The sequence below is a fragment of the Falco cherrug genome, chromosome 18, assembly GCF_023634085.1.
Source record: "Falco cherrug isolate bFalChe1 chromosome 18, bFalChe1.pri, whole genome shotgun sequence".
Lineage (NCBI taxonomy): Eukaryota > Metazoa > Chordata > Aves > Falconiformes > Falconidae > Falco > Falco cherrug.
The window spans coordinates 1,687,078-1,755,123 of record NC_073714.1 but is presented as its reverse complement, the minus strand read 5'-3'; the positions used below and the strand labels follow the sequence as shown (position 1 = coordinate 1,755,123).

General features: G+C 56.8%; 2 protein-coding genes and 1 long non-coding RNA gene across 8 annotated transcripts; all 3 read left to right on the top strand.

The window, feature by feature from the left end:
- Positions 1-5,753: 5,753 nt before the first annotated feature.
- LOC129734169 (uncharacterized) lies at positions 5,754-10,549 on the top strand. The gene is made up of 3 exons (XR_008729813.1): positions 5,754-5,956; positions 8,388-8,445; positions 8,960-10,549. It is a non-coding gene; the product is annotated as an uncharacterized LOC129734169 (long non-coding RNA).
- A 12,330-nt stretch (positions 10,550-22,879) lies between these two features.
- TACC1 (transforming acidic coiled-coil containing protein 1) lies at positions 22,880-61,548 on the top strand. 6 transcript variants are annotated; one of them, XM_055696082.1, is made up of 14 exons: positions 35,405-35,620; positions 36,279-36,394; positions 43,905-44,982; positions 46,575-46,610; positions 49,472-49,532; positions 50,091-50,289; positions 51,899-51,954; positions 54,187-54,321; positions 54,533-54,609; positions 55,023-55,066; positions 55,168-55,328; positions 55,887-55,993; positions 56,593-56,713; positions 57,332-61,548. In XM_055696082.1, the coding sequence occupies exons 1-14, from the start codon at positions 35,475-35,477 to the stop codon at positions 57,398-57,400; spliced, it is 2,406 nt and encodes an 801-aa protein (XP_055552057.1). In that variant the 5' UTR covers positions 35,405-35,474; the 3' UTR covers positions 57,401-61,548. The 6 variants fall into 6 exon arrangements, with proteins under 6 accessions (XP_055552059.1, XP_055552055.1, XP_055552056.1 ...); XM_055696080.1 differs by lacking the exons at positions 35,405-35,620; positions 36,279-36,394 and adding an exon at positions 25,631-26,021; XM_055696083.1 differs by lacking the exon at positions 46,575-46,610 and having other exon boundaries at positions 35,407-35,620.
- Positions 61,549-62,387: 839 nt separating this feature from the next.
- LOC114015565 (CD59 glycoprotein-like) lies at positions 62,388-65,444 on the top strand. Its single transcript, XM_027803807.2, has 3 exons — positions 62,388-62,519; positions 64,254-64,367; positions 65,085-65,444. Exons 1-3 carry the CDS (start codon positions 62,462-62,464, stop codon positions 65,285-65,287), a joined length of 375 nt encoding a protein of 124 aa, XP_027659608.1. The 5' UTR covers positions 62,388-62,461; the 3' UTR covers positions 65,288-65,444.
- Positions 65,445-68,046: the final 2,602 nt, after the last annotated feature.

The window sequence follows — 68,046 nt, the reverse complement described above, 5'->3', positions numbered from 1 at the left end:
GCGGATGCCCACCCCCTGCACCGGCTCCAACGCGCCACTCCGGAGCGAGGGCACGGGTGCCCTCACCTTACCGCAGAGCATGGGAATGAGGAGATGCAGCCAGGCCCTGAGCACGCTGATTTTTTCCCTTTCATGCCTGCTCCTGGATCACAGCCAGGGAGGCAGAGCTTCAGTGCTTCCCTTCATCTCCAAACATACTCCTGCCCCGGCAGGGTCGCAGCAGAAGGGTTTGGGTCTGTGCACCCCCAGCACCCATGCAAGCTTGTCTCCCCAGGGGGGAGTGAGGCAGCACCGGGGCTCTTGCAGGATGAGCACTTGTGCTGCTCCAGCATCTCCGGGTCAGCCCAGCCATGGAAAAGCTGAGCTGGAGGAGGGAGAGCGCTGCTGGGGTGCATTCCTGTCCAACTGCGAGTACTGAAATGAACACTTAGTAGAGAGCTAGGAAGGGCCAGCAGGGTCCTTCTCACCGGCCGTGGCACATTCAGTGCAGCATGGAAGCTTGGTGCCCAGCCTTGTGCCCCAGTGCAGCTCAGCCCCACTGTGCCGCTGCCATGAGCCAGTGCCAGGAACTTCGGGGAACACTTCCTAATGTGATCTGCCTCCTGTGAAAATGATTGCAGAGCATGGATGTCAGCTGCTTGCTTGAAAGCTGGGACCTATTTGGATTTTCATCCCGGCAGCTCTGTCCTCCCTTGCAATGCACAATGCTGCCCAGGCACAGGACGGGGCAAGGGAGGACCAGGAGCTCTGGACCACTGCTCTGGATCCTCCCAGAGAGCATCAGCTGCCAGGCGGGGGGCAGGGAGGAGAGGAGATTTGGTGTCTGGTCCTCTCTCTCACACAGGTCAAGCAGCCTCAGCTCTGTCCTTGACCTTGTGCTCAGAGCAGAGCTGTTGGGTGCTGCTGAGCACAGTCCTGCCCAGCACACCTGCACCTCCCCAGCACCTCACTCCTCTGCTGAGCCTGTGCCGCCGTTAGCGTCAATAATTAGATCCATTTCTGCTTCAACTGGAACTTTCTCATGCGCAGCCCACATAATCAAATCACCCTTGAGGTGCAGGAGACATCATGGCTGTTGCCATGGTCCCAGGCAGGGATGGAGGCTGGGAAGGAGAGGGGCAGGAAGGGAGACGGAGTGGGCAGGGTGCTGCATCCCGGCAATGCCAGCGATGGAGCTGTAACCACAGCGGAGATTTTAGTGATCCTGTGGGAACACGTGAGGCAGAGCACGTGGGAAAGAGAGAGAACAGGGGGATCCACTATATTTGCACCAAAAGCTTGTATTTTATAGGAGATTTTATTGGTTTTTAACATAATCATGCCAGAGATAAAGCCAGTGTCCTCACACTGTGTAATGCATCCACTGGTGTGGACCACATCTCCTCCTTGCAGGGCATCATGGGCTGCCTGTGGGACCAGAACCCATCTCCCTGGACAGCCCATCCTTAACCATCCAGCATCCCCTTCCCAACAGGATTCTCAAGGGGCTGCATGACGAACTGTGGAAAGTAGCTAGGGAGGAGCATCCCACTGCATGGTGTACACCGTGGCTAACGGGGATCAGGATGAATTATTATGGCAGATTATTCTGTAATTCCAGGATCACTTGACTTTTCCCCAAGGCATCTGGCCTGGTCGTAGGGGCAGGTGGGATGTGGGCTCAGATGAGCCCCATCTTGCTCCTTATGGCCACTCCAAGAGGCCATCACCAGCCTCAGTGCTGGGGGCTGCTGGTGGGGCGGCCCCGGGGGGTTTTGCACTGCTGGACATGGGGCAACCACCCCAGCTGGTCCCGCACATGACAGCAGCTCGGCCCTGGGGGCTCTGGGAGCACTGACCATCTACAGGAGAACCCCAAAGTTTTGTCAGGCTGTGAGGAGCAGCTGACAGCAAACGTACATGTCTGACAGCAAAAGCAAAGCTCAGCTGTGTTTCAATGTGCCATTAATAACGGGCTGCTGCAGAAAGCGCTTGGCAAGTGGCAGCCGTTCTGAATTACGATGAAAACTACTGATAATAACAACCACCTGACCACAATTGACTCCAGTCACTGGGCTTTCTTAGGGACCTCTGGCAAGCACGGGGGGGGTCATCTTGGTTTCAAGGCTGTGCTTGCATTGCTGGGGTGAGCGTGCTGCAGGGCTGTGCTTGCCTGCAGCAGGGCTCAGCCCTTCAGGCTTGGTTGTGTGTAGCTGGTTTGTCTCTGTGTGCTCTGGTTGTCACCGAGGTGGGACAGAGGACCCGCAGTCCCTGGCCACCAGCCCTCCCTGGCTTGTGTACACCAGTGCAAAGCCACCCTAGGGCAGGGCTGGGTTTACTCCCCTTGGCTGGCTCTGCCTGGCCACCTCCATCCCTGCTGGACTTGCTCTCTGCTCCTTCCCTGCCTGCTGTGGTGGGCTGTGAGGGGGAAAGTAGCAGCCTGTAGGTATTTGTGTCTCTTGCAGCTCTGAAACAGATTTATAGTTGAATGAAAGAATTTGGCAGTTGAGGGCTCTGTAACAAGGACTAAATGCTCTGCTGTTTCTTAACAAACTGAAAACAGTGTGGGCCTGGTGGGAGGAGGCTGCTTCCCCAGCCCTGGTGCCTGGCAGTGCTTGAGCACGGTGCACAGTGCAGGTGGGTGCTGTGTAGGGATTTGCACGCTGTTGCTGACTCTGAAGGGGTTTGGGGGTGGCAGTGAGTTGGGGCTGTGCATCCTTCTGCCCAGTTTTATTTTGGTATGGATACAGCCCCGCAGCAGGGTGGGTGAGTTCCCACTGGCCAGTCTTGCTGTGGGATGATCAGCTGTACCCCTGTGATGCCCTGTCTCCTCCCCTGTCCAGGGGAGCAGCCCCAGCCCAGCTCCTCTCGCCTTTGCTGCAGGTCCCCCAGTGAGGCAAAGCCATGCCGTGACCTGCTGTTCCTGCAGCAGCCTTGGATCAGTGGGGCAAGCCAGGAAAAGCTGTGCTGGGTCTGATCCCTGTGCTTCCCCCCTAGCAGGCTGCAAGTCTCTATTGATTTAATAAGATGCTTTGCTGTTTGCTTTGATTTCTCTGGGGAGCCCAAAACAAGTCACAGCAGTTCCCCTGGGGCCTGAAGCTCCCCTACAATGCAGGAGTTAAAAGGGATTGAGGCCGTAGCTGAATTTAGTGGCTCCATTTTCCCAGTGAAGCATTTAAAGTGGGAAGGGCTTACAGCGAAGCCAGGGGCTCCCATGCTAATGGGAAACATCAACTGAGTTCCCTCCCCGTGACATCGGTACTGTGAACAAGTTACATCAGAAGTGAAATTACTGACTTGCATCTGCCAGACTTTGCATTTAATGTAATAACTGTTTTCAGGCAGTTTGGGAAGTCTGTAAATATGCCCCTCGCTGTAATTCACGTGCATGACCTCCTCCGCATGGCAGAGCCCTCCGGCAGCGCAGGTGCCTGCGGCTGTTTGTTTTGCTCATGGACATTCAGAGGCGATGCAGCCCCCGGCTTCTCTGCAACCTGGGAGAGCCCCAGCAAGGGGCTGCAGGGTGTCCAGCAGACACAGGATCCAGCCCCACAGGGGAGGCGAGGACGGGGATCGGGGCAGTGCTGCCCAGGGGTCTGAGCCACTCCATTGCTGTCTCCTGGGCTTTGGCAGCACCGGGTTTCCTGTCCTGCGCAGTGTTTGCTGCTAGGTCCTTAGCTGACCTGTCTTGCGAGGGGTCTTTATTGCAAACTTGACAGGTTTTGAATGCTGTTTGGTGGGGAAGATTTATATCAGAAAGCCCCTGAGGCGAGACAGGTGTGATGAGTCCTGCGCTGCTCAAAGAGGCTTTTGGACAACAACCTCCTCCAAACCCTTTGGCAGGTGGGGACCAAAGGCTGCCGGGGGACACGCACAGGCAGGGATGCTCCTGGCACCGCTGCCTCCACACGAGGGATGTGAGGAGGGAGCACTGCAGCCAAGCCCCGATGATGAAGCCCCCTCCAGCACAGACCTGCCCCAGTACCGCCTGTGTGTGGCCTTTATGGCCCGTGACCAATGGCCCCTCTTAGCCTTTGCCGGCACTGGCAGCCACGGGCTTTCATCCCGGGCAGGAATGCCCATTAAACTTTGAATTTCTTGGTGTCGCTTACCCAAAAGCTCAACTCTAACCCTTTGCCTTTCGTATCGAAAACCGAGCCCTGCCATGCCTGTTAACATCTGCACAGATGTTTGGGGAGGGAGAGGAGAAGGGGGGATCCAGCCCTGAGGTGACCTTGCTGGTGCCACTCTGCCGCTCGCAGTCCCAGCAGTGTTGGCTTCGCCAAGGGCTGCGGGCCAGCACCGGCCCCACCGAGACCCAGGCAGGAGAGGTGCAGGTGTGCTGCTGGCCACATGCACTGTCCCATCAGCCCAGCACTTGGCTTACTATGATATGATATTAAACCATATTAAAGCAGAGCCCCCCCTCCCCCAGAAGCACTGCAGGCGCTTCTGGGCGAGGCGGCAGTTAGCAGGGTGCGTCGCCGGGTTTGAGGAGGGGTTTCCAGGGATGTCCATGTCCCTGTGGAGTTCAGGCTGTGCCTTCTACACCCTCTGGCTGACAGGTGCTGGGTGGCAGAGGGTCTGCTGTGGGCTTTCGTGGAATTCCTACATTCTTGTACCTCTTCTGCTTTTATCTCTTGAAATCTTAAAGAAGCAGATGTTCTGTGCAAGACCATAAGGCAGAAACTCTCTGGCTGGGTTTGCAGCCTGAGTTTAATTAGCCACCTGAGCCCCATTCTTCCTTTTGGCAGCAGGCTTGCAGTTTAATTAATCATCTCACTTTATTTACAGTGAGAACACGCACTCTGCCTTTGCCCTGCCTGCATCACAAGCCCCGTCTGCTTTTATGGCCAGTGCGATGTGAGTGCCCGGCACGGCTCCAGCTCCCGGTAGGAGGGGAGATGTGGGGCTGCCACGGCTTGGGGGGGGTGGGGTGGCTGGTGCTTCAGCTTGACCCAGGCGTTGCTGCAACCAGTTGCTCTCCTACCCAGTTTGTTGTATAGGGGCAGCAGCTTGGGGCTCCCCTTTCTTTCCATGAGTTCACTGCCCTGGGCAGCAAAAGGCTGGGTTGTCGTAGCTAGAGAAGCCACAGGCAGGATTAAAGGCTGCTGGTACATGGACTGCTCTCTTACCACCCTTTGCAAGGACAGATGTCTCCGTGACCCCTTCCTAGCTCACTTCCAAGCATTAGGCACTCTCTGAAGAAGGAAATATTTGCCCAGAGCCTAATAAAGTTTGCTTGCCCCTGCCCTTCTCATCTCCAGGATCAGCACGCTCCCTGGACCCCACTGATGCCTGCCTGGAGAGCCGTACATGCTGATGCAGCTCCCACCAGCCTGGGGTCCTGTGCATGTCCCTGCTGCTGCAGATATCAATGTGGTGTTGAGGGCAAGTACATGCTTGCTCTGCCTGGCAAAAAGTAGTGTAGCACTGAGCTGGACCCTCACAGGGAAGGAGGCAGAGGGCTGCATTTGCCAGCAAAACATCCTGAAGACACATCCAAAAAGGTCCAGGACCCACAGCTGGCTCTGTAGGTAGTTTCTCTGTAGAATAAAAAAATAGTAAAATCCTGTAGTAAGTTGTTCTTTCATCACAAATTTAATAGTGGGGCCATGAGTGGGTTCAGATGTTCAGATATCAGAGCAGAGATTGCATGGGAAAGGGTTTGTCTTCCCCCCCCCCCCTTTCTCCTTAGGAAAGAGGAACACAAGTCCAGCTGGCTGAGCCCAGAACCACTCCTCCTCGTTCACTGCTGTATTTGCGGCAGTCGAGTTGCAGCTCCCTGCAGCCATGCTGCCTATGCACGAGGTGCTAAGGGCGGCTCTCCCTGCCCAAGGAATCCCTGCGTAAGGAGGTGAAGAGCGAGCGTGGGAAGGGAAACAGTGATGCCCAGCACAAGTATAGCATGTCTGGGTTGATGGCAAGGAGCAGGAGGCTTTGGACATGTTCCAGGTCCCTGTCAGAAGACCTCAGGGTGAGTCCCTGTGCCAGGAGGCACAGCAGAGAGGAGGAGCGCCAGGAATTGGGGAGCTGTCTGTAGGAGAAGCAGGGCTGCTCCCACCCGCCTGCCCCTTCCTTCTGCTTCTGATTTCCTGCTGGAAATAGACTTTGTGGAAGCGATTTGCAGCAGTCAGCAAAAGAAAGGAGGGACCTTGCAAGAGGTGGAAGGATCTGATAGGGGCCTCTCCCCTAGAAAGGGATGGGGAAGAGCAGCATTTGAAAGGTTTTGCCCAAACTCCTGTAGACACAGGCTTGAAAGACCTTTGCAGGGGAGAGGGGAGGAATTATATGGAATGATATTGGGACTGAACAAAAAAAGACTGTATAAAGATGATTATAAAAACATAACCCGTTCCATATGTGACTGGCTGAAAACATGCACAGTGACTGGGGTAGGAGGTGGGTCTGGCACAGGCAGCCATGGTATTGCTAACTGCTAAGCAAAAGCAGGCAGCTGCCTGCAAGAGCAGGGCACGCTCTGCTCCCTGCCACACTGAGCTGCCAGCACCGCGGAACAAAGCGAACGTGGCACAAAGGGCCCATGCCAAGGGGACCCAGCTGCCCCTGTGCCTGGTCCCAGCCCTGGAGTCTTCCAGCTGCAGAACTTTCCATGACAAAGAAGAGGTTTCATGAGCAAAGCTGGGAGAAGAAGCAGGAGGAAGGCTGGTTGGTGCACAGGCAAGGGACTGGTGATCACGGGTCACCGGGTGCTTGTGCCATTGACTCCCGGTCACCCTCTCTCTGTGGCAGCAGGAATACTGGGAGGAGTGAACCAGCAGTAAGTGATGCCCAGCCTGAGGGGGGCTGTGCAACCTGCGGCATCACCTGCTGCCCCCTGCTAACAAGCCCTTGGCGTGCAAGTGGCAATTATTTCAGCCATAACAGTTTTAAATCAGTTCTTTTATTGACCTGGCCTGTAACTGGATGCAGCATGCAAATAGTGGAGGGTCTGTTCCTGCAGCCCTCATATCCCTCAAGGCTTTCCAAGCTGCCCCCACTCTCCCCAGGAGCCCCCTGGGGGGGGGCTTGCAGCAAGGAAGCCCCCATGGCTGCTGCCTGGGACAGGGGCAGTGCTGAGTGGTGTTTCCCAGCCCCGCCAAGCACCTTGCTTGCAGTGGGGCAGGGATCCCTCAATCCTTGGAGCAGAGCTGGCCGGGTCTAAGCACAGGGAAGAGCGGCACTGGCCAGGTTTACAGGTGGCTTTCTGGGTCAGATCCTGTGCCAGGCGTTCCTAAAATAAATCCTCTGTTCATTATTTCTTCATGGTTTCCACAAAGCACTTGTTATTTCTATGGTACCAGGTCCATTTATCTTCCCCTTCCAAACCCTCCCACTGCTGAACGAACAGCCCGCAGTGGCAGGAAGGTCTGATGCTGCTGCAAGAGCTCCTGAGGGCTGGGCTGGGACTACAGACTGGACCCACAGCAGCCCAGAGCCTGCCCATGCAGCATGGCTGGGTGCTCTTTAGAGGCTACTGTGCTGCATTTGGGGAGGCTCCTGCCTCCTTTTCCTCCTCCTACACAAGCAGCTGAGTCTGGAGCATCATCTGTAGGCTCCAGAGTGCACGTTCTCTTGGCTGAGCAGGGGGGTTGCAGCTCTCAGGTCAAAGTAATGGTGCAAGACAAATCATCTGGTGAAGAGCAGCTGACTCCTGGACAAACACAGCCTGATGTCAGGCCACCTTCCCCAAATACTGGTCCCCATCCCTTAAAGCAAAGGTGCGTGCAAGCACATGCATGTGCAGAGATGCACAAAGCCCCTCTGCCCTCAAGCACAAACTGGCACAGCCTGGGACCATGGTGGCTGGCTTGCCCTGCTGCTGAGACCACCTTGCCAGCTACCCAGCAATGGCAGTTTTTATTTCCGATCAGATCTGGTGGGGTTTTCTTCCCCATTTCAGTATTGTATTCCCCGCCCCCCCCCCCACCTCCCCCCCCCCCAATAACCTTTAATAGCTGAAAATGCTGGGCAGAGAACAAGCAGCTCTTGTCTCACCTTCTCTGCAGTCTCCAAGCTGGCTCAGGTGATAAGCCAGCCTCCCCCTGACCTGGGGCTGACCAGGGTGGTACCCAGAGATGCTTTGGGAGATGGATGAGGAGAAGGAGCTCGCTGCTGCCAAGAGCATGGGCTGGGATGCTTATCCCCTCCCGCAGAGGCACGTGGCTGCCCACTGATGGTGCCTGCTGATGCTGCCCGCTGCTCCGGAGGAGGCAGGAGCAGAGGTACCCACTAGTAATCCCCCTTCCCCCAGCACCCTGCTGCCAGCACGGGTTTACAGCTCTTCTCAAGATTTTATTAGTGCCTGGTACAGACCCAGGCCTGCTGCCTTTGCCAAATTGTCAGGTTGCTCATAAACCAGAATGATTTAGAAGTAACTAATGCTGAAACTATTCTGTATCGTATAGAAACAAGTGCTCCTTCCCTGCCAGAAACGCTCCATGGTGACTGTGCTCCCGAGACCTGGTGAGCTATAGAAAGCGTGGGACAGTTAATTAAATGGAAAGGAATCCCGTTCCCGGGCATTGGGGGGAATGGTGTAGACAAGCCTACCACAGCACAGCTCAGGGCTTTGCTGGGTTGCCAGAGTGTTTAAAAACAAACACCGTGAGGGTGTGTGGCTGTGCCGGGCTCCCGGAGGTGCCCAGCCACAGTGGGGAGAGGGCCAGGTCCCCGCAGGGCTGCCCCTTCCAGCATCCCTCCTGCTCAGGCACAGAGCCGGGGGTGCCTCTGGCCTGAGCTAACTCCCCACTGCAGGGCTCAGCCCCATCCCTCTTCCCGATGAGGTGCCGGCACTGCACGCTGCCCTTGCTGGGAAGGGCTCAGCACCTGGCAGGATCCGGCTCGCGGCGGGGGATGCTTGTGCTGCTCTCATCTGCTGGAGCTGGAGGGCGGGAGGAGGCTGCTGGGGCGAGGTATCGGGTTCTCCTCTCTGCGGTGCAGTATCTCCTTGAAGCGTGACAGCTGCAATTGCTTCCAGATGTGCGCCTCCTCGCCTCCAGCCGGCTGGGGGGGATGTGGTAAACCCTGCGATGGAAACCAAAACCCGGACCAGATGTACCGTGTCAGCCTCAGCAACGCACACATCTGGCCCCAACGCGCGGGCACCGCCGGAGCTAGCGGCTGGTATTCCTGCAGCACAGCACAGCCGGCATCGCGGCTCTTCCCGCGGGACCCTCCATCCCGTGGGTACCGGCAGGGCTGATGGGCAGCATTTCAGGGGGCTGTGCAGCCTGCGGGCCAGCACCCTGGCTCTGCTGACCACTCCTTAATGCCCTCCCAGCAGGACCTGGAGCTGCTTGGTGGGGCAGAGCATGGCTGGCCAGTACCGCCGTGTCCTCCCCTGCCCAGCCCCGCTGCCGCATCAGGGATGTGGGGAAGAACTCTTGACATCACCGCTGATGTCAGGAAGGACTGGGATTGCTGACATCATGGGATAAATCGGGAAGGAGGAGGGACTCTGCCTGCACACAAGGCTCTTGGCAGGCAGCAGCGGTTAGGGACGAGCAGCGGGGAGCCCGAGGACACGCTCAGCACTCGTCTGAGAGAAGATGCTCAGAGGTGGGGGGTGCCAGGCACCCCGGGGCTGCGGCTCTGCCCTGGCACCATACTGCCTGAGGAGCTGCAGGAGTATCCATCAGCGATGAACCCAGACGTGGTCCCAGGAATTCCCTTGCAGCTCCCTCGCCTTCCTGTGCCTGCAGCCCCCACAAGCCCACCCACTCCTGCCGGTGCTGTGACAGCTTGGGTCCCAGCTTTTACCTTGGACCCTAATGCTTACCTCGCACCCAGCACTAATAACAATTATCCCCATGTACCTCCTTCACAGAGGACTTGAGAGAAACAATTAATCTCAGTAACAGGCTTTGAAGAGAAGAAGTGCTGTCTAAGCACTGTGCTTTTATCCTTTTGATGGGGTTAGCTGTGTTGGAATACGAGCGAAGACATTTGGAGTAAATTAATAAAGAGTTTAATGACATCCAAAAGTTAGGGAGATGAAGTATTTGAAAGGAGTTTATAGCTTTATGGGGAGGGAATAGCAAAGCGAAGGGCATGTTTTCTTCATCAAGTCTGCTCTTCGGGCTCCAGCATGACTAAGTCTTTGTACCTTTTACCAGGGTGCATCCGTTCACCCCGGGTCAGCCCATGCTCCCCTGTCCTCCTCGGCAGGGGCCCAGTGACTGGTGCTGCTTGGGCAGGATGGAGCAGAAGTGCCTGGGCAGCAGGGAATTCACCCTCCGCACAACCCCGGGTGCTTTCTCAGTAATGATGGTCCCCAATTAAAAGACCTGCTGTCCCCAGGTGCTTGGGAAGCTCTGTGCAAACAACCCAGCCCACAGAAGGGGAAATACTTGGGGGACACGGCTGCCACATCCGACAGCTCCTGCCTGGGCAGCTGTGGCTGTGCCGGGGGAGGCAGTGTTTTCCTGAATGCAGGGATGCAGGACACCATGCAGAGCGAGGTACATGACCCCTTGCCACCCTGCTCATCTTCTGATGCTCCAAAACAGGAGGATTTGTGCAAACACACCAGGTGCGCCTGTATGGTGCTGGCACTGCTGATACCGGCTTTCCCAGAGCTGTGGTGGGAGGGTCAGGGTGGTTGCAGGGCAGTTATTTCAGTCTCAGTTCTGTGTAGGTGATGGAGAAAAATCATTAAAATGCAGCAGGTGTCTTGGACTGTTTTGCTCTGAAATCTAAATGGTCTTACAGCACTCCAGAGATAATGCATTTTCCTAGCAGTGTATTTATAAGAGAGTCAAGATACGAGCACTTGGCCCAGCTCCCAGACCAAGTGTCCGATGCTGCGCACCCCATAGATGGTGGTTTTCATGTTGTTTTTATATTTTCATCCTGATTAATACCCTTGTAGTGGCTGGAGCATGGAGACTGCTTTACGTTTTGCCAGCAGGCTCTAAAGCCGATGTAATTTACCCAGCGGCTGGCAGAGCGGGGATGCACCGACATGCAGCGAAGCATTTTGCACCCACTTCCTCAGCACCTTCCCCATGAGTTAGCCCTGCCTGTCGACTGGGATCAGCTGGCCAGGGCATTTTCTGGAACATGACACTATCCACGTACCAAATTCCATGGCACAGGTGATTTCACAGCCCTTCCAAGAAATGCCTTTTATTCATCATCCCCAAGATGCTCAAGTGCCTTTAGCAGGGTCTGAAGCTGAGTGGGCAGGTGGTCCTTCCCTGTGGATCTGCTGGAAGAAGTGATGGAGGGGGGAGCAGAGGTGGCAGGACAAGGGGCACCCAGGATGCCCTCCCTTCCCTCAGTACTACAGCTCTGCACAAGCACCCAGCAGAATTCTAACCCAGGTTTTGTGAGGCAAGATGGGGAGAAGAGTGCCCCGGACAAATGTCCTGGCTCTGGGTGGCTGGGGCTGCTCCAGAGGTGCTCCAGATGTCAGTCCAAGCACGCAAACATGGGCAGTTCTTCTCTAGACCTCAGCACAGGAAAAAAATCAACCTCACAGTTAGGAACACATGTTTAGGGAGTGACCAGATTACCTTTTGCAGTGGTGCTAATTACTCAGAGTTAACTAGCAATCAGTTACCTCTAGGCTATAAAAGCCCTCAGTGAACATAGAAACCCAGCTAGAAGGCTTTGAGAGTGGTGCTCTGTGCATTTTTTCTTTCTTCTTCTTCTCTGCTCAGTTGGGAAGTGGGAAGGTGTGGAGGGACTACAAGGACTTAATGTGATCCCAGCTGCAATCAGACAAGTGAGTGGCAGAGAGAAATGTTGCTATAGTGTATTTAGGGATGCTGGCTACAGGCAAGATAGAATATTGTTTCCTGGAGAGCACAGCCAGCTCCCAGTGGTGGAGTTAGAAGGAAGCAGCCCCAGGAGGAGAAACAGAGATATGAGTGATCTGTGATGGCTCTAGTAGCTGTGGAGGAAAGGTTGTCGGCTCCCAGCTCAGCCTTTCACGTAAGATGCTCAGGAGCAGAAGAAGCTGCATGTCCTGGAGTGAGATGTGACTGCAGTGAAATGGGGGAACTGGGGGGCTGTGAGTTAGTGCTGCTGGTGCTCTGAAATGCCTGCTTCTGAGGCACATGTGCCTGTGGAAGTGTGTTATGTATGGCCATTTCTTACATGCAAACCTGTGTGTATGCATGTGTACCTTCCCAGGTACTGACAGCAGCAGCACGTGGCTTTCTCTGTGTCTTGTGCCGGCAAAGGACAATCTGCAGGTTGTTTAAGATGATCTCCTAGTAAGCAGCAAAGAAAAGTGAATGTGCTCATGCTGTATGTGGTGCTGGATATCAGGAACCCCTGGGAACTGGGCTGACAGGGCAGGGCACTCCCCTTACAAGTTGGGGAGCTACAGCAAGATGTTGCCTTGGTTTTGTGTAATTGTTGGTGCCCTGATGTGGTGATTAACACTGCTGGACCACGACTGCTGGTGGCACGTATGCATGGAGAGCTCATCACTTTTTCCAGTGGCCTCTGCCTAAATACTTTCAGCCAAAGGAACTGGGATGCTTTCCAAAGCAGCCAAGCTTTCTGCAGGCGGAGCACCACACCATGCCCGGAGGCCCTGTGATGCCTGTTGCATGCTCTCCAGCCCTGCCCAGTTCCAGGGGAGTGCAGCAGGACCAGCCTGAGGATGTGGCTGGAGGAGACATGAATGAAATACCTCACAGCCCCAAATGTACCCCGAAAGGAGCAGCCCTGAGTATCCTACGTGCTGCCTCTGACGTTGGCTCTGCCCAGGTAAGAGGAGCAGACATGAGCTGTGGGGCATCTTGAGAGCACCAGTGAGCCCCTGTGGCTACCAGCAGTGTGGTCCAGCTGCTCTCTTTGGTATTGCCTTTGCTTTCCTTGCTGTGGTGTCTCTGGCCAGATGTGGGTGACAGAGGGAGCAAGTGGGAGTGGACAATGAGCCCAGAAAGAGCTGGGGGAGCTGGGGTGGAAAAGCCTTTCCCAGGGCAGGGCACCACTCCACACAGGCTGTGCTTTTGTCCCTGGAGTGGGCAGGTTCCTGGGAGTGGGGACTGCTGCAGGGTGACCCTCTGCTTGGGCATGCCCGGGCCCTGGCGGGGTGGTCAGGGGCCAGCCACCAGGTGAAGAGCAAGCCTGGGTTGCACAGTGCAACAGCAGGGAACATTGGCTTGGAAAGCCAAAAGGTGCCTGGCACCCCGGGTCTGGTGCTGCAGCTCTTCCCGAGCCGGCAGCTTCGGCGGAGGTGTTGCAGCCATGGCTGCCCACCGACAGGCAGCTGCCAGCACTGCTCTCTACGGAACCAGCGATGCAACACAGAAGGGGACGAGGCCACTTTCAGGGGAGACCTGGGCTACGTGGGGGAAAGATGCTTCTCCAAGACCTTGCAGGTTTTGACTAAAGCATGTTGGCATAGCAAAAACATGTTGGCTAGATCTTTAAAAAACAAGTAAGAATACATAAGATACATGTACATCTATATAAACATACAGATATGTGCTTGCATGTATATATATACGTATCTGTTACGGAGTCCTATCGTCGTTTTTGCAGCAAAGACATCTGTCTTTGCTTGTGCTGGATCACTACCATGTTCCACATTACTCCTGCTCTGATTTTTGCAGCACGTCCTCTCCCACCTCCCAGCCTGGCCCTGGCTCTCGTGCTGCTCTGAGCAGCTTCCTTGGGCTCTGTGAGCACTCGGACCTGGCAATCCACCTCTGCGCCCCGAGCATGGCTTCCAAGTGCCACGACGTGCTGGGGGCACGCTGCATCCCTGCCCAGGCAGCTCCTCCTCCATCTTCACATAGTGTCATGGGCCAAAACTTGGCTCCTAAATTCGTGGCTCCAGCGGCGAGCTTAATGGGGGCATCAGGGGTTCCTCCTCCTCCCCACTGTGTTGGCTGTGCCACCTTGGGTTGCAGGCGGCATCTCCTTGGTTCTGCCACATCAATGGCTGGGCCTGAGCTCTGGGCCCCTGTGCTGCCTACTTCCCAGTTTGCTGGGTTTTGTTGGCTTCATCTGAAGGGATATCTGCTGTGGGATGCAGGCAGGGCTGGGTCAGGGTCTGCTGGAACCTACCCTCAGGCTTCAGTGCACTTCAGGGCAGCGATTGGAGAGCAAAGACAAAACTGTGCAGCCAAAATGCAACGTCCTGCCCTTTCAGTGGGGCTGACGCATTGTGTTACAGATCTGCAGTTATTCCTTAATTCCAAGCTGTAACTATGCGATCAAACTCTCCAGTGCAATAATTCCAAAACCTTTCTTGATTCCTGTATTAAATAAAGTACATTTACAGGGTATATGAATTCCAGATTCAGCCTGGGACTCCAGGGACGCATATTCCTCTCCTGGAACTTGTATATCCGGCCTGAGGATGAAAACCCCCCGAAGCCCCGAGCATAACAAGCATTTCTTGTATTTTTTCTGTCTCCGTCACATCGGGCATGTAGTATGTGCTCAGGCTGATAAACAGCATCTGGTTAGAGTCAGGTAAGGACCTCTCCGGGGAGTAAGTTTGTGGTCAGCTGCCAACGTTTCTCTCCCTCCTTAATGTGCTTTTGCAGATGGATGAAAACTGCAGCCAGTCAAGGTTATGGTTTTGGATCGCGCCGGGGAAGCGGGGGGAGAAGGCCGGCCTCGGTCTCTGTCCTATGGGCACCACTCCGCTGCCGGGGCCGCTGCTTAACGCGAGGCACATGCACCACTGAGCCCTCCCGCCCCCTTGCAGGGGGGCTTAGGGGAGCTCCCCCGGCCACACAGCCCTGCGGAGCAGGGCCTGGCGGGGGTGAAGGCGTCCTGAAGTCAGCCTCCCCTTCTGCAGCTCGCAGCTCTGGTCCAGGAGGAAAGAGCCTGCGCATCCGCCCGGGATGCGGTACGGAAGGGCTGTTGCCGGCTTCCCTCACCAGTGCTTTCGAGGAACGGAGGTGCAGTGTGCCGGTCCACTCAACTTTTTTTTTAATTAATATTTTATTTTTTTGTCGGAAACCTGGAAGTCCCGCTGGCCTGTGCACGCCTCGTGGGATGCTTCGGAGTCTGCTGCCAGGTTCTGGAGAACTGTCCCAATTCGTATTTCTTAAAAGCCCTTTTTTCTGCAGGAGAAGGAGGAAATTCTTGTATAAAAATGGAAACGCGCCCCTTCTGCCAAGCTATTAATTCTGCTTCCTATGGAAATGAGAGGTCCCTGCCTTTACTCTGTCTTTCTGTACTGAACTTCCAAGTTTATTTTTATGCCCAGATTTGGCAAAGCATTTAAGCCTGAACATAGTGTTACACATGAGCTGAAGTCCATCCCGGTGCGATGGTGTATCTGAAACACCTTACAGCGCACACAGACACGTGCTTCAGCAGACACCCCTCACGCTGGGTTTGTTCCCTACTATGGAGACTTTCTTTTTTTGTCCTTGCCAAGTTATCATTTGCTCTAATTAATTTCGCACAGCGAGCCTGGGAGCTGGCTGGTGGTTTCAAGCCTCCAGAATAGCCAGGGTAACCAATTTAATTAGCTCAAGTGAGCCAAAGTTACTTAAGCGATTTGTAATAAGTTCCAGGCTCTCCCACACCAAAGAGGTTTCAGCCGAGGACAGAAACTTCCTGAGCCTGTTCTGCAGGGACAGGGCTCTTCATGCCGCATCCGATGAACACTTGAGTGCAGGGACGTGGAGCGGCCCTGCCTGGGGAACTCAGTGGCTGCTGTCGCGGGTTTTGCATCCCTGATGACAGGGCTGTGTTTCTGGGTGCAGCGGGTGTCGCTCCCCCTCTGTGGCCCACCAGAGTGCTGTGCAAACACAGCAGTTTCTCATTTGTGTGTGCATCGCTTTCCTCTGCCATCTGCCCTGCAGCGAGAGAGGGGCTGGGGAGATTGTGCTCTCAGCAACGGGACCCCTCGGTCTCCCATATGAGCTAAGGGCCATCCTTCCCAGCAGCGTCAGCTTCTAGCTGCATGTATTTCTGTTGTTAAAATCTATGAGCAAAACACTGTTTTCCCTCTTTCCCTGCTTGCTGGGAATTTTGTGTGGGTGTGTAGATCTGTACGTGCTCTTTGCTTTGGCAGGCAGGCTGACAGCGCGGATGTCCTGGCTCTGCTGGTGTCAGGGCTGTGGGATGCTCCTGTACCCCCATCCTCTTCCCTGCCTTGGAGGTAGGAGTTGCCATGTTGCATGCGTGGCCGATCCCTTGAGCCCTGGTGTCACCGGTGCCGCTTCAATTCAGCCCAGGTAACTCAGTGAGGACTTGCCAGGTAGGCTGGAGCCCCATCCCACATGTGCCGTGTTTGCTCTGCAACGTGGCTGTGATGTCCAGAGCAGGCAAAAGGACCACGAGGCCAGATGCTCTTCCTGGGGCTTCACTTCATCTCCCTGTCCTGCTCCTGGGGGAGCTGGCTGTGGGCTGCTCTTCACGTGGCAGCCAAGGGGACGAGCCGAATCTCATCCCAGAGCTCTTGTGCTGGGGGCTGTGTGGCTTTGGAAGACCTTCTGCCAGGGAAAGCACCCAGCCGGTTGTGGGGAAGAGCTGGGATGTGTTCCCCAGCCCTGGCGGCAGGGCTGAGACCACAGCAGCAGCACTGAAGGCAGCAGCATGGGGCAGGTGCCTGGCACGGAGTGGCAGACCTTGGAGCAGCCATGAGGAGAGCTCCCATCTGCAGGATCGGGATACTGGCATGAGGAGGATCCCAGCTGCTGACGAAGGGCCCCCAGCCTGGCTCCCGGGTAGAGAGGACAGCGAGCTCGGCAGCCCCTCTTCCCCGGTATGTGGTCCCCATAGTTTACTCTGTAGTGAAGCATCTCCAGTTGTTTGGCTGTGATGGGAAAAACAACAGCCTGGCTCTGCCATCGTGACAATGCTGTCCTGACCCCCAGGGCCAAACCCACCTTCCTCGCCAGGCGGCTCCTTGGAGCTTCCCCCATGCATGCCCGCCGCCTTTCCCTTGGGAAGAGGATTGGTGCAGGCCAAGGCAATCTCCAGCTTCATGTCCAGCCCTCCGCAGAGGGCTCCTGTGGGTAACTACGGTCCTGCAGCTGCACCATGTCTTTGCCCCTTCCTAAACACAGGCTTTAGGGAAATATCTGGCCTCCCTGCAGAAACCACCAATAACATGTGCAACTGCAGCGGCATGTTTGTCTCCCTGGCGCCTCTCGGGAAGGATGGAGCAAGGCCAGGCAGTGCATTCGGCACTGGGCAGATGCCAGCCCTGCAACCTGCGACCTGCCAGGAGAGCTGCTCCGGGCTGGCACGGAGAAGCTGCAGCTGGGACTGACCTTGCCTTGCAGCCCTGGTGCTTGCTAGGGCCGGCTGTGAGCTCCTGCCTTTTATTTTCCCAATTGCAGTGAACCTGACATTCCTTTCTGCCGCTGCAGAAGCAGTGGCTGGGCTTTGCCTGCTGAAGCTGGTGCACAGCCCTTGCACAGCATCACAGCTGATGCGTGTGGGACAGCCCTGCCAGGGTCCTGCATCCCCCTGGCAGGTGCCCGGTGCCCAGCTGTGCTCTGCTTCCCTGCCCACACGTCCAAAAGCCACACTCCTGCAAGAGGCGTCGCTTTGCAGGGCGGGCTGGAAGGGAGTGTAAATTAGGCCTATGCAAAAATGAATTTAATTATTGGGGAATAAAGATCCCATTATTCTCTCTGCCCTGAAGCAAGAAAAAGAAATTTCTTGTTTCCTTCCTAAATTCAAATGAGAGAGGGAGAGATTTATAGGGAAGGTGCACCTGGCACAGGAGCAAGGGCAACAGCAGCCAGCATGGGAGCCAGTGATGCAGGAGCTTGCCGGGGGTGGGCTGGCAGCACGGACACTGGCTCCAGCGCCCCAACACCGCGGTGTGACTTGTCTGCAACCTCCTCCTGAGGCTCCTTTGGCCCCAGGCATTTCTGTGATTATACCCTACCTGCGAAGACAGCTCAAGGATCTTGTTACACTGGCACCTGTCTAACAACTTGCATGATGCTTGCACCAGCCTGGAGCCTGGGCAGGGAGATGTCCTGCTCCAGCTCCCAAAAATACAGCCCTGTGCGATGGGGACAGCAGTTGTCCCCACCAGCTGGCAGCTCTGGAGCTCCCCGCACCCCATCTTTGTGGCAACACTGTTAATTAAGTGGTGCTTTTCCCATGGAAGTGAAAGTTCCTAGTCTAAGCAAGCCAAGCCTGCACCCCTTGATAGCTGCTGGTGCCACCAACCCCTGGTACAGGCGCACACCTGGAGTGACAATAACCATCAGCCAGGCAAAACTGGTGCTTTGGGAAAAAAAAACCCACAGAAAACAGCTGAAACCGCATTTTTCTGGCAGCACAACAGTTACATCTTAAACAAGACATTTTAAATTTACACTGCGAGCCAAAAAAAGTTGTAATTTGAATATACAGCATGGCACATTCCTCAGAAATTGATCATAAAGTTCTGTTAAAACACAGGCACTGCTTGAGTAAAATAAATATTTTTGCTTCCAGAGAAGTGAAAGGTCTGGCCAGCGACTCAATTTATAATATTTTTAGCAGGTGATTCATCGAAGAGGGAAAAAAATACCCAGGGCAGCTGAATCCAGCAATGGCTCTTTGTCTCAGCAGGGCTATCGCATCCAGGCGTGCCGGTAGCTGGCTGTGGTGAAGCTCCCTGCTGCCAGGGCCCTACACACCCCTTTCCTGGGGTCTCCCCAAGCCCCCGTGGACCTGCTGCCTTCAGCAGAGAATAGAGGACTTGTAGCTGCAGCTTCTTCGGGGAGCCAGGCGCTTCTTGCCACTTTGGGGATGGGGTTGTCAACGTGGCAAGTGCTGGGGCTGCATGTCAGTCCTGGCACAGCCACAGCTCCCTGGGCAGGGGGAGGCAGTGCTGAAGCCCTGGCAATGGGTCCCTTCTCCCTCCCAGAGTGGGAAATGAGGCAGGCAGGGACAGAGGTCCCTTCTGAGGCATTTGTTGTTTGCCCAGAGCAGCCTCAGGAGCTGTGGGTTTGGACAGGGTTTCCTGACTGGGTTCCACTCACCGCATTGCTGCAGTCTGGGGATGGAAAACAAACCCTTTGGCCTTTCCTATCTCCGGCTCCAACAGCAGATATTTGTCTTTTCCTCCCCACAGGTGCCAACTCTCCACAGCATGTTGCAGAGCTCGTGGCCCCTGGACACATGGGTGCTCTCTGCTCCTGCACATCCCTGTTTGTGCTGTGAAGGTGAGCATGGGAATGGGACTTGGGGGAAAGTATGGGCACAAAGGGGCTTCTGCGCAGCCCCATGCCTATATGCTTTGTTTTATGCACGTGCAGGTCAGGCTTTAAAGCCTGTGGGAGGCTGCACACCCCAGGATCGGTTGCTGCAGTACCAAAGGTAGCAGCTTGGAAGGACACAAGCAAGGTGCAAGCACACCTACAGCCCTGTGTCCCCGGCCGGGGTGCGATGGCTGATGCTGCAGTGGCACCCAGAGCCCCCCCTGCTCTGCTCCCTGCTGCATGGGTGAGAATCGGGCGATGCAGCTGTGCAGGGGCACGTGTTGGACCATGGCCCCACAGGGAACCTGAAGGGTGTTTCTGGAGCTGGTGGACATCGAGTCATGGCCAGTGCCCTTGGACTTCTCCAGCGTTTGTGGCCAAATGAAGAGCGGCCTTTAGACTAGCTGCTTGTGATGCATGAGGCACCTGCTCCCGGCTATAAAAATGGATTAGCTGCATTGCATCTGGAGCCCATCCAGGCAGCAGCGCCTTCTCCAGCATCCCATTTGGCACGCAGAACCCACTGCCTGAAAACGCAATGAAGGGGCGTGAGGGGACAAGATGCAGAGTTAAAAGGAGGGTCTGGAAGCTGTGATCCTCTCTAGGTGGAGAATCAGAGAGCTTTGAGCAGCCCCAGATGCAGCACTGCCACCGAGGGCTGGATGCTCCCTTTCCACCCGCTCCTCACCATGCCTTCCCATTGTTCTTTGTACTTGAGCCTGGTCCCAAGGTGCTCCCAGCTGGCTGGGTTTTCAGCCTGGATACAAACTCCAGCACAGCAGATACTAACTCATTGTATTCTGAGTGTTGGAAGGACTCCATGGTCCAACACAAATTGAGTGGTAATATATTAAATAGGAAGAAAGCCCTCCTCCTTGATAGAGCATCCAGGATGCACAGTGCTGAAGGTGCTGCTTCTAGCCCTGCCCTGGGAACCCACATCCAAACGCATTCCTCTGCACACCAGGGAGATCCACTGGGACCTGCTGGTGTGATCCTGATGAGCCCGGTGGTGGGGTGAGTAGGATCCTGCTGAGCCCCGTGGGCGCTCGGCTGGCTCCACGCCAGAGCAGACAGCTGGGCGCAGCCTTGGCAGCAGCGGTCTCCTGCTCTCGCTGCTGCTGCACCACGGAGGAGTGGATGAGCAGCCCACTCCTCTTCAGCAGTGCTCAGAAATACCCCGAAACAAGAGTTATGTGCACTTCCTTCATTCACCTGGAAAATTTTATTCCCCTGCTAGACATCTGCCATAATGCAGTCCTGCCTGGATTGCGAACCACACGTGGAGTTTTATTATGCTCTGAATACCAATTATTTCAGGTACTCATGCAGCAATCTCTGCCCTAAATGATGCAATAAGGGAACTGGAGCTAAGCTGAGACTATGTTTGGGTGATGGCTATAAATCTCTTTTTATTATAAGCTTTCTGGTCAGTGTGCCACTCAGTCCTCGCTGCTCTGGCTTTGACTGATGCACTCTATGATCCTTCCAGCTCATGCAAAGCCAGATGCTTGGGACCAGCCCTTGGAAAACAACTGGCAAAGTCAGGGCTGCAACCGGAGGCTCAGGTTTCTGACTGATTTTCAATGCTTGGGGAAGCTCCCAGATTTGCCACATCGTTCAGCGACATGCGATATAAAAGGTGGGATTCTGAAATGTGCTGGGTTTGGAGCAACCAGCTGAACAGCTGAGGAAGGCGTGGGCCTGGGGACGGGAAGGAAGGTGGAGAGGTGCAAAGAACCAGATTTCTCTGACTGCAGACCCAGGAGGGATCCCTGCGGCTTGCTGGGCGGCATGGGCCACCCTTGCCCCATGGCAGCGGGTTTTTCTTCAGGACTTTTGCCTGGAGCTGAATGCGGGCAGTGTCCTTGAAAAGGGCGGATAAACAAAGCGTGGATGGGAAATTAACGTGGCACAAGGCTGAGCTCACTGACCGAGTCGTGGCCAGGGTGATGCAATGAGGGTCAATTAAGCTGCCACCATGCAGCCTCAGAGGGCAAATTAAGTGCCAATTTTCTGCACTACTGAAGAGGTAAAGAATTGAAATGATAACTAACAGGAAGTTTCAGCTGAAGAGAAAGAGCAAGTTGGGAGATGGGAGTTTGAGGCTGGACTCGGGCCAGCGATGAGACAACTGGGCGAGCGCCACTGGCCTGTGCCGAAGCAAGCTCCGGGGAGCTCGGAGCCCCCTCCTGCCCCAAAGCCCGGGCAGACGGCAGGGTCCATGCGGCTGCCACAGCCTGGGGGCTGGCAGGGGCTGTGTGTGGGGGCTGCCCGCTCACAGAGCCCAGTCTGGCTCAGCATGGGCTCCGGAGCAGATAGGACCATCCAAGCAAGGTGGAGCGGAACCTCTAGTCCTTCCCGAGGTATCTGCACTCTGCTCGTCTGGCTGGAGGGAGTGATGGGTGACAGGGAAGGGTGCTCAGGCGTCTGAGGGTGCACAGACAGGAAGCTCCTAGAGAAGGCGATGGTGATGGGGGCTCCTGGGCCATCACCCCCCACCCTGCTCGCCCAGGCGTGAACCTCCGTGCAAGGCACAGCAGCATCCTTCCCAGTCACCGTCCTCCTGTTGCTTTTTGGTTTTTGCAGGAGGTGGGAATGCAGACTGCAGAATTTGTTTGCAAGGGGAAGTTCCCTGTCTGAGCAGTTTTCTCCTCCCTTTGGGCAGCAACACCCCTGCCTGACGCTTTCCCGAGGACGAAATGGCTGCGGCACGGCCCGTCGCTCATTCCTGCTCCTTGCGCTCCCTCTGCAGGAACTGACCGTGGGCCGGGGGCTGGGGCCGCATCCAGCCCATGGGTCCACAGCAAAGCCAGGTTGGCACTTCTCACACAAACCCTTTGGGGTGAGGCCAGGGCTTTGTTTTGTTGAAATGCTTGAGCTAATTTCTGTGTCTGTGGTGGGCTTGGTCCTGTCCGGTGTGACGTTTGGGGACCAGACTGCAGTTTGGGCAAACTGGGAGGGGGGTGATGCCCTCAGGGCTCCAGGAAATGGGGTGGGGCGGGGGGCTGCTTCAGAGGGGACAACAGGAGCTGGCTGGAGAGGAGGGGCCGTGGGATGCAGGGATGCTTACCAGAGCAGTGACCTCTGTGCCTTCAGCTGTGAAAACGCATTGCTGGGGCGGAACCCAAAACAAAGCTTTTGAAACTGCAAAGGAAAAGTTCTCCTCTGCTCAAAACTTGTCCCTTGCTATCCAGCTAAAGCTCCTGGCTGTCCCAGCACCGCCCCAGACGCGTACCTTGTGTGCTGGGCGATGCTGCCTCCTGTTCAGCCTCTCTGGGAAGCGCAGTGGCTCCATTTGTCCCTGTCCACACGTCTTGCCCTCGCGGGGCAGCCAGGGGAAAGCAACCTCCCTGGGTATCAATCCACAGGCACGTCCACCACTCCCAGCCCTCCTTCCCCAGCCTTGCTGGAGCTCAGGAGCAGCTCCCCATCTCCTCTCTCTGCAGCCCCGAGGCCGCAGCTCCCCGCGCGCTCCCTCTGTAAGCAGAGATGTTCCCTCCCCATCAGAGGCCAGGCTGCCAAATTCCAGCCAAGAGCACATTTTTACAGCATGACACCAGTGGGGCCCCGACAGGAGACAGCACGAGATCCAGGCGTTCACCCGAGAGGCTCTGGTACTGGCGCAGCAGTGGCATGCGTGGATGGCTCACCCAGCACCGTCTGCCCCACCAGTTTCCTCTCTCTGCCCGTGGAAGCGCTCGCCAAATATTACAAAACATCCTCCTTCCTTTCCCCCGGGCTGCAGGGTGCTCTGAGACACCCCGCTGCTGCCTGGCCCTCCCCACGCTGTCCATCCCCTTCCTTCCTCCCTGCTGCTTTTCCAGGCAGCTGCTCGCGCAGGCAGCTTTTGAAGGAGCCCTGGGACAGGTAGCAGAGTGACTGAGCCCGGAACAGGTCTGCGGCTGCAAAGGTAGGAAGGAGAAGGGAGCCGAGGGCTGGGGCACTTGCATGCATCAGGCTGGAGGGAGGAGGAGAGCAGGGATTGAGAGCTCCTCAGCCACCCTGGGGTGCGGAGCTGGCATCCAGCTCCCATCAGCCCTCCTGCGACGGCAGACCTTGGAAGACACCTTTGAATAGCACAACCTTCTCCCCACTTTGCCCTGTCAGAGAGCTCAGTCTAGCGGTGCTTTCCCAAGGCAGAGCAGGGCACCGGCACCTGCCAGCCGGCCAGGGCTGCGTGGGCACACTGGGCTCCCTGCCAGAGCCTTCACGCCGGGCTGCGATGCTATCTGCCACCCAGGTCCATGTCGTGGCTCTGTTTGTGTTGCCAAGGAGGAGCTGCCAGGGCGTGATGTGATGCTGTGTGCTGGCATGCAGCTCCGCTCTGCCTGCCCAGCTGGGCCAGGGGCTGCCCTCCTTCAGGACCCTCTTGGGAAGCTGGAAGGGGAGATGCCATCGGTGCTCTGAGCAAGCCACAGGTGGCGAAGGGCTCAAGCACAGCATCCTCCATCCAAGGTGGTTTGCTGCCGTTCTGCCGGTGTGGGTGGGTGCGGGTTGGGGTGCTGGGGAGCCCACCACAGAGGCAAGGTGCTCCGGGCACTCCCCTCCAGCCACCTTGCAGCCCAGCGGTGCTGGCTCCGGGCAGGTTTGGAGCTGGTGGAATTTAGATGGGAGGCTCCAAGGAGGCATTTAAACACCATCCATGTGACAGACCCAGCTCTTAGTCACAGTCCCCGGAAACAACAGTGAACCTCTGCCCCGGGCAGCAGCAAGAGCTTGGCGTGCCTCTTTCCCAGACACATGGAAATTTCCATGGAATTAGCGTAAGGGTAATTATTACCATCTGCCTCCTTGCAGACAGCAGTCACCCCGCCAGTCAGCTCCAGTGCTCCTCGGGGTGCCGTATGGGCAGGGGGTGTGGGAGCCCCACCTGAGCCGAGCTCTGCCAGAGAAGCAGCAGGACAACCTTGGAGTCCTGGCTGCTGCCCTTGGAGTAGGAACCCACATCTGGGGCACATCTGGCTGTTCTGCAGCCCTGCCTGATGCCTGCCTGCCTCTCTCTGCAGTGTGCCTGCTGTGCCTCTGTCCCACAGCCTCCCTGGGCACTGCCAGTCCCTGCCCTCAGGGGAATGGCTTTCCCGGCAGAGTTCCGTGGCATTGCTGTGTGTGACTATTTAAAATCTTGTGACACTTTGCACAGCTGGGAAGCAAAGCTGCCTCGTGTGCACTGCTCACCTCCAGACCCTCAGAGTGGGGTGTGCTGTGGCTGGGGGCAGGACTGGGGCTCCTGGGGGTCTCGAATAAGCCCTGTCACTACTCTGGGGCTGAGGTTGTGGCTTGCAGATGGTGACACTGACCCTCGAAGTTGTCCTGAGCAGTTGTGAAAGCTTAATTAGCGTTTTGCCAGAGTCTGTCAGGCTGAGGGAGCTCTAGGTGTGGGATGGCACTCTGTGTCCCTGAGATTCTTGGTGTTTGGAAACCAGTTTTCTCTCTCCTAGGGCGCTACGTAATTGTCGTTTAATTTCGGAGCCTTCCCCCTCCTGATTTTCTCTTGCCGCCTCTGACCAGAAAGCCTGCAGTTTCCCAGAGGCCTACATGTATTTATTGCTCGCAGGGAGGGGGCCCCTTGCCAAGGAGTGCTGGGGCTGCAAATGCAGCTGAAATAGCCGAGCTGCAGTGAGAGCTGAGCATGGAGCAGCAGCAGCGCTGGCATGTTACCTGCTGCGCGTCCCCCAGCTTGCTCAGCATCCAATGCAGCATCCATCAGCCCTGCCTGGTGTTTTTAGCACTTGTCTACCAACATGTGTGTATGTTGCTGGAGCCATGGCTCCCTTGCCTTGTGCTGGGGCAGCCTGGTGAGGATCCGATAGGCTGGACTTCTTAGGAAATACCAAATTCCTGCCGCTTGGCAGAGGTCATCAGCTCAGCGAGGCCTCACAAAAGCCTGTTTCTGAGATTAAACTGCTGAAGCCTGGGTACAGCATCCCAGCTTTGCCGTATGTGCAGGTGCCAGGCAGGCCCCTCATCTGTTTTGGGAGGCCTGAGTTGAAATGTGTCTATAAACCGCAGCGTTTCAGCATCTGCAGGCACGCTGGGATTTTTGCCAAGGCTAGGAAGGGCAGCATTTCTAAATGCACTACTTGAAAATGGCTGCAGGAAATTATTTTGAAACCAAAAGCACAGAAAGGAAAGGACCAAGCCCTCGGGAAGGCTGCCATGCTGAAGTCCGGTCCTTGGGTATGCCGCCCCCACACATGGATGCTGCGCAGGGGACTGCAGCTCTCGGGACCGCACAGCCTTGCACGGAGGTCACTGCTGATGCCAGGGCTGGCAGAGGCAGGGCTTGCCCTCTGCTGTGAGGGGGGGGAAGATGGGCAGCGACACAAGACACAGAACATCACATCTGTGGCGTTTGGTCTTTCAAACACTTGCAGAACATCAGAACAGCCAAAAGGCCCCTCTGAATTCTGCATCTTGAGCCTGGGAATGCAAAAGATCATCTCATCACCTCCCTCACCTACCTGCCACAAGCTCTGGGCTTCTGTGCTCCAGACTGAGAGCCCCCATGCGCTCCCGGCATGGCCAGGTTCCCCCTGCAGCAGTTGGCAGGGGAAAGCAGAGGGGCTGGAGCGGGCTGCCAGGCTGTGAGGGAAGGATTTGGAGCTGACCTCCTCCGGGGCCATGCCCAGAGCCATTTGCTGCTGGGCTGGGTTTTCCTTCGCCCGTGGGGCCGTGGTGCGGTGCTGGCAGGCTGCAGACACGCCAGGGGAGGTATCTGGCAGCTGCCAGCACCTCCCAGAGGGCTCAGGAGTGCTGCCTGCACCGCTGCCAGGGATTATGCAGCCACACGCAGCAGGCAGGGCCCCACGCCATGTCCCACACGGTTGTCACCTGACTCGGACACGGTGACCGACCGCAGCCTCCAGCTCCTGTCCCGGCACACCAGCAGCAGAGGTAATGCTCCCTTCTATCAGATGCATCTGGTGGGCTCTGGGTAGCTCGGGGCAGTGGGGACCATCGGATGACTGTGGCCATTGGGGGACCCCCCATGCAAGCAGGGGGGTCCCCTCCGGGGCCCGCGTCGGTGTGCGTGGCTGCGGGCACACTGAGCACTTGCACAGGCAAGGGGGCAGTTGAGCCTGTCAGGATATGTTTTCATCCAAGGAAGGTTTGGTTGGTTTGGGTTGGTTTTTGTGCATGTGTGGTGGTTTTTTTCAGGAAGGTGAAAGCTTTCAAGGGTGTCAACACTTTTCTTGCCAAAAAATAATGCAACCCAAGCCAGAACAGCCTGACCGACAAAGAAAAGATTAATACTTGAGTTTTCAGTTTCTCAGAAGTAAAAAGCTCAAATGGTGTCAGAAATGGCTATGTTCTCTCAGGCACTTTAATTAAAATAAATCCAACAAGGACGTTTCCTTAGCAGGGTCACCTCTGTGCTTCCAAAATGCTGTGTTAAATCTTTTCCTTAAGGGGTCTGGCTGCTGCCTGACATCGGGGCTCGCTGTTTGTCTGGCTTCCCCTTCAAGGGATGATTTGGGGAGAGGCTGTTTTAAGGGGAGAGACAGCATCATCGGTGCTTTATCAGGGCTGCTTGACCGAGGTTGAGTGCCCCAGATAAAGGGCTCGGACCCCATTCTCTCATTGAATGTGCAGCATGAGAGGCTGTGTTGGTGGCTGGGGTCTGGTGAGACCCCCGTGAGGTGAGGAAATTCAGCCCCTGCAAGCAGTTTTGGGGTGCAGCATGAAGCACTCTGGTCTCAGGACTAGAGCGAATTTGCATCATTAAAATCTGTGCAGTCTCAAAATCACTGGGTGAACGAAGGGAGGGAAGGAGACAAAGTCCAACAGAGCTGATGTGAACATGTGTGGGGTGCTGGTGCCGTGACACCAGGCCATGCGCTGACCTGTTATTAAATAACCTGGCAGCAGAGCTACATCCCGGCAGCTCCGTCGCTGTGGTGGGACAGGGCTCTGGCGTCCTTGCTGCTGAAACCACAGCCTTGGCATTGCACTCCGGAGTGGGGAGCGTGACTGGGAGTCCTGGTGAATAGGTGGTCAGATGCCTCGGTGATGGGCACCTGGAGCAGCCCAGGGGAGCCCTGCTGAGAGCTGGAGATTTCAGCCCGGGGGTCACACTGATTTGTGCCCAGCTGGAGCCGGGCCCAGTGTGGGAGAAGCCGCTGAGAGCCGGGGGCAGCTGATGAAGGCAGCGAGCGGCTGCAGCCAGGACAGGCGTCGGGCCGAAACGCAGAGCCGGGCTGCGGGGTGGCGCGACGGCTGCAACGGGGCTCTGCCGCGGCTCGGCGGCGGCTCTAACGGGGCTCGGCGGCGGCTCTAACGCGGCTCTGCCGCGGCTCGGCGGCGGCTCTAACGGGGCTCGGCGGCGGCTCTAACGCGGCTCTGCCGCGGCTCGGCGGCGGCTCTAACGGGGCGCTGCCGCGGCCGAACCGGGGGGATGCCCGTCGGTTCCCCGGTGGCATTGCCGAGCTGCCCGGCAGGCAGCTGCCTGCGCCCTGCCCGGGGGGTCCCCGCCGTGCGGCCGGCGTCCCGCGGGGCGGTGCGTGGGCGCGGGGCGGGGGGAGCCGCTGTCCGGGGCCCCCCGCCCTCCTGCAGAGGCGGGGACGCGGCCGGGGCGGCGGCGGCGGCGGCGGCAGCGCGGCCCGGCCATGGGGGCGGCCCGGAGCCGGGAGCCGCGGGGGGGCTCGGAGCCGCGGGGGGGCCCGGCCCCGCAGCGCCGGTGAGTGCGGGCGGGGGTCGCGGCGCGCGGGGCTGGCCCGGGGCTCGCCGCGGTGGTGGAGGAGAAAAACGGAGCCTTAACTGGTTAAACTGGGGGGAAAAGTTTCTTTCCTCTCTTTCTCCCTCTCCTTTTCTTCTTCCCCTCTTCTCCTTCTTCTCCCTCTCCTCCTCTGCTCCTCTCCCTCCCCTCCTCTCCCTCTCTTCTCCCTTTCCTCTCCTCTGCTCCTCTCCCTCTCCTTCTCTCCCCCCTTCTTCTCCTCTCCCTCTCCTCTTGTTCTTCTCTCCCCCTCTTCTCCCACTCCTCCTCTTGTTCTCCTCTCCTCCTCTCCCTCTCCTCCTCTCTGCTTCTCCACCTCTCCTCTCCTCCTACCCCTCTCCCTCCCCTCTCCTCCTTCAGCCACACTCAGCTTTACAGCCAAGCACACCATCCCCGTTCCCAGCAGATGGGATTTCCCAGGCTGCAGCTCACACCCGGCTGTGGTGGGAAGTCGGGGCAGCGCAGGCACCCCTTCGTTTGACAGCATAAACCTGGGTGCAAGAAGCGGGGACCCAGCAGTGTGATTCTCTGCGGTGCCGTTAGAAAACCAGGTGCTGAGGTGGGAGCTGGCTGAGGTTTCGTGGCTGGTGAAAGCCAGAGTTGGGGCTGGGGGAGCTGCTGCTCCCAGGCCGGCTTGGACACCATAAACAAAAGGGAAAGCATGCTAGCTGTGATCAAAGGGGAAACTGGAGGCATCTTATCTGTAAATGAACCAAAACACTTTCTGGAACGTAGAAATATTTCAAGTGAGCCACCTTGTGATGCAGAGATAGCCGTACTCGGGAGCTTTGCTGCTGCTTTTTCTAACCAACGCTGTGCCGTGCTGCAGGGACACCGGCCCTGCGTTGGGACCTGGTGCCCGACTGGGTGCTGCGTTTGTCCTGGAGTCTTTGCCAGGCTTTACCGGGTGGGTGACCTGCAGCCAGGCTGCTGCTTTTCTAAATGCTCATAAACATCCCTCTGTTGGCAAATGCTGGGTTCAAACAAGGGAAACAGCTGCATTATCCCCCTTGTAACTGCTGAGTCCTGCCTTTATTTCCCTGCAAAGGTCTCCTAAATACAAATTAGAGGTGTTCCCAGGCAGAAAAAACATTCTATTGTTTACTGTGTGGATTGGAGCCACTCCTTTCTGCCCCATTGGACTTGGCTGCTTCTCCTTCCCACCTGTTTGCATCACCTTCAGCAAATTTTGTTTTGTTCCCCTCCAACCCTATATAATTTCCCTGGTGCTGCTCCAAGCACCAGCTACCTTCCTTGCTCCCCACTGCCCGTCCACCGTCCCTGCCAGCACCCCATGTTATGTGGCTGCGATGCTTCCTGCATTTCCCAATATCACTGAGTCCCGACTAAAATCAGGGAGCCAAGGCCTGGCAAACACCTGATAAGAACATTCCCGCCATGCAGCACTGATATTTTTAGCAAACAGAACAAAGGAGTTGATAGGGGAGTAAAGAAGCAGCAAGATGAAAGCAGATGCTTGTGTTCATAAAGCATCAGTGTGAAAATCAGGCTAGAACTTGTGTATCTTGAGCCTGTTTCTATTGAATTGCTTTGCACAAGCTCGCATTCACATGGGTAGCATCAGTGAGATTAAGCTGTGGTTGTCATTGTTAAAATGCAGGAATAGCAGGGCATTCATTTTTGCATCAGTCCTTTTTCATGCAGCCGCAAATATTTGTATTTATTAATTTCATGGCAGTATAGTAGGGAAAAGACAGCTGGAGCCCAGGGGCTGGTTGGTGGTCTCTGGGCTCATGTGTGACAGTTGTGTTCTATTTTTGTACAGCTATTTTGATGGAATGTATAGCGATGGGAACTGTCACATTGAAGGGCTGTGAAGGGTCCTGGGGGAGCTGAGCTGCTCAGCAGCACTGTCCCATGCTGGGCATTGCTCTGCTGCCCCCAGGTGCTGCTGCAGCCTGTGATGCCCAGGTTCCCGCTGTGCCCTGGCAAGCAGATGGCAGTGGCAGAGCCCGAGGTGGGAGGAAATCACATTTTGTCTGTCTTGAATTCCAGAGCATTCAGTATTGTGCTGCTCAGTCGTGTGACCTGTACGGAGGCTGCGGCTCCGCCAAGGTCAGGAGAAGCAAAAGCAATGCGGGGACTTTGCTGTTGTGGATTTGCTCTCCTGCCACCCTGTCTTGTCGCTTGGCAGGAGTCTTCTCGCCATGGTGGGGACATGCCCCAAAATGCCAGCAGGGTTGGGTCTGGCCAGCTGCTGCTTTCCACCACACAGCTGCAGCAACTGCAAAGCGTTAGGTGGCTGTGGCAGCTGCAAAACTCCGTGTATGAGGCTGCGCTGGGCCCGCTGGCACGCAGGGATGCTGCGGGATGCTGCGGAGGAGGTTTGGGCTGGGGAGCTGCAGGGCAGCACAGCACGGGCAGGGGCTCGGGCTCTGCCCGGCAGCGTCCCGCGCTGCATCCACGGGGGTCGCTCCCGCAGGTCGCCCACCCGGCTCCCGCATCCACGGCCGGGGACGGGGCGCAAGGCGGGCCGAGGGGCGCGGCGGGCCCGGGGAAGCCGCGGGGCCCTGACCCTCCGCCTGCCGAGGGGCCGGAGAGGCTCCGCAGCCCTTGCAAATCCCATCCTGGAGTGCCCTCTAGCGCGAGCAGCGCCCGCCCGGCCCCGCCGAGCTGCCGGGAGGCGCTCTGGGATGCTGCCGTGCTCGGGGGATGCTCTGGGGATGCTCTGGGATGCTGCCGTGCTCGGGAGTTGCTCTGGGATGCTGCCACACCCGGGGTATGCTCCGGGTTGCTGCCGTGCCCGGGGGATGCTCTGGGATGCTGCCGTGCCCGGGGGATACTCTGGGATGCTGTCGTGCCCGGGGGATACTCCGGGATGCTGCTGTGCCCGGAGGTTGCTCCTGGATGCTGCCACAACTGGGGCATGCTCTGGGATGCTCCCATGCCCGGGGGTTGCTCTGGGATACTGCCACACCCGGGGGGTGCTCCAGGATGCTGCCGTGCCCGGGGTTTGCTGCTGCTGCTGCCCATGACAGGGTCGGACCCCAAGGCCCTCGTCGGGTGCTGCCACTCCTTCCGTGGCCTTGGTTTTCTGCTTGCCCTTTCCTAGGGCCCGGTTCCCTTTCCAACCTGGGCTGCTGGGAAAGAGGTTAAGCCTCTCCTCAGATGTGGTCTGTGGCCTGAGCAGGTGAGTCGCAGACTGGAGTCACCAGCATTAATCTTTTCAGTGTCACTGCAAAGGTCAGGAAACATTATGAAGTCATCTCTCTCCCCAGCATTCACTGCACATCGTCACTGGTGCACATAAGCTGTGGTGTGAATAGTTCCTTTAACTCCCAAAGTTTGCATTTTTCACAATGCAATGACAGAGCAATTTACCTTTTTACTGATGCATAGGCCTGTTTTAAACTAAGGAAAACATGATAAATATAATAGGGTGGTGTAAAAGACAACAAGAGAAAAATATTCTCATGGAACACCTTGCACCTTCTTTTCTGGAGGAGGTAAATGATCTGTGGATAAAGTGCTTATTACAAGCTCTTAAGGAGACTTATATAGCAGTGAAATATGTATTCATGTTTTACCCATGGGCTGATCTCCAGGCTGTCTCCATGATCCCCTGCTGAGAGGCTCCTCTCACCGGGGCACAGCTGGTGCCATCCTCGTGCCCCATCCCAGGGCTGGCTGCGGGGACGCTTGTCCCCGTGGGGGGAGTGAAAGGCCCCGCCGTGGAGGAGCAAAGTGGCAGGAATCGAGAAGAAAAATGAAAACCCACAAAAGATCTGTTTCTGAGCTAGAAATGGAAGTGCTGGCTTGCTGCGCCATGCCCAGAAAAGCTCCACAGCCAGAAATAGATGTTCTCCTGACTAACGAAAGGGCCAAGAATGGAAACTCCAGGTGCGTGTCTTCCTCTGAGCTGGAGCGCTGCAGCTTCGAACACGGCACGGGTGGCTGTGTGATACCGAAATACAGTGTATTTCCCTCACCCTTCCCGGGGCCTGAGGTGTGGTAACTGCGAGAAGAATGGGGTCATGGTGTGTTTTGGGACATGAGGCCGGGCAGAGGCACTGCCAGCCAGCCAGGAGGAGGTGCATCTGGATGCAGAGCTGTTATCCCTGCATGCAGCTGGCTTCCTGCAAGGGTCAGCATAAGAAGTGTGAGCAAGGGTTTACATCTTTTTGCAGCCCCTGTGACGCCAGGGCTCTTCTAGCTCCAAAATCCTTGGGGCTCCACCTGTTTGCTCTGCAGCGGAGTGCTGCTGCTCCCCTGTTCCCTGGAAAGCCAAATCAGGCTGTGAGCTGTGGGTGGTTTCTAGGTCATTCAGTGCTGCCACTGCCAGAGGCGCTGTGCTGTGCTGCCTTGCTCCCAGCTCTCCTTCCTGGAGCAACTAGGACAGCCCTTGGCCACCCAGACTGGTGATCTGCAGGGAAAGGGCTGCAGGAGCCAAACAATCCCTTCTCGTGGTATCTGCTGCTCGTGTGCTTGCAGAGCAGGTGGAGGGTAACTTATGCAATCCACAGTCTTTGTTTAAAAAAGAGGCAAAGCCAGGAAAAATAGTTCCTATGCAAGGTCAAGTGCCCATGTTTAGAGCCTCCTGGGGCTGGGGACCACTGTGCTGCCACATCAACCCCTCCTCCTTCACCCACAGGTCAGCCCTTTTATGGACCCTAACTGGGAGAGGCTGGGTGCCTGGGCAGGGTGGCTGTACATTGATCAGTACGTAGGCTGTACGTCAGCACATCAGCTGTACATTGGTACACAGGTGGTACATGGGTACATTGGCTGTACCTCGGTAGGCTGTACATTGCTGTCTAGCCCTGAGCCACTGTGTTTGTGTGGTGCTTAGCACAGTGAAGTCCTGGGCCAGGGTGGGAGGTGAGTGCAGTGCAAAGGACAGCTCACCCAGCTGCTGCGTGTGCAGGCTGCAGCCCACCATGCGGATGCAAACTGCTGGCAGGTCTTTTTTTGACCAGGTCAGCGTCCTCTCTTCTCTGCAGAAAATGTGTCTGCTGACTATGCCAAGCAGCACTTGGCAGCCAGAGGCACCGGTGTGACTGACAAAGTCAGGTTATCTCCTCAGTGTTTGATTTGCAGCCAGTGTTGTTGCCAGGCCGGGTTGGGTGCCAAGCTGGAAAGTGCCACTCGAGGCATTTTCTTAATTGCTCATCATAAACAGCAAATGGAAGCAGGCTCTGCTCTTGTACTGCTCTGGTATCTTCCTACCCCAGGGCCCTGCAGGTCAGGAGCGTTGCAGCTGGTGCTGGTGCTGATGTGGTTCAGTTCTGTTGATGCTGTTCCTGCCTGCCAGTCTCCTTCCCCTGGGCGGTGGGTGAGAGCAGGGGGGTCCTTGCTGTGTGCACTTTGTGTGTGTGCAGCCTTCACAATGGAAAGATGCTGATTTCCTCTGCTCACATGCCCCAGTTCCCCTTGTCCAACAAGGGCGGGGGGGGGGGGGGCTACAGAAGTCAGCCCGTGCGTTGTCCTTCATCCAGCGCAGCTCCTTCCCCTCAGCAGCAGCGGCAGCTTGCTCCTGCCACTGGCACTCACGCCAGCTGCTGCTCCCACATCGTTCACCTTTCTGCTTTCCCTGTGTGGTCCCTGGCAGCCACCAGCCATTCTGAAATGCGGTGATGCCATCACCCTGGCTTCTGGGTCAGCGGGGATCTGAGCAGCAGCGGGTGGGAAGCAGGAGAGGCAGGAGGCATTCAGGCTGCAGCGAGCGGTGCTGCAGAGCAGCTCACGCTGGAGCTTTCCTTATATAAAATTCATCTGCAGAAATCAGCTCTGCCACTTCAGATGGTGGGAGGTAGGCTGCTCGTTTCCGTTCACAGCAGACATAGGCAACAGGATGCTGAGTTTCTGCTTTTGCTGTTGGTTTTTTGGCTCAGCTTTGATAAGCGTCACTTAGTCCCCACTTGCTCAGTGTCCTCCATGCAGCAGCATGGAGGTTTGCAGGGCTCCTTGTCCCCTGGACCCTGGGCATGTGGAGGGCAGCGCTGTGCTGCGGCCAAGGCGTTCCCTGGGGTCAGGACATGTGAGCTGCTTCTGCCACTGACTTGCGGTGGGAACTGGCGGCAGCACCTTTGCTTTAGCTGAATCAGAGGTATCTCTGGGGACATTTGGAAGCATTGTGTAAGGGGGTAAGAGGTTGTCTTTGACAGAGGCCGGACGGTAAAAGCATGCAGCAATGACACATATATTTAATAAGGACATCAACAGATGGAGGCTTGGAAGAAAGGATCCCTGCAGGGAGGTTATTTGAGATGCTCCGCAGTGAGGAATGAGCCCTTTGAAGCCTCTGACAGAGGCCGGTGTTGGAGGCAGCCAGACCAGATGGACGGGTCTGGTCTGACCCAGAGGCCTCTCTGCCCATGAGAAGGCATTCCTTGTGCTCGAGCTGGCTGATGATTCACAGGAAAGCATCGGGCTGTGGTCTCAGCCTGCCACGTAAGCACTTTGCGTGGTTATTGAGGGCCAATAGCTCTTCTTTGCAATGGGCCGGCCTGGTTTTGCAGCAGGACAGTTGTCTGCCCTTTCCCAGGTCATCCCTGGGATGTGCCGCTGGCAGTGGGGTGAGCCAGCCTGGGGCTCGGGGAGCCGCCAGCTCTGCGGCAGCAACTGTCCGGAGCCGGTAATGCCACTGCTGCCAAAGCCCCGGCCACTCCTTGCAGCGCTTCGGATGCTGTGCAGCATCAGTAACGTTATGCTCCTCTCTCCAGCAAGCGTGTGGGAGGTAATGGATTTGGGAGTGGGAGCCTTCATCAAGGGGAAGATTCCTGAGAGAGGCCAGCATGGCAGTGTTTATTTCTGCAGGGACTGCTGGCTGTTATTTTTAAATAACAATAGTTTAATAAATAAATAAACTTGCTGCCACGGAAGGATATAGCATCAGCCGGGGCTGTTGAAGTCGGTATTTCCTTGGAAAATGGAAGGGGCAGGTGTTTCCCTGCCCTCTGCCCCTCTCCCGTCGCTGCCAACCCCTCGGGAGCGATCCGCTCTGCCTGGCTCTGGGCGGGGGGGCTGCCCTGGGGGGCCCCTCGCCCGGGTGGGCATTCCCCGGCCAGCACGGGGCGTTTGCTGGCACGTCCCGAGTGGAAGGACCCCGCGGTCCCACCGGCTGCGTTACAGCACAGGTGCAGCCCCGAGGAACGAGCGTGGGACAGACCGGGGCGGGGGTGCTGCTGGTGTCGCGGGGGGTGTTACTGGTGTTGCAGCCCACCGCCCTCTCGCGTTGGGGCTTCCCTGGCGCGGGGGGGAGGGGGCAGGGCAGATCGCAGCACCCCGGGAGGGGCTGGGGGCTGGCGCCGGGCGGGGCACTGGGGGCGATGCGCCTGAGCCCCGCGTTTGAGCAGAAATCGGTGGATTTGGGAGTTTGCTGGGAAGGGAGGGGAACGGGGGGGGCGGCGCAGCGGCCCGGCAGCATCGCCCGGGGGGGGGCTCGGGGGCGCCCCCCGCATCCCTGCCCGCACCCCCTGCGCCAGCGGGCGGGCGGCGGCGGGGCCAGGGGCGTCCCGCGGGCCGGTCCCTCCCGGCCGGGCGGTGCCGGGGGGCGGCGGGGGCGGGCGCTCTCCCTGCCGGCGAGTAGTACGGTCCGGGGGAGGCCCTTGGCGGCGGCGGGGGCGGCGCGGCCGCAGTGAGCCCGGCGGGAGCGGCGGGAGCGGAGCGGGCCGATGGCGTTCAGCGCCTGGCAGCTGCTCTCGCCGGTGCAGTGGGCGCGCTGGACCTGGTCGGCGGTGCGGGGAGGGGGCGGCCCCGAGGGGGAGGACGGCGGTGCGGCGGAGGACGCGCCGGCGGAGGGCACGGCCCCCGGCTTCAGGCAAGTGACCCGCGCTCCCTGCCCGGCTCCCACGGACGGGGACGGACACGCGCGGCGTGTGGGGCTGCGCCCCTGTGTGCTCCCCGCCCCCCCCCCCCCCCCCGGCCCTCGTGCTGCCTGCTCGCTGCCTGCCACCCGCCTGGCTGCTCGGGGGGGGGGGGCCCTGCAACCCGCTTGGCTGCCCGGGGGGTGCCTGCCACCCGCCTGGCTGCCCAGGGGGGCCGCCGCCTGCGCCGCGGGTGCGGGGCACGGGGGGGGGCTGGCTGGAACTGGGCGCTGCTCGCCCGGGGAGGTGCTGGCGGGCACAGGGCGGCAGCGCCCCCCGAAGCCTCCCCTTTGGGAAGATGCCGGCAGGGCTGCCGTGCCCTCAGCGGTCCGTGGTGGATGCTCAGCTCGGGAAGGACCTGGCAGAAGCAAGCCCGGTGGCTGGGCCGAGAGGAGGGTTGGGGGCGTGCGGGGGGATGCTCATGATGTTGTTTCACCTGCTCTCCCTTTTCCGTTTGCTAGCGTGTGCCGCTGGACAGGAGAGCGGCTGCTGCAGGATGCCTGCGGCCAGCCGGCCTGGGAGCCGGCCTGGCTGAATATGTAGGCAGTGTGGAGGATGTCAGAGCTAGCCTTGAAAGTGGTAATTCCTCACTCTTTTCCCCCCCTTCGGCAGCTCGGACTCCAAAGGTAATTTTGAGACCCCTGAAGCAGAAACACCGACCCGCTCGTCACTAAAGGAGTTCTGCGAGCCACTGCCCGGATTGCCGGAGCCCGAGGCCAGGACCCAAGGTAAAGAGCCAGCGTGCACCTTCTGCTCTTCGGCACTCCGCTCCGGATGCGGAAAGGCAGGGTGGGGTCAAGGAGGAGAAGTCGCTTGTTTTGAATAATGCCTGCCACATTTTTTGTGGTTAAAGGCCTGGATAGTTCAAATGCCAGTACTCCGGGCTGTGTGCTCTGTGAAGGGCTATTCTCTCACTTGCGTGAAACGTTGATTTTATTGAATCACTTTGGAGGGAGGGGACTGCACTGCAGGCTCAGAAAAGTCAGTTTGCCCCCCTTGGCTCATGCCTATGCAGTGCAAAATTATCATTGTGCTCTCCTGCACCACCAGTTGCACCCTCCTGCTGCGCTGGAGCCAGGAAAGCAAAGGACTGCAGGAGGCAGAGCTCTGCACATCAGGCTCTGTGAGCTGCCGAGCAGGGCTGAGGCTGTGTCCAGGGATGCAGAGACTGGAGCCGGGACCGCTGCGATGGATTGATTGAGAGGAACCAGGGATGTTGTCAAATCATTTTTGTCAGTTAAATTGCCCTCTGCCACTTCCCCAGCTGCGGGGAGTGGGCTGCTGGCTGGTGGGCACTGCCCCACTCGTGCCTTGCATGCCACTCGCCCTTGGCTCTTGCGCAGGAGCTGACGCGGTGCAGGGTTTGTCCTCCCCCCGGGCAGGTCGGTGGTGGAGGTTTCGTTGCGTGTCTCTTTTCCCTGGCGTTAGTGGCCAGGTGTCTTTGCTATGTAGCTGCTGTTAAAGATGCAAAAGCTTGATGCTGCTAAACCCCGTTTCTTGAGAAACTGCGAGGGACCTGCTGAAAACTCAGGGAGTTCCCTTGGCTGGCAGGTCCCGTGCTGTTGCTGGTTTGTCCTTGTGTTTCTCGCCAGCTGCTGCTTCTCTGAACGCGGCTCCCCATTAACCCTTGGCCTTTTGGGGAGCAGCTCCTGCCGTTGTTGTACCCTTCTCTCCAGGGGGAATTGGGGTTGTGGTCTGTGTCTTGGTGTTTATGTCTGTTTTCATGCTGCTGGGAGGCGGCTTTGAAGCTCTGGCACCTCTGCATTAAGTGCTGGAGGTTATCAGGGCAGCGCAGGGGGGACAGCTCCGCTTTCCTCTGCTCTCTCAGCAGAGCAGGGTGGCTGTGCAATGTCAGGACATCTGTGAACCCTCGGGGTGTCTGCAGGAGGGCATCAGGGCATGGGGCAGCACGTGGGGGGCCGGGAGGTCCCAGCTGCGCCATCCTGAGCATCTTCTGCCCTCTCTTGCCTGACTGCCTCCCGCTGCTGCAGGGCCCCTGGTACACGATTTGCAATATTGGGCTTTTCTTGAATGCCCACAGCAGCAGGCTGGTAGCTTACTGCTTAGCTGGTTTCAGGTGCTAGCTTGAACCAGAGCCTGGGGCCTCCCCATGCAGGAGCCCAAGCACTGCCTGACCTTGGTACTATCGAGGTGCTGTGGCTCCCCATCTGCAGTGTTGTTTCCCTGTTGAGATAGCTCTGGGTGCCCGACCATCCATCCCTGTGGAAGACACAGGTTTGTTTGCCTTAATCGAGAGAGCACTCGATTCACACTTCTGACATTCCCAGCTCTTGGAGTAATCCTTCCTTTTAAGAAGGGATGATAGAGACATTACTTTGGCAGATAATGCCTGGGGAGAGGGGAGATAAAGGATTTCCTAGTAGGTATGAGGCTCCTTTCTGCCAAAGCTCCTGCTCAGGAGAGCATGTTGCCTCAGACATCAGGGTGTCACCATCCCCGAAGCGTGCCTGTGCCCCTGCATCCTGGGTCGAGCAGTTCCTCGAGGCCAGCCTGACACAGCAGCGAGGGAGCCGGCTGCTCCCGGCACACAAAGGTCGCAGTGTTGTGGGGCCGAGGGGATGATCTCTGGCAAAAGCTGTTTTTTCCATGCTGGCTGGTGGAGAGCGGGATGTTGGAGACAGCAGAGCCAAACCCACAGTGCCACTGTGCCCAGCTTCATGCCATCCCTGCCCGGGGCTCCGGCTGCATCTCTTCAGCGCCTCTGAAATGGTGGAGGGAAGGGATTACCCGGGTGCAGCTGTGAGTCTGCGGTGTGCTGGCATGTGAAATCACTGTACCTTAGGTAATCACTGTGTTAAGGCCTCATCTTTGCAACGCTGTTCTGCAGCAGCATGTGCCCTTTTGTCTGGCTGCGGCTCGGAAGCTGCAGCGGTAACAAACGCTGTGATCGGAGGCGATCCAGTGTAATGGCTGCTTGTCAGCACTGAGACAGCCGAGCTGTCGCCTAAGGTGGGAGCTGCTGCCCTGCAGTCCTTGGGGAATCGCTGCTGCCAGTGCTTACGTGCAGCTGGGGCAGCACAGCGGGGCAGCTGCAGGAGCCCTGACCTGTGGGCAGGCACAGCATCTCCCGGGCTCAGAGCAACCGGGAGGAACAAGCACACATCTGTTTTATAGCTGCAGTCTCGCCCTTACTTGGGAGTAAACAGGGTTAGGAAATTTGTATGACAGAAGCTGTGACTCCAGGGGCTGGCCGCTCAGCGTGCAACTGAGAGGTGTCCTGGATGCATTAAGCCGTGTTCTCGGGGACAAAAATTCAGCCAGTCCCATCGCCCTGGGGAGGGGGCTGGAGTGAGGCTTTATGCCCACTCAGGATCACTCAAACAGTTTTCCTCTTGCCACCTCGGATGGTGGAAGCTGTAATTCTGTCCCATTCAGGCTAAAGTTATCTTCAGTCACCTGTGAGAAGAAGATATTCTGTGCAAGGAAACCAGCAGCAACAAATATGGAACCATCAGTGACAGAGCAGGCTCATCAGCTTTTACTTCTGTTACTCTGATGCAGGGCACGTGTTTTCCGGTGCGTTAGTGGCAGCATCGTTTGCCGGTATGCTAATTCTTAACAGAATAGATTTAAAAATAGACCAACGTCTGTTAAACAAAAGCGGAAAGCCAAAAGAGGAAAAAAGTCGTTAGCTACGTAAGCCGAAGCTGAATGCACCAGCCAGATATCCTGTGCTCAGCCTGCGTGTGCGAGCGAGCCAGGAAAGGGAGAAATGCGTGACTCAGGCTGTGCACAAAGCATGAGCCGAACCAAAGGCTGCAGATAGTGGAGGGGTTGTTCTCGCCGGCGTTTGGCATTCAGGGCTGTGCAGAGGATCATTGCTGCTTCACTTGGTTGCTGTATGTGGGATGAAAAGGGCGCGGAGCCTTTGCATCGCAGCGCTGCTGCTGCCAGGCTTTTCTGATTCATTTAAGGGAGCAAGGGGTGGCATCTAGGAAAGCTGTTTAGTTAGTCGGTGTTTGTGTTTAATTTCAGCCCAAGGAAGACAAGCATAATAACAACTATAATGTACACGCACAACACGCCTATTACTGCAGTGCCAGACTGTCTTGTCTGTATGTTTTTCTTTAGAGAGTATAAAATCTCCATTTTCACTTTGTACTATCCCTCCACATACGCTGGCTGGACCAGAAGCAGGTTTGCACTCTGCGCACTGCCGGTACAACCGCTGTTTTCAGGGATCCAGAGTGCTGTTTCGCAGATCTATTTGGGATGGATCCTGGAGTCACCGAGCTTGCCGTGCTGCTGGCAGTGCCCGTTTTCATGTCGGGAGTAGAATGTCCCCACCTGCAGGGCACAGTGCCCAAGGTGAAACGGGAGAGCTCAGGGTCACCTTGGAGAGCTCGGGATGCGTCGGAGAGGCACTCGCTGGGATGCCTGCGAGAAGGGCTGGTCTGAGGGGATAGCTGCGTGCGGTGGGTCGGCATGCATGGCAGCCTGGCTGCCTTCTCCCAGGGTACCCAGGGGCGTGCAGCACGGTTTGGTCCCGGAGGAGGGTTAGGGCAGCGAGGCGGCCGGGATGGGCAGGCGTTGGCTCTTTCTGCAGGCTGGGTTCCCTGGCAGGAGACGTGAGCAGAGGGAGCGTGTGCTGAGCTGGCGCGACGGCTCTCCAGCATGACTGCACGGGGGTGGTGGGGAGCTGCGCTCACTCTGGGATGTAAATGCATGCAGAGGCTGTGGAGGAGCAGGGAGAGCCGCGTGCAGCTCAGCTCACAGCGGTTGGGAAGGACTCCCTGGGAATAGGCAGTGCTGCACCGAGGTTATCACCATGCTCGTGCCCAGCAGAGTTGGGCAGCTGCGGGTCTGGAGGGCAGACCTTGGCTCTTCTCAAGCACCCTGAGGCCCTTCGGGTCGCTAGTTTCTGCATCCTGTGTAATTGTTCCTGCAGGAACACACGCTTGGGTTGTTTTGGCAGGTGATGGGAGGCTGTGTTGGAGGCAGAGGAAACACACAGGAGGAGGAGCCGTGGCTGGGGCTGGGGGGCTTGGGGCCAGGCTGTCCCCCCAGCCCTTTTTGGGCTGAAGGACCCATGTAGGGTGGGTTTGCCTGGGATGCCATCACCATTCCAGGAGGGGGTTTTGTCCCGTTCTCATCAGCAAGACAAGGCTCTCCGTTCCTGCGAGAGGCAGCTGAAGTGCTGGGTGGTGCCCCAGGAGCACCCGTGGTCTGGGCAGGTCCAACAGCAAGGGCTCTGCCCTGCAAACCGGCACAGTCTTCATCCTGGCAGTGCTCTCCAGAGAACCCATTGACCTTGAAGCTTTGCCAGCCTTTCTGCTCTGTACGGAGCCATCTCTGTCCCAGTGCGAGCCCATCCCGGGGTGGCCTCAGCCCCTGAGGCTGTGGTCCCCCAGGGAGGTGAATACCTCAGCCCAAGCAGGGCTGAAAATGGGACTCAGGGGCATTACATGAGTGTGCGGGGAGGGCAGGAATAGGGTTCTTCTGGCAGAGGTGGCAGTCTCCTCGCCACCCCTATTCCTTCCTCTTGGTTCCCTCGGGCTGTCGCACTGAGCGTGGCTGTTAACTCGCACAAGGGATTAATACCTGTCTCATACCTGGGACCTCTCCAGACAAGGGGAAAAACCCCACCAAGCCTGGGGGAGGGACAGTCCTACTTCAGAAGATTGCCGGAATTGCAGGTGCACTCCTCAGCTGTCCTTCCCCCGCACCTTCTGTCTCCCAGTATATTCCAGTTCCTCAGGTCTCAGACTGGCTGAGCGGGCTGTGCTGCAGGCAGAGGGAGTGGAGCAGCAGAGCTGACTTGGGTGCAGAAAATGAGTGAATCACAAAATTGGAAGACCTGGGCGGGTGGTTCTTCTAATTTTTGTGAAGCAATGATTGTTCTGGGTGATGATCACATGCGCCGGCCCGTCTTCTCTGCCGGCCCTGCAGGCATCCACAGCAAGGAGAGGTGGTTTGCGTGCGGGCTGCTTGTTATTCAAGAAGTAATTGCTCTTTGCCTGGGTTAGAAACCAGGATGGGCTTATGTCTGTGAGAACGGCAGCTGCAAAACCTTCTGGTGGGAATGTAAAATGCATTTAAAAGGTGCCTTTTGCCCTGACTTTGAAGTCTGTTCTACTCAGGGCTGTCTCAGTGAGGTTTAAAACATCTGAGCAGCACAGCAAGTGTAATAAACAATTTTTTTGAGTCTGTTAAGGAGGTTTTCCTGGTTCCTAATTATGGAAAGACCTGGCAGGCGCTGCCTTGGACTGTTTTCTGGCTGCACTCCAAGTACGTATCCACTGGATTTGTGTTTACTGATGCATTTTCTGGGGCAGCAAGACCACATCTATTTGGAGGGAGCTTTTTTGCCATCTCAGGGAGCACACAGCCCCTCATGATTCATTTCCGTGGCTTTTAGCATCCTGGAGATCAATTATGCAAACCACGAGCCATCAGCTGAGTCAGGGTGGTTGGCTCAGTGTCCTGGATTAGCCCTGGGACCAGATATTTGCCTGATTCACTTTTCTTCTTTTGCCAGCCTGTGACTGGCTTGATCACAAGCAAACGTGAGCTGGTTGCAGATGCCCCGCGACAGGAACAGCCTTTCCAGGGAGATGCGCTCAGGGCTGTGGGTGCATGTGGGGCTGTGGGAGCTTGTTGTTGGCATCCGCTGGCCAGACCTCCTTCCTGCAAAACACGGGCACGCTTGACATGGTCCCCCTCCAGGGCTGTCACCCATGTGCCAGGGCAGTGTTGCAGCAGTGGAGGGGGACAGGCCGGTTTCCCCTGCACAAGCTCTGCATCACCCGTGCTGCTGTTCCCAGCCAGGTTTTCAAACCAGTTTGATCCTCAGGTGAGCACTGGTTTCATTCTGCCCTTGGAGGAACTGGCTGGGCTGCGCCTCCCCAGCAAGGTACCAGCAAGAGCTGGGATCCTGTGCACTCCCTGATGGGTGCTGAGCACCCCAGCATCTCGTTCTGCCTTATGCTGGGAGTCTGTGCAAGCATCCCTGGTTGAGATGTGGAAGAAGAGCTGCAGATGAGCTCGGCGGAGGTGACACCAGGTGTTTTCCTCTTGTGCCTTTTGCACACCTGTGCTGAGGTCCTGGCTGTAGGTGCTTGGTGGGTGTAGCTTTCAGGATGCCTCTGTAGTTAAGGAGCTTCCCCATCCTCTGACAGCAAAGAAAAGATTAAACAGTAAAAGGATTTAGGGGAAGGGATTGGAGTAATAGTGATTAAGTCATGGATCAGGATTTGTGATTAAGGAACTCTGACAGCAGTGTGGTGAGCTGTAAATGTGCAGGCAGGATTTCTGCAGGCAGAGATGCAGGCAGCATGTGGCTGAGTTCTGGTGGGCAGGATGTGAATCACGGGTAGCTGTGGTGCTGAGCCGCACAGCTCCGAGCACCTGCACCCTGCTGCTGGCAGGCCCTTTCCTCTGGGCTTGTTGCTCTTTGGGGGTCTGATGGCTCTGCTGTGCCCCCCTTCCCTCCCAGGGTGAGGGCTGGGGTGTCAGGGGAGAGCAGCAGTGCTGTCAAACCCGTTCCTGCACCTGGCGGTGCGGCAGCTGAGCCCTGGGGAGCGGTTTGCGTTGGGCAGCTTCCCTCTGCCTGGTGTACATCCAGCTCCGCAGCCCTGCACCATGGCACCGCGGCTGATCCCCACATCCCCTCTGCAGCCCATGACATGCTTATTAATTCAGCATAGCATCCCGTTCCCTTTCACCCCAGGGCCTGCTTGTTCACATCTTGCAGTGTTTTTCTCATGTTGTGCTTCCCTGAATTCCTCTCAGTGATTTTTAACTCTCCACCCAGGTGAGCAGTGACTCCCTGTCACTGCCACTCCCGCTCGGATGTGCATGTTTCTGCCCTGGGAGCAGCCACCCCAGGGTTGGTCCTGGCCGGCATCTGGCCCTCAGGAGCCTTGCTGGGCTTTGCAAAGCCCCCCAGCACTGCTGCCATCCTGCGTAGGAGCAAGCGGCAGGGAGAGGAAAGGCATAAATGGAGATGTTGGTTGGTCTGCTGGTGTGGTGCAGAAAATGCCCTTGGCATGCAACTTATGTACGTTCCCTCCCCTGCATTCATGGGCTTCAAATTTTACAGAAGGTGCTTGAAGCTGGAGTTACGCAGTCATCCTGGCAGGTGGGGAAGCTGAACTTTGGGTCAGTGAGTCTCTTGTAAAATCTGACCCTGGAGCAGCTGTGAGGAGGGGAGAGAAGCCCCTCTGGAAGGGCGTGCATGGCAGGTGGGGGTTTAACCAGCTCCTTTTATCTTTTCAGAGCCAAGTGGCCATGGTGACCTGCTGGTAGGGGAAGCCATCCGGGACAGCTTGCCTGGGAAGCACCCCAAAGATGAGGCTCAACCAGAGATCGGAGCCCCTAAAGCCAGCTTGGATATTAAAGGGGAAACCGACTCCGAAGACTCTTCCCTGACACAGCCGCCAGCTGAAACCCAGGCTCCAGCTGTGCTGGGAAGCAGGGCTGACGCTGGCTGTGCCGCTGTGCCTGCTGCAGAGCTGGCCCCGGTGCCCCATGCGGGCAGAGCCACCCGGGAACGGGTCATGTCAGGAGAGGATGTGGTGGATGCCAGCACGGGGCTGGTGGAGCCGAAGGCAGATGCCGTAGCCCAGGAGTCCTCGCCCAGCCGGGGCCAGCTCGGGAAAGGAAAATCACTGGGGAAGAAAACAGAAGAATCCACAGAGGAGACCCCGGTGCCCCCAGCATCCTACCGGTTTGACCCTGAGCAGTACGATGAGAGCGTAAACCCCTTTGTGGCAGGGGGCTGCCGGCTGCAGAGCTCCCCCCCGGCGGCTCTGCACCGCTTCCCCCATCCTGGCGGCAGCACCAGCGAGCTGGGGGGGGACCTGGCCCCGGAGCCCCAAGGGCAGGTCCTGAAACCCGAGGTCGATTTTACAGAGGGGGGAGAGAGCACGGAGGCCAGGAGAGCGACGCCCAGGAAGGGCAGCAAGATCCCGGCCAGCAAGCTGACGCCGAAGAGACACCGGGAGCCCCCCCAAAAACCAGGCGAGGATGCGGAGAGGGGTCCCACAGAGCCACTGCCCCCCCGGGGCTCCCCCCGGCTGAGCCCCGCGCTCTGGGACAGCCCAGGGCTCAGCCCCTTTGGTGGCAGCTCAAACCTGCCGACTCTCCCCAAGGGCTCTTACCAGTTTGACCCTGATAACTTTGACTCCGTGGATCCATTTAAGCCCACCAAGACCCTCACCAGCACCGCCGCTGACTCCTGCCCCACTGCCGATAACAGCCTCAACGAAATCCTCGAGTCTCAGACGCTGGAGGTGCAGGATGATCTCGTGAAAGGCAGAGACTCCCCGAAGAAGCCCAAGTCGCGCCTGATAACGTGAGTGCCGGTGGGCGCGGAGCGGGCGGGCAGCTAGGGGCTGGCAGCCCCCTCTGTTCCCCCGCGCGGGCAGAGCAGCGGTGGCGATGGCGGTGGCGATGGTGCTCCTGTCCCTGTGCCTTCTGAGCGAGCCTGAAATACCGGCGTGCACCTCAGGTTCTGCTGCCACCGCAGTTTTATCTGCCCCTCGTCCCGGGCGGAGGGGCTGCTCCCCTCTCTGCCGGCACCCCGGTCACTCAGGAGCGGATGGGAGGGGTGGGTGTCCCAGAGCAGCACTGGTGTCCCGGGTCCCAGACAGAGTGGGGTGGGCTAGATCCCGGGACTGGCTTCGCAGGATCACCTCTCTGGGGAACCCTCGGGGCTCCAGCTCGTGGGGTTGAGGTGCAGTTGCTGTGGGGTCATGGAGCCAGAGCAAACCTGTAATGGGGGCTTGAGCCTGTGGGGTTTGCTGAGTGCCCCTGGGGGTCTGTAGGTCTTCTGGGGCTTGTGGGTGCAGGTCGGGTTAATCAGATGCTGCTGGGACATTCTGTGAGCTGCCACTGAATTTCTCTTTTTGTAACCAGGGAAGAGAAGAGAGGCTGAGCAGGCAGGTTGTTACTGCTTTTGTCATACCGGCACAGGGGGTAGGGAGCCTGTTGTGCCTTGCTGAACTATTTAGGTACTTATTTACTTCCTGAACTGTGCTATTTAAAACCCCTGTGCAGATGGTGACATTTCACAGTGCCTCCTGGGAATGTACACAGCATTACTCCCCTCCTCTGGGAACAGGTTCAACGGCTAAACCTTGCTGTTTTCTTGGTATTTCACCTGTTGTATCACAAACGCCCTCCAACCTGCGCCTGGGCAGTGCTGAGGTCTCAGCCTGACTTTGAGATAGCAGCTTGGCTTGGCTCCACCTGCCCCCCTCCGCAGGCAAGGGAAGCAAAGCAGAGGGGATAAAAGCAGTAGCACGAGGGAATAATTGCCCAGTCAATTTTGGGTCTTTCCACTATAATTTGTGATTACACTTAACATGGGTAATTGGAGCCAGTTGAAAGCAAAAGCAAGAAGTAAGGTTAAAAAGGGAAATTTTAGGAGCACAGAGCTTGTGGCTGATTTGGCAGTAAAACCGAAACAAGCCATCGCTCTGCTAATGGGTTCTCTGGTGGGAAGACTAGAATGGGTTTTTACAGAGAGAGCAGATAAAGCCTGGCAGGCAAAAGTAGGGGCATGTTGGGTGTTTTTCTCCTAGAAATACTTTGCAGAGGGTTGATGGGTTTGTTAAGAGTCGGCATTCCCGTGTGTGACCGCAGCCGAGCAAGAGCTGGCGGTGAGGGGGAGCAGGGGGGAATTTTCAGACTCCTTCTCTGTCACCTGGGCTGCTCCGGGTGGTCACCTCCCTGGCAGCGGTATTTGGGGTTGAATCTCACCCCACTGCTGCGAATAGCAAATGCAGAATCAGAGCATCCTTTATCTGTGTGTTCCTTCCAAAAAGGCAGAGCTGGGCAACTCGCTGTGCTTCTCCAGATGAGAGTTAATATCCAGGTCTTTTCACACACTCTTCTTCTCTCCATCTGTCTGTCTCTCTCCCTGTCCGTGCTTTGGTGCATCAGGACTACTGAACAAGTGAAATTTCTCTGTTTTCTGTTGTAAGTACTCTCTTCTGTATTTCTTTCTTCTTTTCCTTTGCTGGTTTTTGTCCTTTCTCTGGGTGTGTGCTGGCCCCACTCGTCTCCATGGCATGCAGGCTCCTTCTTGCCCTTTGACTCGTGCTCTCCGCTGTCCGATTTGTGCCCAGCACCTCCCAGGCCAGGCCCCCGGGGCAGCTGAGCCTGGCGAGTGCCTGGGAGCGAGGGAGGAGAGGAGAGCTGCACCGGAGGCGTGCGCCTGTGCTTGCTCCTGCAGCATGCCGGCTCGCAACACCTTTTGATGATGCACAAGTCCTCGAAACCAGCGCGTCAGCTGAAGGAGGGGGAGCAGGTTTCTGTACAGTCCAGGTCCCTGTGAAGATGGGTAGATTTTAGTCCTGGAGATGAGAGTGTCTTTTACCCCCTCCCACGCAAAACCACCAGGGAGGCAGCTGCTCTAGAGGGGTAGGGTGGAAAGCATCAGCTGGGAGGCAAGAGAGTCAGGGGGGCTATCTCCTCCAGCTCTGGGATGTGCCAGATACTTGGAGCTCTGCCCTCACAGCCGGCTCCGAGCAGGGCTCTCTGTTAGATCTTTGATGGCTGCCAGAGCTGATTTGCTTAAGGCTCTCCTCTGAAGCATCCCTCCTGTGCCCAGAGCTGGGGTGCCAGAGCTGATCTGTAAGATCATGGATGGGTTAGAAAGCACGGCTTGAGTAAAGCAGCCTTTGCTCGCTGCCCCGCGACCTGCACTGCTGCAGCAGGGCCATGCTGTACCTCCAGCATGAGCAGCCCTGCGGTGGGACGCCAGTGAAATATCGAGTGCCCCGTGCTGTGCCATCCCAGGCTTGCTGCTGGCCTGCACTTCCATCCCGTGGGGAGGGCACGCAGGAGGGGCTGGGGTTACCCCCATTTAGTCTCCCGGTGATGCTCGGTGTCCCTTGCAGATTGTCAGACCCTCTGGCCTCATCTGGGCTCTGCTCTTGTGCAAGGAGAGTTGGAGGAAGAAGCGTGCTGGGCTTAGTTCCTGATCTTACACTGTCCATCCCAATGCTCTTCTTGTCCGCTTAGTGCCGCCTGCCATGTGCACGAGCAGAATTAGAGCTGGGCTCAAGCACTGACATCTGTGTCTCGGCCGAGAATGGATCCGCCTTTGTACAGCGCGATGTTCAACAGTGGATGCTGTCTCTTAACACGGGACCTGCAGCCCGGCGGGTCCATGTGTGCACCAGGCAGTGCTGCCTGCCTTCGGGTTTGTCCAGCTGTAAACACTGGTGGCCCCTGCATGGGTGGCTCTGTGCGTCCTCGGGGGCTGCGGCGCGGAGCTGGGGCTGTCAGCCTTGGCTGTCTTCTTCCCATTTCCCCGTCCCCTTGAACTACAGAGCTGTTGTCTTGGTGTTGTGGGGGGAGAGCAAACCAGCTACCAGTTGGTGTGGTAACACCGGCCCCAGGAGATGGGGCAGAGCAGAGGTGGAGAAGGACGCGGTGAGCTGCGGTTTAGCTGCTCGCGTTAGGGCATGATGGAGAAAAAGTCAAGAGTGATTTTTCAGTGCGACCCAGGTGTGTGTGTCAGTGTACAAACAAAATTTCCATGTGCTGTGCCATGCTGGTCATCATGCTGTGGTGGTACACATGTGCAATGGGATGGGGAGACTGGAGAGTGAAGTGAGTGGGGGGATTCTTCAAACCTAGGAGGAGCTCACTGCAATCCTGCTCAAGCTTCTGCTCGTGTCCCTGGGCAGAGATCCCTCCCCAGGAGTATCTGCAGTGTCACACGAGCTGCCTCCAGCTCAGCAAATATTGTCTCCTGGGGGGTTCGGGCATGGCGGTGGGCCGTGGGAGATTGCTAAACGTGGAGGGAGAGGGTGCAGAGATGCGGGAGGAGAACTCGTGCTCTCTTTCGCATGCCGGGGTGCGTGTCGTCTCATCGCTGACTCCCTCAGCCCCCATGGGCTTCAATGGCACAGACCCTGTGCCACACATGGCCATTCCCACCGGGACCGTCCCTCCGCTGCCAGAGCTGATCCAGGATGCTGATGCCTGGTGTGTCAGGATGCGGCTGTGCCTGCAGCCCTGCGCAGATGGACTCCAGGATGGCACGTTTTGAGGAATGAGGAACAAAGTTCCAGGGAGAGCTTCCTCACTGGAGAGCATCCAGCCACAGGACCACTGGCAAGATCAACCTGAGCTAAACCTTCTCCCCCCTGCAAGAACCTTCTCCCCCCTGCAAGAACCTTCTCCCCCCTGCAAGAACCTTCTCCCACCTGCAGGCCCTTCTCCCTGGGACAGCGTTTGCACCTGGCAGATGGAGCGTTGGAGGCAGAGTGGATTGCCCTGGGGCTGTCCTGCAAGCAAAGCAGAGCTCTCTGCCCAGCAGCCATCTGCCCCAGCCGTGCAGGTCCGACTCACACGGAAGACATGTCCCAGACAAACCGCCAGCTGCAGAGACAGCCTGGAAATGGTTCCTTCCTGTAGAAAATCAGTGTGCACTGAGGCCTCAGGATGCCATCATGCTGGATGCACAGGGTGAGGGTGCAGCAAGGGAAAGCTGTCTTTGCCAGCTTCTTGGCAATTGCATCTCTCGCCGTCTCAGCACCTCGGGGTCCTTTGTCAGATCTTCACCTTCAACAGGAATAAACACCTCAAAGACAAACCCAATTTGCTCTGTAGTCGTGTGTTTTACTTGCTTGTTCCTCCCGTTCATTCCAAACTTGCTCTGCCTCGATATTTCACTGGTGAGCGGGGTTGCTGGCACGCGGCGGGGTGCAATGCTAGCGCTGGGGCTGCTTCCCCTTGCTTGGGCTGTCTTACACGTGCCCCTGCTTCCCTCCCACACAGCCCCCGTGAGCCCACACCTCAGCTGGCTGCTTCTGTCTCCCCTGCAGGAGCGGCTGCAAGGTGAAGCAATACGAAACACAGCCCCTGGTCCTGGATGTTTGCGCTCAGGTATGTGGGGTCTGGCCGCAGGAGCTGCTGGCTGGGCGTGGGGATGCTCCGACGGCCTGGGCAGCGGCGTGCACGGGGAGAGCTGGGCTGGCTGAGCTTTGGGCTGCTGTGTGCCTGCAGCCGTGCCTGGCCAAAGGGCCAGTTCCCTGGAAGGAGCAGCTCCCAGCGGGGGGAGAGCATCTTCCCCGTGGGTGGTTCCTGGTGGGGAGGGAGGGAGACTGTGCTTGAATCAGGATGAGCCCGTCCCAGTGGGGTTCCTGTTCATGCCCAGTAAATGCTCTCTGTTCCATATGGTTCATTAGGGACCTTGTGTGAGCTGTCCCCAGTGTGAGCAAAACACTGAGCTCTGTGGTCAGGTTAATAGATTTTGTGTGTTGATTGCTTCTGTCCCTGGCACCATGTGTTTCCTTCTGCCAAAAACTGCTGAGGAGCTGGTGGGGAGCAGCTTGTTGGTTGATGCTAAGCCTCCCATGCCTTCTACAGACTGTCCAGCAACCTGGGTGCCTGATCCCCACAGATTAGCTCCGTCCTACTTAACTGCATGCCTTGATCCTGCAGGATGAAGGAGTATTGATCTCAGAAATCCCAGATATTGCAAATCGGGATGGACACGCCACTGATGAGGAGAAGCTGGCCTCCACCACCTCTGCGCAGAAACCGGCCGGGCTGGAGAAGAAGGGCGAGCCAGAAGATGACCTGGAGTACTTCGAGTGCTCGAATGTTCCTGTGCTGGTAGCGAAGCACGGCACGGAGGCAGGTGAGGAGCATTCCCACTGCCTCTGGCTCTGGGGATGCACCATGCATGCACCCAGGCCACCTCTGCAGCCTCTGGCAGTGAATTGGTGCTGTTGAGGCGACGCAGCTTCGTCACTATTTACACTGACAGAGCTAAAGGCTACCATAAATTATAATGAAACTGCCAATGGTTTATTATCTGCAGTATTTGCATTATGGAAAAATCACGGTGCAGGCTGTGTTTATGCAGAGCACCCTTCCCACGGTAGGACGTGGCTCGGCCGGCAAGGCTCCCTCCCCGTGGTGCAGGCTGCCATGCAGCCGTGCTGTGGGTGCCCTCCTGAAACCAGTGCTGACCAGTGAGCCAGGATGAGGGCTGGGCTGAGCAATCACGCCACTTGGCTGGGGTGTTCCAGCTTCGTGCCCTGCACAAAGCCTGTGCCAGGAGCAGAGCTGCCAGGACTCTGCGTCCCAGCACAAGGGCTATGCTGGATGGAGATCTCAGTGTGGCTGCAGAAAATCTCCACTAATGCTCCTGGCAGTATTTTTCTGTCCGTCTCCTATGTAATTAGCCTCTCTGACCAATCCATTAAAAAATAATTAAAAGCCAAGCAACATGACATTTAATCAATAGCAAAGTTATAGGTGCAAGCAGGAGAAATGGCCGCATGGAAGGTTTGCAGCTCTCCCCTGCGCAAGGACCTATTAATCATTTCTCCTGAATGCTGTGCAGAGCTGTAGGCTCTCAGGAGAGGGAAACAGTCCTTTATCTCTCCAGGGAGGAAAAATCTGACAGTCAGCAGAGAGGCTGGGAGGTTTTATTTATTGCTGCTGGCCTCAGAGGGCCAGGCAGGGGTGGGCCGGCTGCAGGGCTGGTGCTGTGAGCTGTGGCGTGCAGCCCCTGACCAGGCACAGGGATGAATGGGGGGAGACAGCAGGAGGTGTGCAGACACCAGCATTACTTTGCCTCTTCCTTTCCTAGCTGGGCTCTTGCGACACACTTTTCTGTGCCCAGTTAACATGTGCATAGCCAGTCGTGTCTGCAGTTGTTTGAGTGAGGTCCATAAATTACCTCCCGTGCTATGTGAGACGGCATGGTGTCCTGCGCATTGCAGAAGGGAGGAGACAGATTTTTTCTTCTCTCTGCTGCTGGTGAGAATAGCAGGGGCCATGTGGCATCTCCTTTGGGTGCCGGGCCCAGCTGGCGTGGGCTGAGGCTTGTGGTATCCAGAGTGGCCCGAGCAGCTGGGCTTCACTCCAGGGATGCATCCTGCCCATGCTGGCCAGCAAAGTGCAGAATGTCCCGTGCATCTTCCTCCATCCTCCTCGTTCCCCCACAGGCTCCAGGATGGCTGGCATGGGTGGCAGCTGTGGGGACACAGGGACCGGCTGAACTGCCACCAGAGGGGAGTGTTGGCTCCCACTCCAGGGAGTGCAGGAGGAGAGGCTGGCAGGGGTGCAGGATGCATCCTCCCAGCAAGGGCAAGAGCTGGGGGCAAAGAAACCTTTTGGGAGGGGAAGCTCAGGGGATGTAGGGGCTCAGGGGTATCCGCCTGCACCCCAGCAAATCTGTGTGTGCTGCCAGGATCTTGTTTCCAGGTAGCTAAAAGGTTGTATTTCCTTGTCTCTAGGCTTTGAAAAGGAGATCTCCAAGCAGGCGGAAAAGGATGGGCCTGGCATCTTCCCTGTAAGTGCCTCTTGCTTCCCTCTCCCGCTCCTGCAGGGATGCTGGGCAGGGCGGTGGGGCTGTGGGAGGGCTGATCCCCCTGCACCCCAGCTGCTGCCTGCCCCGCCGTGCCTGGCGGTGGTGGGAAGCTGCGGCACGCGTTGCTGCTCAGCCTAGAAGTGCTACCAAAACCTCTTTGAAATGAGTTTCTGTGAGAACTAAAATTATTGAAAAGTCCATGCAGGGACTTGGTAAAAATAGTGGTGATTTCCCAGCAGGCCAGGACGAGCCTGGCAGAGGATGGCTCCCTCCCGGGTGGGCACTGCTGCTTGTGAGAGAGATGCTGGGCAGGGAGCCAGGCTGGTGAGGAGCCAGGGTTGTAGCTGTGGGAGGGCAACGAGAGCAAATGTGGCGTTTGGAAGTGGATGAATGACAGTGAAAAGACAGCTCAGCTGCAGGACAGGGGCTGTGCCTCACGTGGAGGAATCCAGGGCTGGCTCTGACGGCCAGCTGGTGCCTGTGCATTCTGCAAGGCATCCTCAAACTCTGCCTTTCAGGAGGGCAGCTGACAGCGGAGATGGGGGGGATGAATAAAAAAACCCCCTGGTTCTGCCGCCACCGGTGACCCTGGCACCCTGGCAGTGGCACATGGGAGCTGTTGGTGTAGCCCCAAGACTCCTCCACTGTAGGGGGGACCCCGTACCAGCTTAGCCGCCCCTGGCCAAAGCTGCTGGAAGTGACAAGCAGATGACAGTGAGATTAGCAACATCAGCAAAATTAGCTTCTCTGAGACAGATTTAACCGTGCTAAGCCCCACAAGGACATTAGGCAAAGTGAACCTTTTGTTTGGTGCTGGGGAGAGCGTGGGCAGGCTCTGCTCCTGCAGATGAGCTGAGGTCATCCCAAAAACTCCCAGCATGGGAGGATTTGCGGTGGGACAGGCAGTGGGCAGAGGTACTTGCAGGTCTCCAGGTGCACACCTGCTTTTGGGAGATGTGGTGGGAGGCTGTGGCCAAAACCACACAGGGCTGAACCTCCCCAGTGCTGAGCTGCCCGGACCCAAACCTGCAGCTGGGGGTGACGCTGGGGGTGGCCCTTGCCACTGGCCATCACTCGCCCACTGCAGGCAGCAGAGCTGGGAGAGCCGTGAAGGGCTTGGTTGTGCTTGAACCTGAGCAGCAAAGCACAGGGGAGGAGGGGAGGGCAAGAAATGCTTTAGTGCTCTCGTTTCCAAAAGCAGACTGCCTCCTGCAAAGCACTTCTCTATTTATGGCCTGGCAGCTGGTTCCCAAGGAGATGGCTGCATGGGGCTGTCACTTCGGCTTGCATGATAAAAGGAGGAACAGGCGGTGGTGTAAGCCTCGGTTTGAAGGAATGCTTTTCTGGAGGCCTTTCAGGCCGCAGGACCCCCCGAGGGAAGGGATGCGGCCAGCATCCAGGCAGCTCTTCCCACAGCTTGGTTCCTGCAGCTGCAGCGCTAGTGCAAAGGAGCTGGGCTCTGGGGGAGAAAGCCGTGAGTGATGGGGGTGCAACCACCTCTACCCTTGTAGGAGTACCCATAATGGAAACGAGGATGCCGGGAGCCCTGTGTGACCATCTCCAATTTTGCAGCTCTTCCAGAGCATGGGATGAGCGGGGCTGTCCCTCGGGAAGGAGTGGGAACAGCCTCACAGCTGGGTCAGCCGGACACTTGCTTTGCAGGGAGGTGAAGCCTGCTCCCCCTGCCAGCTCCCTTGTGCGTTCGGGGCAATCAGCAAGGCCCAGCAAATGTCCTTGCAGCTGCTGGCAGCAATGTGGATGCGTCAGCTGCAGTGATGTCTCCACCTGACTTGGAGGTGATGGAGACTGGCGACCCCGTGCAGCCCCCCTGTGTGTGGCTCACAGTCAGCAAAGATCCTCCAGGCTGGAGATATTTTTAAACCAACCACGGGGAAGGTGAAGGGGTGTCAGATGTGAGCACATCTCTGCTCAGAGCTGGGTCTCCTCCTTCCGAAATGGGCTCTTACTGGGTCTTGCCTTCAGGATGCTGCTTTCTGAGGGTAGCCTGTGGGTGTCCCACAGCCTGACTCCAGCTCCCAACAAGTGACTGGGCACTAAAGTGCACTAAAACTAAAACTGAGCTGTCGGTGTGTGCAGGTAGAGAGGTTTGGTGCCTGAACAGAGGCTGATAAAATGGGGGAGAACACACCAAACAGGGCAGGTGGTGTGAAAAGAAAATGCACACAGCATCCCAGCTGGGTGATTCCCCCTCAGGGCAATGCCGGGCTGTGCTCCTTGGACAAGTCCCCTGCAGCCATCACCAGCATGAACAGGAGTGAGAGTCCCCTGGACAGCATCTGCCTCAGTGAATCCGAGAAGACAGCCGTGCTCACGCTTATCAGAGAGGAGGTAACTGCTGGGAACCCTGTCCTCCCCGGGTGCACCCCAATGTGGCAGCCCCCCAGGGCTGCCCCTCGCTGGACCCCGTTCTGGCTGCTGCTGGGGGGAGCAGGGGCAGCTCTGCTCTGCCCCGGGGAGGTCCCCTGCGCATCGCAGGCGTGGGGCAGGAGAGAGACCACCCAGAGCACATCCCAAGGGTCCTGTGTCTGCTGCGACCTAGATAATCACAAAGGAGATTGAAGCGAGCGAGTGGAAGAAGAAATATGAAGAGAGCCGCCAGGAAGTCTTAGAGATGAGGTAAAAGTTTTCTCCTCGCACATTCGCCTGCCAGCCCCCTGTGCGGTGCAGCGCTGTGCTCTGTTCCCCATCCGGAGGTGGGTTAGCGGGGCCGTAATGGGATGATACGGCTTGGCATCGGCAGGGTGGGATGTGTTAGGAGACATGTACTCTTTGTGCTTGTGCCGTGTCAAGCCTGCCGGTTTCTTTGTTGCAGGAATAAAATCCCATTAGCTGTGCTGGTTCGAGATGGAGCTTAGCATGGAGCAGCGATGATGGGCACTGCAGCTGGGGCTGTGCAGACAGGCTGCTGCTTGGGCTGCCTGTGTGGCTGGGGGAGGGGGCGGCTTGCTGGCAACAGAGCTGTAGGTGCATGTCTGCAAAAAACTGCTGCCTCTTACCTGTGGTTGGGTTTTTTTCTCCTTTTCTTCTAGGAAAATCGTGGCTGAGTATGAGAAGACCATTGCCCAGATGATAGGTAAGGTGCCGTCGCCTGGCCGGGCGTGCGGGGCCAGGAGCTGGCTGCCACAGCTGTCCCCCCTCACTCACCATGTCCCCACTGTTTATTCTCTGTCACAGAGGATGAGCAGAGGACAAACATGACATCTCAGAAGAACATGCAGCAGCTCACGATGGAAAAGGAGCAGGCTCTGGCAGACCTAAACTCGGTGGAGAGGTCCTTGTCAGATCTCTTCAGGAGATATGAGAACCTGAAGAGCGTCCTAGAAGGCTTTAAGAAGGTCCTTACCTTGGTTTCCTCTTTCTCCCTGTAGTCTTGGTCCTGAGACACAGGGTTCCCGTGCAGCATTGCCCCACTTTGCCCCACACTGCAGCACTGTGGCCCTCCCGCCCCATGCGGTGCTGCTTCAGATGCCCCAGCCCTTGCTTGGAGGGCTTCTTGCTTGCTTTCATCTGTGCACTTTCTGATAAAATGAGCAAAGAGTCTTTCAAATGCCACAGGGAGAGTGTGGGGAGCTGGGCTCACGGGGAGCTGGCTGTTCCTGCGCTCCTCCCTGGCACCCTCCTGCTGAGCTGCTGGCCCTGGAGCATCCTGCCCTGGGCAGAGCTGCGGCCAAGGGAAGGCAGGTGCCAGGGCAAAGTGCCCCAAGAAACTCTGCCTCCATCTACACACTGTTTTTCCATGCTGCCAAGGTGGATAAGGGGCTCCAGCATAAGGGAGAAGCTGATTCTATTTAAAGCCTTTTCCTTTGATACTCAGGCTGTATCATCTCATCAGGGCAGCATCTCTGTGCTCAGTCCCCATGCAGATGGATGTACTTTTTTTTTTTTTCTCCCAGAATGAAGAAGCTCTGAAGAAGTGTGCTCAAGATTATTTAACCCGGGTCAAGCAAGAAGAGCAGCGGTATCAGGCCCTGAAAGTCCATGCAGAAGAAAAATTAGACAAGTAAGGGCATGCATGAGGTTCATGAGGTTGCTGGGTGCTTAAAGACCTTGTAGGGCAGTGTTTTCATTTGGCTTTCCTGAGGCTGGAAGGCAGGAGCTTATTGATGTGAAAAGCTGCCTTTTACAACCTCAGGCTCAAGTGACTTTAAATGGCTGTAAGTAAGCCAGCACAAATCCCTGAATGGATTCTCTGATCTCTGCTTACTTTTTTTTTTTTTTAATGGAGAAACTGAGGTTCATGGTCTATTTACAGTCACTTAGCAAGGTCCATGTTTGAGGGCTCACGTTTGTGGTGTAGGGGATGTGCAGCTACCAAGGCTCAGCTGACAGTAGCTCGCCAACACATGGTAGCCCCCAGGGAAGTCGGTGAGGAACTGGTTTAGCTTCACTCTGAGAAAGCAGAGTTTCCATACAGGAGTCTGGGGGGGCCGAATTAATCCAGTTTCATGCAGGTTTTCCCTATGGGAAAACCACCTCTGATGCATCCAGGCAAGCAGGAGCTGGGCTCTGCTGACACCACGTGCTCTGACGTGCCGCGGTGCTGCTCCTGCCTGCACCTGGGTGTGATCCCTGTCCCCTTCTCTCCAAACGCCACCGCAGAGCCAACGAGGAGATCGCCCAGGTGCGCACCAAGGCCAAGGCAGAGAGCGCGGCGCTGCACGCTGGGCTTCGCAAGGAGCAGATGAAGGTGGAGTCCCTGGAGCGAGCCCTCCAGCAGAAGGTAACGCGCCTGCCCTGCCTCCTCTCTGCCAGCCGTGCTGGCTGTGCTCTGCATTTCCATTTTGCTGCCCTGAGCATCCTGTGGGTGCTGGAGGGGTCCTCCAGGATTTTGGCCCAGAAAGTGTCTGTGGTTTTGGTTTTGGGGGTATTTCTTTGCTTGTTTTGTTCGTGTTTTGTGGGTTGATTTATTTTTTTCTTTTTATAAAATGTACAGCTGTGTCCTCTCGCAAGGACCAGGCGTAGGCATGGCTGTGTGCAGTGTTGTGGCTGCTGGTTCAGGGCTGGCATGTGTTTGGCTGTCCTGGGGCACAGGCAGAGCTTGCTCACAGGTGCCCACTACCAGACATATGGGCTGAGCCGAGCAGGGTGGGCTGTGCGGAGCAGGGTGGGCTGCAGCTGGGCAGCGACGGGTGTCTGTGCAGCTCTGGGGTGTGTTGAGGGTGAGGAGGGCTGAGCCCAGGGCTCCCCGTAGCATCTGGATGATGCACCAGAGAGCTGTTGCAGGGGCAGGTGTAGGAGCCAGCTGCCCCTTCCCGCGCTGGCTCGGTGGCAGATGGTCCCGAGTGTTATCCTCCATCTGTGATGCTGCAGGGGTCCTCAAGCTCTGCTTTTCTTCCAGAACCAGGAGATTGAGGAGCTGACCAAGATCTGTGACGAGCTGATAGCGAAGCTGGGAAAGACAGACTGAGTCTCACCGCCCCTCGTCCAGCACTCTGCACTTGGCTGCTTTTCTTGTAACGTCAAGCACCTTGCCTTATTGCCCAGGACCACCCCCACCCCCCCCCCAGCAGAGAAGCACACACGTCCAGCTGCCTGCTCCGCTCGGCTGCCGGACCCTGCGGCCCCCGTGCAGAGCCAGTCCCTGCGCTGTCCCTGTCTGTGTCTCCCAAGGGCTCTGGGGCTGTGTTCCCTGTCGTCAGGCTGGGCATGCATGTCCCTCCTGGTGTCCGTAGCAAGTGGCTGCCGTGCCGTCCATCTGCACGGATGCCAGCTCTCAGCTGGGAGGTGACACCCTGGGCTCTGTCCCCCTCAGCTGGGCTGGGTCTAGTGGTGCCCCTACACATGCTGTCACTTACTGTCCTCACGTGCTCAACTGCACAAGTCCAGCCCTGCCTAGCAGGTCCTGCCCCGGGATGCGGATGATGCCAGGGTTGGAGCCACTGGCCCTTGCACTGGGAAGAGGAGCTGGCCCGTGCGTGCACGGCTGGGGAGGCAGTGAAGGGGCTTGGGGACCCCAGGCACCTGCTACAGGTGGTCTGGGGCCACCAGCCTGGATCCCTGGGCTGAAGCAGCCTCCTGGTAGATGGAGTGGTGTTGGGAGAGGCGGTGGTGTTGCCGGAGCTGGTCCTGGTCTCTGGTACATGGGTGAAACAGCACAGCACATCCTCATCCCTGGCTGTGCCAGCCTTGGAGGAAGGAAGCCAATGTCTCTGCATTCGTGCACTTTATTAGCATTTATGAGCACTTGGGCTCTCTTCTCACTTCTTCCCGTCGGGCAGGGTCCTGCTACATGTCTCATTTCCTCGGGAGCATGGATATGGCCACTTAACCAGTAGTAACTCAAATCCTCTCAAAGGAGAGCCTAGCCAAGGGGAGGACAGGAGGCTTCTGCCCCAGGAGGTATTGGAGAAACAGGGGAAAATGCTGGTTCTGGAGAGCTGGGACTTGTCCGTCCACCTTCCCCACCCTGCCCGCAGCCCTGGCACCTCCTGAGGCTTGTTAGGGTAGAGTTTCTAGTCTGCTTTGAAATGTGCAGAGCCCAGCCCCTTGCTGTTGGCTCCCCACACCTAGTGAGGTTAGTTCCCCACTTTGGATGGTGCAGGAGGAAGGAAGCAAACCCTGAACTGCTTCACGGTTCTGCTGACTTCAGGGTCCTTTCGCCAGTTGGTACAGAAAGGCAAGGAGGAGTGCAGTACTGCCCGCGGTCTTGCACTGCTGTCAAAAATGCCCTTACAGCACTGAATGTTAAGAGAACTAAACAAAAGCCATCTTTACAGGCAAAGGCAGATCCAGACAGCAGTAAAAGACACTTTGAAATCTGTCTGGATGCAGCCCAAAGTCTGAGTTTCCCCGCCAGCAGGCTGCCTGCTCTGTTTCAGAGGTGTTTACTTTTCTGGACACACCAAGCTCCAGCAGAATTGCTGAGGTTGCCTTTGCACTGTGCTGAGGACCAGGGGGCTCTGGAGTGATGCATCGTGTTTAAATCCCTGCGTGGGTCCTGTGCGCGCCTTCGCAGTAGCGCCATTGCACGAGCCAGCCTTGCCTGGTGAGTTTTGCTGCTGTGCACGCTGTGCAGTGCCACATCTTCCTGGCCGTGGTGCCTGCCAGCAGGCACCTGTGGCTAATGTATTGGGGGTGCTGGGGGCTGTGGGTGATGCCCCTTGGGGTCAGTGCAGGACCGTCCTGTCCTGCAGAAGGGCGGATCAATGGGACCAGGCAATAGCTGCAGTGGTGGAGGATTCTCTGCTGTCGCCTTGATAGTCATAAAGCATCAAATAAGGGAAGTATTTGCTGTTTGGACTGTTTCCTACCCAGCCTTTCTAAGACTTTCACAAACTTTTTTGCTGCTACCTTTTTGTAAAAGAATCCAGCTGTTTTCCTCCTGTTTTCTAATTCCCTGTGTTGAGCATGCAGTGCAAACATCTGTTTAAATCAGAGCCATACAATTGGTATATATTTTATTAGTTATATTATGTATAGAGAGAATTTATTATACACTTAAGCAGACAAAGAAGCTGGTAGCCTGTCCTAGTACACAGACCAGGACTGTTCACCGTGTTCCCAGTTATCCCAGTGAACAGGCTAGTAGCTGGGTGGTGGGAAAGCTGATGGCTGACCCCGCTCAGAGCTGTGCCCCTGTGGCTTTATGCTGGCTGAAAGGAAAAACCTTTTTTCCCCATTTTTTTTCCTTTTTCTTTTTTTTTTGCGCCCCCCCTTTGTCCTCCCCACACTTCCCTCTAATAAGCTGGTACAAAAGCATCTGTCAGATGATCTACGAAGACTCTGGGGAGTCAAAGATGCCAGCCCCAGCCCACTGGAGTGTGGCTCCCCTCCAATTTCATCAGTGTTTGGGGGTCTGCAGACCATAGGACTGCTCACTTCTCCTGTGTCCAGCTCCAAGGCAGCATTCCTGCCTGGATGCAAGTGTCCCTTTCCTGGCTGCCAGGCTTCAGCAGGGTGGTGGTGACAGCAGGGAGTGACCCCAGGAAGGTGCTGCCCCTCTGGACCTTCTGAGGGTCTGTACAGGTAAATTAAAGCCCTTGAGACCCAGGGATTTGTTTGGGAGTTGGGTTTTTCTCTTTGCAGCCCTTCAGAAACCGAAGGGACCAGGTCACTGCAGAGCAGGGCGCTGTGCAGGCTCTCAGGGCTTCTTCTGGTTTGGCACATGGGTTTGCCATCGTGCCCATAGCTGCGCTTGAGGTCCCAGCATGAGGCTGATGGAGCCAGAGCAGGTGGCAGCCCCCGGGCAGGGACGGTGGCAGCCCCTCAGCCTGGGCTCTGCGTGGGGGCATGCTGCACCACGTGCTGGCTTTATGCACCGTGTGATGCCCCAGCCCCTCTGCGGGAGTGTGTACTTGCCGCCCTAGCGCAAGGGATAATTCAGGTTCTGTGTGCGCCGTGGCCAGCCAGGGCCAGGTTTGCTCAGCCGGAGGGTCAGCACCGAGCACAGCAACCGGCTCGGGGCATTGGGCTCGCTGGGAGCCTGACCCGAGTGTGTCTGGTGGTCAGTCTCTAGTCAGGGGTGTTCTGGCCCTCGGAGGTGGCAGATGATTGCAGAAGTTTGGTTTTCACCACTCGGCACTTCCCCAGAACCCCAACCTGCGTACAGTGCAATCCGTGCTGCAGTCTTGCCCCTCTGGCAAAGCGAAGCCACCGGGAAGGCCAGGCTGCCTGCGGGGAGCAGCTTCCACGTCCATACTCCCCGCGGGCAGCATGCGCCCCGTCTCTGCTCCTGGTGTCTCCTGCTCCCGCTTTCGCTGCCTCTCTCACCCCAGTGCTGTCGCGTTCCTGTGCCTGTCAGCATGCACTTCCAGTCTGGGCAAAGAAGATTCCTAAGGAATGATTTATTAACTATAATATGGTTATAGTTACATATATAAATATATATATATAATGGTTATAGTTACATATAATAGAAGGCGTGTGTTCGTAACTGTCAACGGGCAGGGCCATTGCCCCCTGTGTGCCACTCTCCGCGTGCGGAGCTGGTGGCACTGGGGCTGGCTTGGCCCTGGAGCTCCCGCTCGGCAATGCCGCAGAGGCATGATGCCGGCACCGGCTCACCGGCAGCACTGGGCCAAGCTGGGAGCTGGCAGCAGGAGCAGTGCACGGCGTTCAAACACTGCCCGGCTGCTCCAGCCAAGATGTGTAACCAGCGCGGGGAAATCTGCAGGTACCTGCGCGTCGGGACCGCAGCCTGGTTGTGTGTGTTGTCTTTTTTCTTGCAGTAGAATTTAAATACCCCTTTCTGACAGTGGTGGGTGCCTGCCTGTAAGCCGCTAGTGTTGCTGTTTGCAAGTGTGCATCTGCCAGCAGATCTCTGTCTGCAGTGAAGTGCCAAGAAGTAACCACCCCGACTGCAAATCCCTCCCACCCATCCCTCCGGTGTGCCCCCACCCCAGGCAGGAACTTTCTCTGCATTGACTACTATCCCCATCGCTCCAGACCATGTATGTAACTGCCATCGCCATCAATTTTATATGTACAATAATTTCCCTTTTATATGTCAGGTAAATATTTGTAAGAGTTATACTCACACAAATGAGATTATTATAATGATTACTAATATATTTTTTCCATGTTTCATTGCCTGAATAAAAATTGTGTTTATCACTCTTGAAAGCTTCCTTGGTGTTTGTAAGGTCAGTGAAGGGCTTTTGGAGAAGCTGGCTTTATCTTCCAGGATGGGCCCTATTCTGCCTCTTTTTAATGTGGTTTACAATGCAGTTGGTTTCAAATAATCATTGTTATCATCTGTTCCTGAGGGGTGTGTTCATCAGCTCTGAAATTCAGACCTGAGACGACTTTGATGCCCCCTTGACTCCTACCATGCCGCAATGATGCTCCCGGCAGGTTTTGCTGAACTGTGCGCCAGTGAGCTTGGCCAGGAGGAAGAGCTGAGGGCTGCGGCAGGACGTTGGGCAGTGGGACTCTGCTTCATCCCTGGGCTGACCCCGATAACCTTCCGTGGCCTTGGGTAAACCCCTCTGTAAGGACGGAGACTGCCCTGCCCAGCCAAGGGCTGGGTGAGCACAGGGGCGGCTCCACTGGACTCCCAGCCCTTTATGGGTTTTCAGTTGTTCTCTTGCACTTCTCTTTGGGTGGATTGGAAACTTTGGAGGGTCTTTCCCCAACTTGGCTGCTGCAAATGGCAAGGAAGGGATTATTCTTTGGATGGAGCAGATGGGCTTGATCAGGATCTTTGAAAGCCACCACAAGGTACTCTGGAGATGGAGAGGGTTCCCATAGCAGGCGCCAGTGAGATGCAGTGCAGAGCCCAGCCCAGCAAGTGTGGGCAGGTCTGGCCAACTCCACAGGCACCGGACCACTGCTCTGCCCTGATCCCATGCCCCAGACTGGCCCATGCCCTTGGGGACCTGCATCCTGTCCTCCCCAGCTAAGATGGCATTAGCAGGGGCTGCAGTAAGTGTGTTATCCCCAGCCCAGTGATCCAATCACCCAAGCAGATTAGCTGTAAGACCTTAAGACAAAACAGAGGATACGTGCCCTGTGCTGCACACTGCTGAAAATGTTCGCCCTGAAGACCCTCCTGGCCCTGGCTGTCATCACATCCCTGGCCGGAGAAAGTAAGTGTCCTATAGCTCAGGGCAGGGCAAGGTGGGGTAAATCGCTGTAGCTGCTTTCCTGCTTGCTGCTGCCCCGGCCCTGCTGCCTGCCTGCCGGCTTGTGTGCGCCCATTGCGCCCCTGCCTGCTGCTGCTCCCTTCCCTGCAGAAAAATGGTGTTTTGGCGGGATGGTGGCTTTCTCCTCTTAGAGGCACCCAGAGAAGCACCCAGCCCCTCGCCTGCTCTCTGCCACTTGCACAAAGCACAGGTGTGAGGTGCCCAGCCGGGACTGCAGAGCCTCCGGTCTCTGGCTGATGGAGCTGAGGAGGCACCTGAGCCGGCGAACAGCAGCTTCTCATTGCCGGAGCCGTGTTTCCTAGCTAAAACTTGGCTCCTCAAAGGCAGAATCACAAAAAGCCATCTTAAAAGGCGGGAGAGTGGTTGCACTGCTCTGAGCAATGCTGCTGTGGTCACCTCAGGATGGTTTCAGGACCTTTGGACCGAGACGAGACGAACCATGACTGCGTTTTTAGCTACGGGTAAATGAAGGCTGTGCCATGCTGCAAAGAACCGCAAAGGAGAAGCAGGAGACAAGCAATCCCACTGTGGAAGTCAGGGTCAGTGTGGGTTAATGGCAGGCGTTTACTGGCGTTTGACCCCATGAAATCCCAGTTTTCCTGAGACATGGGTTTCCTCCTTTCCCATGAGATGAAACTGGGAGCTCCGTGCAGGAGCCACCCTGCGGACCCGGAGCTGGGCCACGAGAGGGCTCTGCTCCGCCAGCAAAGCAGGGACAAATTTTACTCCCGACATCGGTGGTAATTTAACCATCACCATCAAAATCAAGTATTCATAATTTCAGGCAAGAGCAGGAACCTCAGATTTGTTCTTTTTCCTTTTTTCGGGGGGAGGGTGCTTCATCTGCAGATATTTAAAACAGCACTGTTATTTAAAGTCTTTTCCTGTTATAAAATGATAATAATGCTTTCACATTTGCTCAGCTGGTTCCTAAACCAAGCAGGGACCTCTGGCAGCTGAGCATTTTCCTCTCCTAAAGGGTCAGTCAGCTCTTGCACCTATTATCGGCTCTGACGCACAGAGTGCCGGCGGAGGTGATGGGCTGGTTGTGATCTAACGTGCCCGTGGCCACCTTTGAGAACCATTTGGAGATGACTTGTCCTTGCTGACACACACGTCTGCCCAGCACTTCGCTGCCTGTCACTGCGCCTGTCCCCCTGGGCAGTGCCCCCGGGCTGTGCACTCTGAGCGTTGCATGGGGGAGCTGCTGCAGTTCAGGCACACAAATGCACAAAACCTGCTTCCACAGGTTAGATGAGTCTTCCCTTGTCTCCCCAAAATGCTCATTAAAATGAAATTGGGCACAAGAAAACAAAGATCTAGGGTGTTTTTTTAAATATTACATCTACCTATTTTTATTGTAAAGCGAATTAATTACAGGACACTCAGTTTCAGGAAGTTTTTGCAGAGCACGGACTCAGGGGAGCTAGCCTGCCCAGTTTAGCACTCATCATTTTGATTCACACTTGGAAGAGTTTTTCATGAATGTCACGGACAGGAGAGACCCCGCATCCCAAAGCCTGCTGCGTGCCGTGGCCTTGCCGATTCCCAGCCAGCAGAGCGGCTCGGCTCTGACCAGTGCTAACCCTTGCCTGTGACTCCCCGTCCCAGTGCTGGGGGTCACCAGATGGCACACCACTGCCACTCTCACTCCTCCTCCTCCCCATCTTCGCTCAGGTAAAGCACTGAAATGCCACAAATGCATTGCGTCCAACGAGAACGACTGCAACAAGCAAGGTTCCCACAGCTGCCCCCAGTACGCCGACGCCTGCCTCACCATCACTGCACCCAGTAAGTCCCTTGGCTGGGGGGGCCGGGGGTTCTGGGGGGCACTGGAGGGGCTGAAGGCTACTGGAGGGGCTAGGGGACACACACTGGGGGTTCCTGGGGACCAGAGGGCGAGAACAAGCAAAGGGCCAACCAGGCAAGACCAGGAACTGGCTTCCTCTTGTCCACATGAAGCAGGGGTGAGCCACTTGGTTTTTTTCTGAGTTTTTAGACCTCAAAAACATGCTTTTGGTCTAGGGTAGCTCACAGCCCTTTGCTGGCGTAAGGAAAGCCCTTTTTAGTGGCATGCTGCTCCCACCCTCCAGCAATGCTTCACCACCCTCAGTGCGAGGCAGCAGCATGGCCAGTGAGATGGGGAGAGATGGTTCCCAAAACCAGCCCCGCTCCTGCCCCAGGTTCTCTCGTAGCCTGGGCTATATGTACTTTCACGTGCGGTTATAAATATGTGGTCACTATTCCACAGCAGGGCTGTGTGATGTGCTCCACGTTGACTTGGGGTGGTGTGACCATGGGGCATCCCTTGGCCACCGGACCGCTGCTCGGCTCTCCTGGCAGCTCTGTGGGCAGGACAGAGACCGTTTTATTCCACATCTGTAACGCAATATGCTGGGACATGGCTCTGCTTGCTCCCTTTCCTCCCCCTGCTTAGCAGGGCAGGAGTGAAGCCCCCGACACCCGGGGGTGCCTGACACCGCGTGTTGTATGTGCCTTTCCTTGCAGACAGCGTCATTAAGTCTTGCTCCTACAAGTCCTTCTGTGACCAGCGTGGTAGCTCTGGTGGGGCCACACTGAAATGCTGCTTCAGCGACAACTGCAACGGACCACCCCGGGGCTCCAGGAACAGTGGGGGGGCCACGCCGCTGCCCCTCCCCAGCCTGCTGGCTGCTGCATTGGTGGGGAAGCTGCTGCTGAGCTGGCCATGAGGGTCCCAGGCAAGGGGCGGCTGGCCCGGCGTAGCTGCTTGCTGCAATAGCCTAGGGGTACGCGCTATGCACACCGGTGGGTTTGCTTGCTGCTTAAAGCGTGGGGGAGGCTGAGCCACCATCACTCAAATAAACGCTGCAGCTGAAAACTGTGTTCGCAGCCGCTGCTCCTCATTGACAGGAAAACCATAACCTCGGAGAAAACGGCTCAAACCGAACTGATTTGGCTCCCTGTGGGGATGGGAGCTCACCTGAGTGCAGCCACCCTGGGAGGTTTCGTCAGGCAGAGCCTGGGGGGACCCAGGGCAGAGCCCCGCTCCCAGCGTGCTGCCCTGACAGAGATGCTTTTGGGCTGCTTTCTGCTAACTTGAGAATCATGGCTGCGAGGAGACGTTTTTTCCCTCCTGTGGCTACAAATATGCAAGTCTGGACAGACTATAAATACATTTGGCATGAAATATTGGCCGAGCCTGTTTGGTGCAGCTCTTGGTGCTGCTCTGTGGGAGGAAACCATCCACTGGGACCCCGTTGCCTCTGCAGTGAGCCCTGGCCACCCTGCATGGGGTGGGGGTGGGTATCCCCAGACAAGCGGTGCTGCATGTCTGCAGTTGCAAGGAGATGAAACTTTGGGGTGACTTTCATCCCCTGGTGGTCACTGCCACCTCTGGGAGATCTTGCTTTTCCTCTTTCCACCAGGCTTTCCCTTTGAACCCCTCATGACAGGGAGTGTCCCACAGGTGCCCATTGTCTCTACCTGCTAATGAGTGATTTTATGTAAAGTCCTCCTGAAGCCCAGAAACCTCCTAGGGCTGGTCCGATGCAGGCATGGGCACCTGGCCCTGGGGATTTTGCAGTCTAAGGAGGAGAAAAACAGTACTGGGCTGAGGTAAGGAGGAGATGAGATGTGATGTGTGGGGTGGCTGGGGAGAATGCAAGACATGGGGGGCTTCAGCAGAGCTGCTGAGCTGCCCTGTGGGAAAGTCAGCTGCACGCTGGGGTAAGAGCAAGGCTCCTGAGGCTCGCAAGGAGCAATGGCACTGTGGGACGCAGAGCCGGGCAGCAGGCAAGCAAACCACTTTCCTGTTTTTTTCAATGCATGATGCTTATGGATGTGAAAGCGTCCCCACTGAGCCAAGCAAACGCCAGTGCTCCGCTTGCTGCAGTGGCTGAGAGCAGCTGGGGGAAAGTCATCCAAGGAGCGATCGGCCAGGCATGGGGAGGCTGCTCCCCCCTGCGCAGCTCAGCACTCGCTGAGCTCCTGGGTGACTCCTGCCAGTGCGTGGTTTGCAGGGGGGAGTGCTGATGTGGGGCTTGCTTGGTGGTCTGGGATGGCTGGCGCTCACACAGCTCAAAGCTTTGCTCGAAAGACGCCCCAGGAGCGCTCGGTGCTGCTTTGTTTTGTAAGGGAGAACGGTAAAAGCGAGTGAACAGGAACGAGCAGGGAAGACAGGAGGATGATGAGGGGAGGAAAGAGAAGGATGACTGGGAGCATGGGGAGGAGAGTGGGAAACTGACTGCAGGAAACAATGTGGGGCAAGCCAGCAGACTGCTGACTGGAAGCCCAGCTGCTGCTCCTCTAGCAAAGCAATCTGCTGGGAGTTTCCCTCAGTCATAACGCAAGAAAAAAGGGAACAGGTACTGAAATCGAAAAGGGCAAGTTCAAACAGAAGAAAATAAATAATGCAGCATGCTTGGATCCAGCTGTGGAGCTCCCTGCTACAAGAGGCTGCTGAAAGAGGCCTCGGTGAGTGCTGGAGGATGAGAGGGTCAAAAGTTCTGGAGAAGATGGATATTGAGTCTTCTGAGGATTAAAACCAGCCAAGAAGGATGCTTGGCTGCTGCCACTGGAGGGAAGGCCTCTAGAAAACAGATTATTCTGTGTCTGCTGTGGGCTCTGCTCCTTCCCTGGAGTACATGTGGATGTTTTCCTGCAGGGGACCCTGGTTGCTGTAGGACATCCAAAGGCCCTGGGACAGAGGGTGCCCTGCCCTGGGGATCCCCTTGTGACCCTGTGTCTGCTAATAGGGTGTCTCTGCAAGTTCAAGGGGTTGCTCACACCCCCAGGCAGGCTACAGCAGCAAAATATATTGAAACATGTAGGAGGAGAACTGAAAGGCTCTCGGAATAAAGGAAGAGCAGCAGTGTGACTAGCTGCCATGTGACTGTGCCCATAGAAAACAGAGCTGCTTCAGATCCAGGCTCTGGCGCAAGTCACAAGGTCTGCAGGAGATGCCCCAGTATAAAAATACTCCATGGAACAGTTTAGTCTTTGCAAAGCAGAGAGGGATGAGGAGGGGGGGGAAAGACAGTGGTTGGCAGAGTGAGGGTAGAGAACTCCAGCAAGAAGGGCTGGTAGGCAGGCAGTGCAGCGAGCAGTGGGAAGGAGAGGACACGTGTGGGATGGACAAGGGTTGTGGGTGAGGCTGTGCTGAAATCCTGGCACTGAAGCTCTGCCTCTCGCCCACATCTCAGTGTGTGTGTGCTGCTCCCTGTGTGTGGTGACCTGTTCCATGCAGGTGCAGACACTGGTTTAAAGGGGCCTGTGCTGCAGCAGGCTGGTGGGCATCCACCGCTGAGCTTCCAGAGCTTGCCTGGACACAGCCCTGTCCTCACCCGATGGAGTGGCCAGCCCTGCTTTGAGGCAGGAAAGTTGCTTTTCCAACTTCTTCATTTTCTTTTTGTTTGTCTTTTTTTATTATTATTATTTTTAATTCTCGGTATAACCCAGTTGCTGTGGCCTGCATTTCCATAACTGGTGC

What these genes read in the sequence shown, in the direction of transcription:
- TACC1 (XM_055696080.1), top strand. Translation starts at nt 25,646, where the DNA reads ATGGCCAGGTTCCCCCTGCAGCAGTTGGCAGGGGAAAGCAGAGGGGCT. An exon ending in CCGGCACACCAGCAGCAGAG is followed by an intron (nt 26,022 to 43,904) that starts GTAATGCTCCCT and finishes TTATCTTTTCAG; the next exon opens with AGCCAAGTGGCCATGGTGAC. An exon ending in AAATTTCTCTGTTTTCTGTT is followed by an intron (nt 46,611 to 49,471) that starts GTAAGTACTCTC and finishes TCTCCCCTGCAG; the next exon opens with GAGCGGCTGCAAGGTGAAGC.
- LOC114015565 (XM_027803807.2), top strand. Translation starts at nt 62,462, where the DNA reads ATGTTCGCCCTGAAGACCCTCCTGGCCCTGGCTGTCATCACATCCCTG. An exon ending in CACATCCCTGGCCGGAGAAA is followed by an intron (nt 62,520 to 64,253) that starts GTAAGTGTCCTA and finishes ATCTTCGCTCAG; the next exon opens with GTAAAGCACTGAAATGCCAC. An exon ending in CCTCACCATCACTGCACCCA is followed by an intron (nt 64,368 to 65,084) that starts GTAAGTCCCTTG and finishes CTTTCCTTGCAG; the next exon opens with ACAGCGTCATTAAGTCTTGC.